Source organism: Argopecten irradians, chromosome 1 (genome assembly GCF_041381155.1).
Source record: "Argopecten irradians isolate NY chromosome 1, Ai_NY, whole genome shotgun sequence".
In the NCBI taxonomy this organism is placed as follows: domain Eukaryota; kingdom Metazoa; phylum Mollusca; class Bivalvia; order Pectinida; family Pectinidae; genus Argopecten; species Argopecten irradians.
The window spans coordinates 1,878,010-1,946,594 of NC_091134.1; the positions used below are offsets into that span (position 1 = coordinate 1,878,010).

The window sequence follows — 68,585 nt, forward strand, 5'->3', positions numbered from 1 at the left end:
ATCTCATTTATATCTGAAATGTAGAGGAATCTTAGGTCCTTGAATTAAACTTGACGTGTTGCTTATTTCAAACTGTATTTATTTTTAATTTGTTTCTATATTCTTCCTGTGTGATAATAATTCTTTTGTGTGTCCCTAGCTATAGCACGTCAACACCTTTCGCACACACAATTGTTTGGAATTTCTCAATTTTCAGAGAAATCTTTTTAACAAACAGGATGAAAACAATCAAATGCTCGAAGGTCGCGTTGATGTTTTTTCACACATCCGCATATTGAAGATGCATACGTATTTTTCAGTTTTGGTATAATATCATCTGATACAATCATTCATGTGTTATTTATTTTGAACCCTTTTAAGTTAAGCTTCGGGGAAGGTATGTCATTGAGGTGGTCCCGATATCAAAGCAGATAAAAAAAATATAATGATAGCGAAATAACATACCCATGAATATCTTTTATGCATGATTAAAATTTGGATCTAAAAAAAAAAAAAAAAAAAAAAACATAAAGAAACTCGTTTTCCTTTGTATGAGGAATGAAATCGAGGCATTGTATTTCAATAAATGACGCATATTCCAGAGAATAATCTCAAATGATCTTTCAATTCCAATGAAACCAATACCTATGTGTTTGGGATACTCTCTGTGGTTTACTTGTAAATGTTTTAATTCTTTTATTTTGGTGAGAGTAAAATTATCAAACACACGTCTAATGTAACCGGAGTAATCTCCCTTGAATTTGCCATCTGCTCACTTGGTACATATGATATTATATTCCGAGTGTAATTTTTTCCTAAAACTTTACAATCTGTCATCGCCTTTATATTGACGTAATAATGTCCATCACCCGGCGGGCCATTTATTTAATGTATTTGCCGAGTGATTGTTACACTTCAGAGTAATGTATCTTTGTTTATTTTTAGATAATGTCACGATGGTGGCGGTGGACGTTAGAGACGGACTCTGGACGACGTGCGTTACAAGCAAACTCCCTATGTATGCTCAACTCAACTCCTGTGATACCCTCGTGGCCGGTATGTAAACATCACGTCATATATTTACATTTAGATTCCGTGTTACAGAAAGTGATGGCGAAGCACTTGGTGGAACCAGAAGATAAATTTAAATTCCGAGAAGCTAGTTTATGATTTGTTCAAACAAGCTAAACCACATACATACATGCAGCTTTATATATCACCCAACAACTGCTTCATTTTAATTGAAGTATTTCATTAATGTATACTTAACGTTTATTCCAATGCTTATGCCGGTAGGGTGTTAGAATTGTATCTGCTGCCCCTATTGCATAGTCTTTAAAGGCTATTATTTTCTCTTTCTAATGAATGTCCTCTCCCTTGACACCGCCTCACCTTTGGCCTTAAATTGATCGTTTATCCATGTGAGAAAGGCTATGGTTCTGTCCCCTTGTAGTTTTTGCTCCTGCTTATCGCTCAGCATAAAGGGAGTAGGCTAGGGCGACTGGTTTGCCCGTTGTCAGTATAATGTGATCGAATGATGAGTGTCCATTTTTTATCTTATCGTCTCACTTTTTGGACTTTTACGTGAATGATATCCTCAATGACCCGAGTGTAGTTTTTTCCATTTCTGCATGGCACTCTGCTCTGCATCTAGGGCGTTTAAATTGTTCTTGCTGCCTCCATTGTATGGTGTAAAATACGACTAACTTTGAAATCGTATATGTTCTCTTCTTCTGTGCCATTGCCTCACTGTGATTCTATATTGTGTTGAACGTGGTAGTTTTTGTACCTTTAGTGTTCAGCATAAAGTGAGTGGGATGACGAGGTTGCTGTTGTCAGTATATGTGACCGAGTGGGGTGAGTTGTTGGGTGTCTTCGGCGGCAATTACAAATTTGATACATAACATTTATAGGATTAAATAATTCCAAAGTTAATTTGAAGTTATCATATAAAAAGGTAAAAGATTATTATGTGTTATGTTTAACAATTGTGTAAAAATACACAGTTAAGAACAAGTGATTTAAACTTTCGGTTTTAGTTCTACACGTGACATAATTCTATCTCATTTACTCATTAGACTGAAATTGTTATTCAGTAGATATTCCGTCTTTGTATATTACAGAGTTAGCTCCCTTGCGGGTGAGTATCGATTGTGACGTCATTACTTTGTGAGCGCAATTCACGTCATTTTCTCCGAAAAGTATGACGTTACGCTCGAAAACACATGACGTCACAATTAATACCTACCCGCAAGGGCAGATAACTCTGTAATATGCAAATACGGAATAAGCTCGTTACTTTCTCCATTAAAAGTATTACATTTTATCTATTATTGCAATGTCAGTACTTTAGAACAATTGTCCGCAAGCTATTCCCATCTTGTGTATTCTGTTTTATAATTGGCTTTGTACTTGTACATAGGTTATGCAATTTAAATTAATTTGGCTTTACAATTTTAAAATGATTTACAGTAAAATCAAATTACGCTGATTCATTGTTAATGTATATACATATGTTGTTTAATCAATATATTTTCTAGGTATAGCTATCTGTATTTTGTCGATCTCTACAATCAATTGCGTTTTTAAAGATCATTTTTCTTATAAGTTCTTGATTTTTCCTGTTCTCGTCCCATATGTCAGATACTTTAGTTTATTATTATTTTTTTTTGAAAAGGAATGGTATAATGGTAGTAATACCGCAATAAAATTTAATTCGATTGCTAATGTTTAATCCATTCAAGTCTGAACATCTGGTTAGGAATTTGGTTGTTATATACATGTATCTATATATTAGCAAGTTTTTTAGGTCACCTGAGAAGAAGTCTCAAGTGACCTATTCTAATCGCCTTTTGTCCGTCGTCGTGCGTCATATGTCCGTAATTAATTTACATTTTCGACTTCTTCTCAAAAACCGCTGAAGCAAATTCAATGAAATTTTGCACAAACCTTCTAAGGCATAAGGTCAATCAAAATTGTGAATTATATGGTCCCCACCCCCCTGGGGGCTGTGGGAGGGGCCAAAAGGGGGTAAAATTGACTAAAATTTCAAAAAATCCTCTCCACTCACAAGTGTGATGGAATCAAATACTCTTCACAAATAGAAAGGTCTAAAGGTCCTTTACAAAAATTGTGAGTTATATGACCCTGGGGTCTAAGGTTTCCCCTTGGGGAGGGGGTTAAGTTTACCATAGTTTATATAGGGAAAACACATCTTTGAGCATTATTTGGTCATTTGTAAAAGGAAATGAGTCAAATGTTGTCAGAATTATCCCTATGAAATGGCCATTGAATCCTATTAATAACTTTTCCATGACTGACTCCCAGGGGCCTTAGGGGTGGGGCCAAAAGGGTTCAAATGAGCTAAAACTTCAAAATTCTTCTTCTGAAACTCTGGAACTGGTAGAATCAAATACTCTTCATAGATGGAAAGGTCTTAAGGTCCTTTACAAAAATTGTGAATAATATGACCCTGGGGTCTCATGTTTCCCCCTGGGGAGGGGGTCAAGTTTACTATAGTTTATATAGGAAAAACACATTCATGAATGTTATCTGCTTATTTTTCATAGGAAATTAGTCGAACTGGGTTAGAATTATTAGATAGCATTTTATCGTCCTATCCATATTGGTCCTGGCCGACACTCAGGGGCCTTAGGGGCGGGGCCAAAAAGGGCCAAACAGGCTAAAAATCTTCTTCAGATTTGATGGAACCAAATAATCTTCATAGATTGGAAGGTCTTAAAGCCCTTTACAAAAATTGTGAATTTCATCTCCCTGGGATCTCAGATTTTCCCCTGGGGAGGGGGTCAGATTTACTATAGTCTATATAGGAAAAACACATTTATGAACATTATTTGCTTAGTTTTAATAGGAAATGAGTCAAACTGGGTTAGAATTATTAGCCTGAAATAGCATTTTAACACCATATCCATATTGGTCCTGGCTGATCCCCATGAAAATGTTGTCAGAATTATCCCTATGAAATGGCCATTGAATCCTATTAATAACTTTTCCATGACTGACTCCCAGGGGCCTTAGGGGTGGGGCTAAAAGGGGTCAAATGAGCTAAAACTTCAAAATTCTTCTTCTGAAACTCTGGAACTGGTAGAATCAAATACTCTTCATAGATGGAAAGGTCTTAAGGTCCTTTACAAAAATTGTGAATAATATGACCCTGGGGTCTCATGTTTCCCCCTGGGGAGGGGGTCAAGTTTACTATAGTTTATATAGGAAAAACACATTCATGAATGTTATCTGCTTATTTTTCATAGGAAATTAGTCGAACTGGGTTAGAATTATTAGATAGCATTTTATCGTCCTATCCATATTGGTCCTGGCCGACACTCAGGGGCCTTAGGGGCGGGGCCAAAAAGGGTCAAATAGGCTAAAAATCTTCTTTAGATTTGATGGAACCAAATAATCTTCTTAAAGCCCTTTACAAAAATTGTGAATTTCATCTCCCTGGGATCTCAGATTTTCCCCTTGGGAGGGGGTCAGATTTACTATAGTCTATATAGGAAAAACACATTTATGAACATTATTTGCTTAGTTTTAATAGGAAATGAGTCAAACTGGGTTAGAATTATTAGCCTGAAATAGCATTTTAACACCATATCCATATTGGTCCTGGCTGATCCCCACATTTGTGTTCAACTTTATCATTACTTCATCCATCTGTCTTAAAACTTTGTCTTCTCAAGCAGAACATTATCGATCCCACTTACATTATTTCCTTCCTCATTTTTTTTAAATTCTATATCATTTTTCTTTACATTAAAAAAAAAAAAAAAAAAAAAAAAACCTCTGTTAAATGTTCTTCATTTTCAAAATCTTGGACCATTGATCTCATTTAAGCAGCATCAGCTTTATTATTATGATACTGTATTTTAATTATTAATTTTTATCATGTATTAAGATTTACTGGATAATAAGAGTCTTTTAAAAAATCTAACTGTTCTTCCATGCGTTTTATTTTCTTAGCGTTGGTGATTTTTATCTGTAAACCAATTTCTATTGCTAACTTTTTTACCTTTATTTTTACAAGATCCCACCATTCTAAAATTGAATCATGTGTTTTTATATCTTTTATCGAACACTTCAAGCAGATTTTTTATGTATTTTGAAAAACAACACAGTTAATAAACACTAATCAACTGTGGTACAATAAGATATGATAAATCTATCCATTGTATAGAAGAAAAAACCATATCGTCACCTTCATTTGGTTTTGATGTTTATTGTTTTGAAAAACTTATTATTTGCTGATACTTTCGAAGATAAAATTCTACCGTGGTTGTCTCTAGAATGTTCTGATAATTTGAAAAGTGATGCTTACTGTCTTGTTTGACATGATAAGGTGTGTCAGTTGTCAACAAAAGCGTTAGAGTTATTCCCCTTATAACATTTCAGCATACTATGACATAATGATAATACCCGTGGTGAAAGCGGATTTTTACATCTAAATTATCCTTTCTAAAAAAACATGCACCTTCTACACCAGATCACGTGTGATAGAAATCACTGATATGGTTCAGTACAAACTGACAGAGCTAAAATGAACGTAATGGGGAAGCCTACAGCTCTGACTGATATTAATGGTAATGTTTTCTCTATTACCAATCTACCATAGGTGTATGTATATATGAAGCCCAATGTGTCATTTACATCCAGTTTTCTATCAGACGGCAAACGTTCGACTAAAGGGAGGCTACCGCTTTTACATAGAAATGCTAAAGAACAACTTTTCCAGTCAACATCCACATTTTCAATTTTCATTGTCCGTTTTCACGAAGTGTTGAAAAAAGTTTTTAACGCCATGATATATCGATATCAATGATTATCAATACCAAAACTAGGGTCAATGTCACTCATTCTAATTGAGACGACGTTTTATATTAGTTCGGGTAATTTTTGTTGAGTACATTAGAATAATTCTCTCAAATAACACTCTATTTCCATTTATACACAGGACAAGGGTAAAGTTGAACGAAGATATCTGAGAAAAAATAATTTTGTTTGTTTCTTTGTTTGATTAATTAACGTCCTATTAACAGCTATGGTCATGTAAGGACGGCCTCCCATGTATGTGGTGTTGCGTGTATAATGTGCGAGGTGCGTGTATTAGGAGACAGCGGTGTATTCATGTTGTGTCTTCTTGTATAGTGGAACTGTTGCCTTTTTTATAGTGCTATATAACTGAAGCATGCTGCCGAAGACACCAAGCAACACACCCCACCCGGTCACAATCCCTGTTAGCTACTGTTGTAGCGGAAAAGATATCACCTTCTGACTGACTTTTCCGCTACTGCAAGGTCCCTCTATAAAGGTGTGGGAAACCAAATCAGGTACGACCGACCATCGATTATGTCTTGTCAAAAAATATTCCGTTCAAACACGGCTTTGACACATACCTGGATGTTAGTAGGGGATGTTATTCTAGCTGTAGACGTCGAGTTTTTAACTTTATCACCATTATTTAATCAGATAGATGCATTTGAATCCAATGTTGACAATTTCTAGGCTAAAATCGACCGACATTTTGTAAACTACCGCCGCGCATGCGCCAACCTCCGAGAACATTACTTGTGAGGCCCATTGGGGGACACGCACATATGAGTCATATGAAAGGAGTAGGCCTAAAAATTATTTAAATAAAATTTAAAAGTGAAATCACTAAAACAAATACATGTACACACTATTAAAGTTTCTGTAAGCATTCTGAGAAATGAAATTGTTAGTAAGAAATTCATGTTAAAATTAACAAACAAATATAGGCCTATTATAAATAAATAAAAAAACCCACACAAAACAATAAAAATAATTTGTATCAGATTTCTTTTCATAATCAAATATACATTTCTGAAGTAAATGACTCTTATCTTGTCTGTTTCCAATATGTCTTGACATATTTCCATGATTTTTTTATTTATCTGTTTTTTTTTGTTTTTTTGGTTTTTTTTGCATTTTTTTAACAATGCACACGGTACATGTATATTTATAAATTGTAGATCACATGGGTAATACAATTTTTACTCTGATTGACATTATCATTTAGGAATGAAAATTTGTTGCAAATATTGTAATAAATTCTAGCATCAAAAACTATTCGTGATTATCTCTGTTTTCATATTCTTTTATAATTCATAAATTAATGTACCAGCTATAATTATGATAATTATAATCAATATCAATAAAATTTCATACACGTACATTTCCATCGATACACAAGCCACATTTTATATAAATTATATCCTGCATATCCAAATAACTTTACCATGTCAATGTGTGTTGATGAAAACATCAATAATAGATTTAATTTTCAATCAGAATTTAATTTGACATCCAAGAAAATCACCAACAATTCAAGATTAAACTTTATAATTACTTTGGTTTATTATGTTTAATGTTGTAAGGCTTATGTACATGGAAACAAACAACAGAAAAGTCCTGCAGTTGAGTTAAAAAAAATGGAAACACATGAATGCACTTTCAAAAAAAAAAAAAAAAACTCAACAAGTTTGACATAAAAGATTATAATTAATCATTCTGAAAAAAAAAAAATTAAAAAATACAGATCATGAATTGAACAATTTTTCAAACAAACTGTGATTTTTTTACTTTGTTAAATTTTTTTTTAACTTAAAGAATAAAAAAGAAAAACACATTTTCTATTCCCGTTGATCATGTTTTTATGTATGTTTATAATCTAAATGTCTGTCTATCAATTGCATGTGTTTCATGAACATTTGTAGCCCTGCAAGACATAATGGAAATATCCTCACCTCTAATGGGCCTCACAAGTAATGTTCTCGGAGTTTGGCGCATGCGCGGCGGTAGTTTACAAAATGTCGGTCGATTTTAGCCTAGAAATTGTCAACATTGGATTCAAATGCATCTATCTGATTAAATAATGGTGATAAAGTTAAAAACTCGACGTCTACAGCTAGAAAAACGTCCTCAACTAACATCCAGGTATGTGTCAAAGCCGTGTTTGAACGGAATATTTTTTGACAAGACATAATCGATGGTCGGTCGTACCTGATTTGGTTTCCCACACCTATATAGAGGGACCTTGCAGTAGCGGAAAAGTCAGTCAGAAGGTGATATCTTTTCCGCTACAACAGTAGCTAAATCCCTGTATGCTGAGCGCTAAACAGTTGCAGAAACTACCACTTTTATAGACTTTGGTGTGTCTCGGGCAGGAAGAAGAGAAAAGATAAGATCCTAAATTTAGTCGCCTTTTACGATCATGCAATAGAAACACACAGTTCAAAATGAACACTGCGAACATCCTTGGTTTGATCAAACGATAGTGTACTCAGATGATGCAAACGTCCTAAAGCCATATTATAGATATAACCAGTTTCATACATTTTTAGGTCAAGTTTGACAAAATATATATTCGGTTGAACACCTAAGACCACTATGTAAAACACTTTATGATATTAACAATACAAAAAGGCAGTTCAGAACATTTTATGCCATGTGTTAATGGTTTTTTTTTTTTTTTTTTTAAAAAAAGCTTATCAGGTTTTCTTGCAGTTAAAATAAATCCGGTTTCTTAAGAAATTAAACGCTTTCATTACGACCCCCCCCCCCCCCCAAAAAAAAAAAATTAATCAATTGACTTAAATAAATGACAATAGTTTCCTTTCAAAAAAGACCCCTACTATCAAATATGTCAGGGGAGACAACTCTTATATGAATAAAATAGGTAAAAGGGAGACTACTGCTTTCGGTCTTATAACTGGTGTACTCGTAGTACGCAGAATTTTAAATTAAAGTTTTTTTTTGGCTTTACAATTTCCAAATGATTTACATGACGATGACGATCATGTCAATATAGGATACCATCACATCACCACGCTTATAAGAAAGTGATTTGCTGGGATTTTGAGATAACACCGTAATTGAGGGGGAAACACAAATCACCAGTTATTTATCTTCATAGTTATGTGACGGTGTTGCGTCACCAGCCATCTGATTGTAATAGACAAAAACGTTCCCGCCCACGACAAATATCGATCGTCCGCGCGTGCCTGCACAGGTTGTGGGTGTTCTAATCTGTTTATGTCACTATCTCATAATGCAGACTCTGTATCTAATACCATCACGTCGTATCCAGAGACTTCTCAGCTTCCAACACACTGTTTGTAAGATAACGGTCAGAAGTGTCAAGGCGGTTAAGGTATATGGCAGTCTGTCACTATTTTCATGATCCATGCCTATGCTGGCAAGTCGATGTGTAAAACTGTGATTTTACTCCTGAAACGCTGACCTTCCGTCACAAAAACTATCTGGATATTAGATTTCATTTATAGTTGCGTAAGGCATGTTATTACATAAAACGCTTGGATAAAATTAATATTACGATACCCTTCTGTCATTTCTCCCCTTTCTTTTCCGCATCCCTAAACCATTTCAGATATGGTCCCGTGTAATTCTTCTAGTGTATCATTTAAGTAATTTAATGTCATGCCTTTCCACTGAGCTGCTACAGAGGTTATACAATGGAAAGGCATATATCGTTTTGGTAATGTGACTACTGCTTCACCTCATGTCAAAAGAATGCTAGCGACTTGGTATCCCCGGCGACATTCTGCAGAAAGTTCGCGTACACTAGTTCCATCTATCACAAGGGGACAATAGCTTTGTTTGTTTGATTAATTAACGTCCTATAAACAGCTAAGGTCATGTAAGGACGGCCTCCCATGTTAGTAGGTGTAGTGTGTATGAAGTGCGTGGTGCGTGTTTTGGGAGACTGTGTTATATTCGTATTGTGTGACTGTCTTCTTGTATTGTAGAACCCTTTGTATAGTGCTATATCATTAAAGCATACAACACAACCACCCGTTCACACTATATTGACAACAGGCGAACCAGTCGCCCCACTCCCTTAATGCTGAGCGCTAAGTGGGAGCAGAAACTACCGCGTTTATAGACTATGGTGTGTCTCGGCCAGGGGTCAGAACTCAGAGCCTTCTTCACAGGGGCGAGTGCTCAATCAAAGGTCAAAAGTGAGGCGGTGCCAATGGAGGCATTAGGAAAGATAAAGTCAGTTTGAAAGAAGAGAAAAGATAAGATCCTTAATTTAGTCGCCTTTTACGATCACGCAATAGGGACGGCGTACAATTCTAACACCCTACATTCAGGACAACATACCAGTCTCCCCAAACAACACGGTTACCTTAGATTTACTTATTGCTTACAGTGGATACCGTCCTTTTATGAAGCTCGGTGGTGTTGATTGGCCAAAATCCGTCTCAATTCTCAATCGACCACCTACAAAGTATTATGTTGGATTTTTCTAAATCTGTTATAACTGGACTTATAAATGATCTACTGTTAAATGCACGTGTATGCAAAATAATATAATGATGCATTCTTAATATAATGTTCAGTAATTAATTTTTGCTGATTAATGTTACATAACCTCATCACACATGACTTAATGTTGTTTACCGATTTCAACTAGCGACAATTCTCCAGACATTATGATGATAAATGATTAATATATTTTCTAGTTAATGTCCGTCCCTGCTGTCACATTACCTAATCTTGATGGTGACGTAATGATGCTGGTTACCATAGCGACATGATATTAATCAAGGAAATATATTACTGTGTGGCTCTTACAGATACATAACAAAACAGATTCATAAGTTCGATCACTGCCAAGGGAATGCTAAATTTAGATATCTATCGTAGCCTAAGCGACGAAAACAGTGTTGACAACAGTCGTTGGTTCTCCTATGCCGTAGTACGTTGAAACTGCTGTTCTGCAAATTGTCCGATATAGATTCATCCCTGCGCATAACCAATATCTAAACTAATTCACAACGTGAATAAGAAATACTGATGGATATATTTTTCATTCTACCTATGAATAACAATCCGTTTTCTTATAGACAAATGATGTATTGTGAATCAATTGAAGCCGTTTTATTTCCGCACATTTCGAGAAACCCATTTGTTGTTCTGTATAACATGCCGACATTTTATGCCGACTTGACTCCATGTGGCCTATGTGAAACACCAATCCTATTGGGAATTAATAAGTACATGTTTAGGTGAATAAAAGGTCGCAGGGTCAATCCGTGGTACACTTCATCACTCCGCCCCGGGAAGATTTATCGGGAAACATTTTTTTTATTTGTGTTGCCATCTTTGACTGCTAATTAACGCTTCCGTCGGTTTATTAAAACTAAATCTTTATCGCTATTTATTAGTATGTACAAAATGTATCGTGCGGTTTGTTTGTTATGGTTTTAGAGCCTGTTTACACAACTGATATGTTGTATGCCTATATACCATTTCTGATGTATGCCAGAACATAACTAAGTTGATAAAAAGTGTGTATACATCGGCCCTAACCTTAGGTATTACTGTTAATGTGTAAATTGTTGTGTTGCTTGTAAATTGTGCAAAATATTATACATTTCAATTCTGCGGTATATTCGTGTTATGTCTTCTTCTGTCGCCAATACTTTTTTGTTTGTTTGTTTGATTAATTAACGTCCTATTAACAGCTATGGTCATGTAAGGACGGCCTCCCATGTATGCAGTGCTTGTGTGTATGTTGTGCGAGGTGCGTGTTTTGGGAGACTGCGGTATATTCGTGTTATGTCTTCTTGTATAGTGGAACTGTTGCCCTTTTTATAGTGCTATATCACTGAAACATGCCGCCGAAGACACCAAGCAACACACCCCTCCCGGTCACATTATACTGACAACGGGCGAACCAGTCGTCCCACTCCCGTTATGCTGAGCGCTAAGCAGGAGCAGAAACTACCACTTTTATAGACTTTGGTGTGTCTCGGCCAGGGGACATACCCAGAGCCTTCCTCACAGGGGCGAGCGTTCAACTAAAGGCCAAAAGTGAGGTGGTGTCAAGGGAGACGTTAGGAAGAATAAAGTAATTTAGGAAGAAAGAAAAGATAAGATCCTAAATTTAGTCGCCTCTTACGATCATGCAATAGGGGCAGCTGGTACAATTCTAACGCCCTACCTGCAAGGGCACTGTCGCCAAATAACCATGTTACTAAGTTTATTTGTGCCTATAGTGGGTACAAGGAGCGTTTGTTTGTTAAATACACAAAAAACTTATACGTTTTCTTGCACCACTCTTTTGTTGTGAAGTTCGTTCGTTTTCCGTTTTTTATTTTTTTTTTATATTATTATTTTTCGACTGTTACCTTTTGTTTTGTTTTGACATGATGCGACTGTTTTGCTTAGATTAATTTCGTGATTTGATAATTGTTATGTTCTCTTTTAGGATATTATTTTTTTGTTCTTCCTAATCGACTTTCGTCTTCCTAACATCTGCTTTGACATACCTATAAAGGGTCTTCAGCTGAGCGTTCATGCCCTTTTTCTATCCATTGAACGAGACATGCCATAGTCTATAAAAGTGGTAGTTTCTGCTAGTGCTTAGCGATCAGCATTAAAGGATTGGGACGACTGGTTTGCCCGTTGTCAATTTAAAATGACCAGGTTGGGTGTGCTTGCTCGGTGTCTTGGACGGTATGCTTTAGTGAGAAGTCACATAAATACACAAATACACTGCAGTCTCTCAAAACTCACATGCAATACGCTGCATACACCGGCGGAAAGCCGTCGTTGAATGACTGGACATTCATTTTATCGACCAACTAACCAATCTTCTCCTTTCCCTCTTATTCGAGGGTTTAGTTTCCTGTCTTATTTTGTTTTCTTTTTTTTCGTAAGTTCTTTACTTTTGTTCCATGATTGTCCAGACGATATTTCTTGTTTTACTGTGTATGTTTTCTTATAATTGTACCTGTTACAATATTTATTTATGTATTGATTGTTTTTCGATGATAACTAACGTTGCCTGTAAATACTGACAGTCTATTTTAAACACCTCGAAATTGGCTGTATGTTCCTGGACTGTGCATTGTACGACAGTTAAATGACGCATGCTATAGGTGTAGACAATCGTGTTTTTCACGCCCATACAGCTGTAAACATATACTAAAACACGATCGAGTTCATACATTACTTTAGCCGAGAGCCGTCCGTCTCACATGCAGCTGTTCAGTTACCATGGCAATCGACCGTTTCATTTAATTTGAATTTTTCCCTGACTTCTCTTGAAATTAAATCTGGTGTTTGGACCAGATATTCCGTGTCTGGCATATTGCGTTCCCGCAGGCTCCGAGTACTGAATTCGCATTTTAATCAAACGTATTGATTTCATTCCAGATATTATTAGACTTTCAAAGTGAGGTTCTTTCATGGTAAAATAAATCCGATGGCACCTTGCAAATTTCAGAATTTTCCTTGAAAATGTTGTAACAAACGAATCTTTTCTATATCTTATCGTTTGGTTAAGCTACCATGATAACATCGTAATCTACAGATCTATAGTTTAGTTAAGTGAGATGTGGTTTATCATATTTACGTCATATTATTTACGGCCAAGGTCATTTAAGGACGACCTTCCGTGTATGTGGTGTCTTGTGTGTGTGAAGTGCGGGGTGAGTGTTTTGGGAGTCTGCGGTATACTCGTGTTGTATCTTCTAGCATAGTGGCATTTTGTCCTCTTGATCAATTTAATCTAGTTATTTGCGTCACTATCGTCATCGTAGGGATACTATTAGTGGGGTCGACATTTTCCAAGAATTCAAATAAACCTTTCTTTGATTTTCTGAAAATCAGAGTATAAAATGACAAGGACCTTGATTTATATGACGGATATCGTTGGAAAATTAAAAAGCGTGCTTTCTCTCTAGCATCATCAGTTTAAATTACCACAAGTACCGTTTGCCGTCCCTGTACAAATTCGAGTAATTTTGATATCGAGTCAAAATTGCTAATTTATTACCTTTACCAGAAGACTGATGTAAATCTTATAAAACGCATTATCTATATGATTTTTTTTTTCAATATTTGTTCTTTTTTTAATTCTTCCATTCAAGTTTAAGATTGAACTGCCGTTGGTATAGTTTTGTAGTAAACACAAGAAATATGTGCAAGTTTGATGGAGTAGAAATCAATGGTTGTGTGGGATAGCCGTCTTCGCGGGTTAATATACTTTGGTGCCTTGGCGTCCACTAAACAGACGGACAAGTCAAGTTTCCAGACAATCGGGAAACTTCTATGATTGATGTAACATTCCTGACTCCTACAGACCGAACTCTAGAACCACCACAAGTATAGTTCTACCTACCAAATATCACTGTTTAGATACAAGACGGAACTCTAGACTCAGTACATGTATAGTTCTACCTACCAAATATCACTGTTTAGATACAAGACGGAACTCTAGACTCAGTACATGTATGGTTCTACCTACCAAATATCACTGTTTAGATACAAGACGGAACTACAGACTCAGTACATGTATGGTTCTACCTACCAAATATTGTTTAGATACAAGACGGACCTACAGACTCAGTATATGTATGGTTCTACCTACCAAATATCACTGTTTAGATACAAGACGAAACTCTAGACTCAGTGCATGTATCAAGACGGAACTCTAGACTCAGTACATGTATGGTTTTTCTTATCAAATATCACTGTTTAGATACAAGATGGAACTCTAAAAATAATTGTGTTCGTTTTCTTTAATACTGTAGGGAGTTGTTTATGACTTTGAATTGCTAGCTCAGCAATACACAGAATTTGGTTTGATTTCTCGACGATACGGGGATTGTTTCTCTCACTTTCTCGTATACGCAAAGCGTTAAGAGGAATACAGATACTGTATACTGTTAAAGACACTTGTATGCACTGGGGACAACATTGATATAGTTCTGATGATCCGATAGACCGTTGTATCAGAAAGTTTGTCTCCATGTTACACCTTGTTTGTTGTGATTTTACGCCCTAACGACAGAGTCATTTAAGGACGTGCCAGGTTCGATGGTTGAGGAAAGCTGGAGTACCCGGTGAAAAAACACATGCCAGTGGTCAGTTCCTGGCAACTGTCCCACATTGGATTCGAACTTGTGAGACAGAGGTGAAGGGCTTGTGTTAATATGTCGGGACAGCTTAACCAGTCGGCCACCAAGGCCTCATATCGCACTTAACGGGCAAGTTAGTTGGCTGGCAGATTTGTCTTCATGCCGCACCTGGCTGGCAGGTTTGTCTCTATGTCACACCTGACTGCTAGGTTTATCTCTCCAAAACAAAAAATTGAGTGTGCTCTAAATAAACCTCGAAGCGGCTTATGATGAGAGTACACTAAGATTTTTGTGTTATATCTCCATAATATAAAAAAATATATTCAAATTAATCCTTATAATTCAATTTACAAAAAATAATATCTTCAATATTCAAAATTCATTTTGGGACTCTTTTGTCTATGAAATCATTACGCCGTCATCTCAGCCAATCAGAAGCAACGTCACAAACGGCGACGCCATTTTTTCCTTTATGGGCTGATAAAGTAATTTTGTAAGCCAATGAAAATGCTCGTAACAAGCAAAATTGAATTACATGCTTTTAGATGTCAAGAAAACAGGGAATTTTTAAATCCCATATTAAGTCGCCTTTTATTATTTTGCACGCACGAATAATTATGTCCCAATTCCAATTTAGAATTTTATTACCTCAATCTGTAGTTAAAACATACAACAAACGCAAATAGTTTTCAAGAGTCATTCTATATTAAGCCGGAGATTTTGTGTAGAAATTAATTGCGCTCATTCATTTAAACGGTATGTCTTTAACACAGCAACACTGTTCCAATAATTTCGTCGACCTGTTCAAAATTTCGTTAAAATCTGAAATGAGAACGTCAACAGAATTAAATAGGAATTCTCCAACAGCATAACGTATAATTGTGATCTTCTACTTAGATATGTCAAATCCATAGTTAATCAGGAAGAATAAGTTTTCAGAAACGAAATTGATTGGTTAGTTGATTAGGCTCATTTAAGGATGGTCTCTCATTTAAGAAAATATATTTCCGTGTTGAGTGGAACTGTTGCCCTTTAATTAGATATTTTATTCATTGAGCTTGACTTTTTTAAGGGACAATTCAATGAGTCTAATTCTGTTACATAACCACGAAGCAAAATACGACATAAATGTATTGTTCTATGTTCCTCATGAAATATATTACAAGAAATATTAAATATATTTCAAGAAATATTGACAAATTGATAGGAAGGGGAAAGTCAGTTAGGAAGAAAGGAACAGAAAATTTCAAAAATTTGGTCGCCTTATACTAATGCCATGACTACAGGTAAAAATTCACATAAGTCACAATTTAAATCTAAATTATATAAACGTTTAAATCTATTTTAAGTTTGGTTATATGTAGTGGAGGAGGAAATGTTTTATTCAAATAAACAGTGAGCTATATCTTCCTGAGCTAGTGACATGAAATATGTCATAAAACAAACACAGTACGTCGACTCAAGGATGTAGCCACAATACTCAAATATCAAAAGAAATAATTTTATCTTGTTAAAAAAAACCTGCAAGAGGGTGTTATATTTGTTCCAGCTGCCTCTATTATTACACAATATCGTTAAAGGCGACTAAATTTACGATCTTATCTTTTCTCTTCCTTCTAACGTCTTCCTTGACACCACCTAACTTTTGGCCTTCAGTTGAGCGCTCGCACTCTTGTTTGGTATGCTCAACAGAAGACCAAAAGTGCGACGTGTCAAGGGAGACGTTCGGAAGAAGAAGAATGGTAAGATTCAAAATTTAGTCGCCTTTTATGATAATGCAATATAGACAGCATGTACAATTCTAACGCCCTACCGACAAGGCGATTTTTCACTCACTATGGGTAGAATGCATTTGATTTATTTTTATAACAGCAAAATATTATCAATGCTTAACTAGTTCGATGAAGTATGGTGCCGGCAGCAATAGGATTTCAGAGGACTTTTTTTTAGCAATTTTGCCTTTAATAACCGAACTTAAAATATTATAAATATTTTACGGCATCCACACTCAAAAAACTTCATCTTGCGCTAAAAAAATAATTGCATTTTAAATATTTGGATTATTAAGTTAACATTCTTTTAAAGTGGAATATTGCATTTCGTGTTGAATTGTATTTGTAATATTCCATCAGTGGGAACATCTAATATTTTAAAGTTTTTTTTGTGTTATTTATGAAATTATTCTGGTCTGACGATAGCAGTTTTGCAATATACATCCATCTGAATTTTATAGTAAATTACCTAACGGTTGTAAACCTGTCTGTATTCCTTCCATCAAAACCAAAAGTTGTAAAAGTAAACCCGTAATACTACCAAAAAAGCACAAGCATCAAACGCTTCCGTGTCGAGTAGCATAACGCAAATTTTAATCAATATTATCAAACCATACTCAAAGCTAATACATATATGTAACAAATAAAACAAAGACTGGTCAAAACAAATCTAGTATACGAATTGAAGACTTCCTTTACCAATTGGTACGTTATACTTGATTAAGTTGATCGTTTTCAACGTTATAAGTTGAAAACGACTAAATAATATTCCTAGATCGTTTTTGAGCTATCGTTGATGAAGTGATTCATTTTTCTACTCAAAATAAAAACAAACGTTATCCAAACACAGAATTCTACGCACATCGACTTTTTTTTACTTAAGTTTTAAGATTTGTTCATGTCATTACTGATATAATATACGGGTCATTTATATTACTTAGTCTCATTAACTGACGTTAGTTACAATTATATTTATTAATCTCTCTCTCCACATATCAGATGTAGATGGTTTTCTTCAGTAAAGAAATTTTACGTCTCAATATAGCATTTCAATTATTTCATTTGGAATGGAACATAATGCGAGTGGAACCTCCTACTGGCAGATCCTTACAGATCATTGGTAACACTACTTTCTGCCTGATAAACGCCTCATAAATCATGATGTTCAGTTATTTGAATATGAGTTGATTGGAATAAAGCAATGCTGAAGTACCGTCATTTCCAACACATGCTCAGTTTCCAGAAAGAGCGAGAAAAAGATGAAAATTAAAATCAAGGAGAATGTTGACCTTAAACTTATGGGAGATGAAAACACCACCAACGCTGGTGTCATCACATTTCAGAGATAATTACTACCTCAATACCGTCAATTTTTATAGTAAGATCCTTTGTAGCACCGTTTTCGGAGAAAATCGCGTTGCAGGTCACCAATAAACCAAAGTACATTTTCTGATGTGCTAAAAGAAGTGCGATTTGGCGCCAGAGAGAAACATTTAGCGTGAAGAATTAAGCACATCAGTGTTGTAATGTTGAGTAAGTGGTCTGGATGTCAGTCGCCGTGTTCTGTAATCTTAATTGCGTTATGTGATGCCAGGTCGAAATACATGTATACAGTTTCTCGCTCAGTTGTCTTTCGGTAGAGTGGCTGCGTTGACCGGATTTAGGTTGCTTGGTAACAGAGAAACGTGATAATCAGAAAATTCATTATAAATTTGTGGTGATTGATTTTATGTCATGTCCATGCACATTTCACATTTCCTGAGCTTAGTCGAAACCGACATTGGTTGTGAAATAGACATGGGCTGTGAAAGCAGATCATGTTCTGTGGTGTATCGCTAAACGCTAAACGCACCAGCGCACTTAATCCTGTCAACACTAATCCGTTCATGTGACTATCAAGTTAGTACTTTAGCGGGTAAAGTGACTGTTTCCCTGAATACAAACGTCCCGAACCTTCGCGTGATAACATCCAGCGTGCTCTATGGAAGAAGGAAACTTCAGAGTTTACTAAGCTAGCGGTGTACCGAACCATCTACAATACACACCGAAAGTGTCTCCTGTGTGAAGTAGTGATTTATAAATAGCCCTTTAACGTCTGGTCCTACCCACAATTTAAAAGACGCGCTATCTATGTTGTCATAAAGGATATAATAACTGTATTTTCAAAAGACCGATCATACATTTGAAGGCTTTCTGACAACACCGATCAGGTATCACGGATCGCTCTCCTTACCACTGTTCTCATTGAACACTGTCTCTCATGAACCGTGGTGTGCATTCTATCGGTGGACACATGGGAAACGGACACAAACAGAATACTATATGAGGACATTTAACTAACTGATTATTTGCAACAGTTTTGTGATCTCCTGGCGAATGTCACATGTGTACAAAGTGAATAACAAAGTGTATTCTCTAACAACAAATACCCACCATTATTATACAATCACTGGTGACATGCGACCAGGAAGCTGATTCCATTTTTGTGGAATAACAAGTTGAAAATAATGTCAAGCTACCATTGATGGATATGAAGAATTTTCTCAAATTTAAAACAGGAGAGAACAGGGATTTAAGGAAGTTTGGCGAGGAATATTATCTACGTGAAGCCAAGTTATGGCGCCCTTTTCGTATCGCCGGGTTAGTAGCCATCGCATTAGCTCTACCGCTGACAGTGACAGCCATATTGAACAACACTTGGATTTATGGAGAAGGTAAGTGGTTCATATACACACATTTATATCAATGTTGTTATGTTTGAATAACGAACCGGAATTTACGGAGACATTATTTTTTTGGTCTCGCCGGTTAAATTACAAGAATTGAGAACATGGGCGTATGAGGTAGGCCATATCGTGTGTGTTCTGCTGATTTCAGTGCATATTTTATTCCGAGAATGGTGGATAAAAAATCGATAGATCGATAAACACAGATGCTGATGCTGTGTTATACAGGCATGGCACCACAGTGACATCGTCAGGTTAATGTAATTACACCGCGTGTAGCTAACGTTATTTGTATTTACACTGTTCGTAATGTGATATCAGGTTAATATAATTACACCGCGTGTAGATAACGTTACACGTATTTACACTGGATATAATGTGATATCGTCAGGTCAATGTAATTACACCGCGTGTAACTAACGTTATACGTATTTACACTGGTTATAATGTGATATCGTCAGGTAATGTAATTACACCGCGTGTAGCTAACGTTATAGTATTTACACTGGTTATAATGTGATATCGTCAGGTTAATGTAATTACACCGCGTGTAGCTAACGTTATACGTATTTACACTGGATATAATGTGATATCGTCAGGTTAATGTAATTACACCGCGTGTAGCTAACGTTATACGTATTTACACTGGATATAATGTGATATCGTCAGGTTAATGTAATTACACCGCGTGTAGCTAACGTTATAGTATTTACACTGGTTATAATGTGATATCGTCAGGTTAATGTAATTACACCGCGTGTAGCTAACGTTATAGTATTTACACTGGTTATAATGTGATATCGTCAGGTTAATGTAATTACACCGCGTGTAGCTAACGTTATAGTATTTACACTGGTTATAATGTGATATCGTCAGGTTAATGTAATTACACCGCGTGTAGCTAGCGTTACATGTATTTACACTGGATATAAGTTGATATCGTCAGGTTAATATAATTACACTGCGTGTAGATAACGTTATACGTATTTACACTGGATTTAAGGTGATATCGTCAGGTTAATGTAATTGCACCGCCTGTAGCTAACTTTATATGTATTTACACTGTTCGTAATGTGTTATCAGGTAAATGTAATTACACCGCGTGTAGATTCCGTTACACGTATTTACACTGGATATAATGTGATATCGTCAGGTTAATGTAATTACACCGCGTGTAGCTAACGTTATACGTATTTACAATAAATATAATGTGACATCATCAGGATAATGTAATTACACCTCTTGAAGCTAACGTTATACATATATGTATGTATTTAAAGTGTTTATAATGTGATATCGTTAGGTAAATGTGATTACACCGCGTGTAGCTAACGTTATGCGTATTAACACTGATAATAGTATGAAATCGTAAGTTTAATGGAACTCGTAAAAGTACAGGTATTGCTTTGATAATGCATCCCAGTAATTTTAGTATTCCCTAGCCAAGAAAAAAAAGAGAAACCACCAACTCAAGATCAACTACAGTAGAAGTGTCTTGTAGCTTGCCATTTTGTATACACCAAATTTGTACAATCACAACAAATAGTATTCTATACCTGGTTGGCCCGAATGAAATCTATTGTATGAACTAGATTGTGCTTACATTTTGAATGGGTCCATTGTTGTATTAGATACAAGAAGACTGGGACACCTTATTTATGTTTCACGAGAGAATAAGTAATCGTAAGTTGAAAGAAAATGAAACTATTTCTGGGCATTGAAGCCACGTAGACTATTTTCTTTTGAAGACTTAATTAAATAAATAACACATACTATAAAGTATCACGTGAATTAAAGTCCGGTATGGAGTACGTGTTTGTGTTACAGAGAATGTAAAACAGTGGTAATCAGAAGTCCCGATAGATTTACATTACCATCAGTAGACAAGACAGACCTCACCGGGGACCCATAACGAATGTAAATACTATCATGTCTATAGCAGAGTAGTACTTATTTCTATGGCAGAGTAGTACTTGGCTTTAAATTCATTTCGATAATAAGACTTAAAAAACAAAATGTCAAGCAAAAAAACTAAGTTTCTTTCCATAGTTAACTACCAAATGTGAAAAAAAATGTATGATATTTAACTTGAAGGTAGGGAATATATACTTTTGAACAAGGTTACAATGTTAAGGCAACAATGCTCTATATATTAAGAATGTATCTACACTGAGATCTGAAACATTGACCAGACACTAGTCGAGATGCTCATTTTTATGATAGTATTAAAGATGTACTTTGCCGTATATATTAATATCTGTCTTGTACATTATAGTTTAATGCAAATCATGCTTTTCTTCAACCTCAGCAATATTGATTGAATCTGCGTGAAGAATAAGCTTTGTTTTACAATGCTATTCTGTAAATTGTAAAACACTGTTAAGATTGCTATAAACCAGACGACGTTATGGTGTAATTACAAGATGGCGTAGGCGATCTGTTAAATCGAAAATAACTGTTGACTAATTGTCTTTAACAACCAGACATCAAATAGCCTCATCAGTCACGGGAGGCTCGTTTGGATATTGTAAAACTTTTGCATATTTGATTGCATTGGCTAGAATATAATTTGTTTTTCAAAATCTTAGACAATAGGATAGGGAAGGATTATAAGACTCTTTCATATGTGGATATGAAGGATAGGGATATTCTACATTTTGTGATCCTGAGGGTAGAATATCCCTATCCTTCATATCCACTTATGAAAGAGTATTTTTCTTTCATACCACGACGTTTTACTGCAATTTTACAACTATAACATCCCGCCATTTTGAAATAAATTCGAAGAAATCCACGACTGGAAGTCAATTTCCATACATGAAAAATTACGTGATATTTTCAACACAAATTCCATTGCTTGCATCTTTTATAGTAAAACCAGTCAATTTTGTGGAAAAAAATAAAATTTTACCGAGGAAATAGAGATTTTGTTGACGCCGTGACATCACGAGGCTTTATTGCATGGGTAGCCATGCAATACAGCCTCAGGCGACATGAGTGTATTGCCCTAGACCAGCCAGTATTACACGTGTAGGTATGAAAGAAAATGAGATATGATAATGGGTATCAGACTGGTTTTATTACTGGTATCAAGAAAGTTATAGAATAATATTTTGATGATCAAATTAAGTTAGAATTTTATATGCTACAATTGAAAAATAAATAATTGTCAGCGAGTAATTGATGTTTTAGTGATTAGGGGTCGAAAATAAATGTGAAAGTAAACCTATAGCTAAAAATGCCATTAATTGTCTTCATAGCATTCACATTTTGTATGACAGATTGAAGACAATTCTTGCGATATGATATTAGAGTAGTGTATACAATTTTATTACGGGAACGGAAGTTTTAAATCAACTTTCTTTCGCGGTTACTAAATTTCGCGACTTCTATTAAAAAACAATGTAGCGAAAATTAACATTCACGGATTTCAAATTGATTGCACCTGCATATCAGTATAATTGTTTTAGATACTAATACGCGTAGATAAACGTTCACGAATGTACTTGGATTTCGAAAGTAAATCGCACGCGAAAGACAGTTGGTTTACTGTAACAGTGCTCAATAAAATGGCCATTTATTATTATCATTATTGATTTGAAATTTTGAAGGACACAAATCAGTTTCAAAGACTTTCTTCCGTTTCAAAATATCACTTTAATGGAAAAAAATGGAAGAATTATTTAGATTATTATCAGTTGTTCGGAAGTCTCCATAAACAAAAACAATATTTTAACCCTCATATCTTGATAATACAATACTGTTGGGGAAAATGGAACCCAAATCAAATACAAAAAGTCACTTTACTTGCAAAAAACTAAATACTGTGATGCTAATATTAATTTTCTTTTTCTTTTCAGACTTTAACGTTGGCCTATGGGAACGGGATTGTGTTCATCTGAGGAATCACACCTTCATCGACTGTTCTACATTCAACTATGGTGAAGAGATATATATAATCATCATTGATTCCATTTTAAACAATGCATTAAACTACAGTTATACACTCATATTTCATATTATTTATTTACGGTAAAGCTTCGTTAATTCAATGTAAGTACGGTCGTTAAATCTATGTCCCTAATAATCGAGCTCAATCAATATAACTTAAATTGTTATAAGTTTGCCATGGATCAACCAGATACTTCGAGTCAAAACGGTTTCGAATTATAGGAGTATACCGGAATTTGGTTAGAAAGTTGTAATTTCGCTTTTACAAATCATTACTTTGAGAAAATACTTTAAATGAAAAATAAGTTTTGATTTTATATCATCGACAATGTGAAAACAAATCTACATTTACATTACATTAGATAAACTACATATGATATTGAAGTGCCGGAAGAAAGTCAGAGCTCGTGGTCAAACGCAGACCTCCGATACACTTCGAACCTGTTACCAAGAGGGTGATGGCAATAGTAGAATGTACAACATTCAAACCGTAATTCAAGCAATTTAAACAAAAGGGTAAAGGACGGGGTGAAAACACCATAACTATCTTGCTATCTCGACCGATAGATGAAGACAGAGGTAGAGAGGACAATATGTCAGACACTTCATTCTGTAAGCTAATGTCACCAATGGATGTATGGAGATGTGAAGAGGATATGTCAGACAACATACAACTTGGCCGTTCTGTAGGGCGCGATGGAGAAAATTATATATCACACCCCTCAACAGTTAAAGTATCGCGAACCACAAGTGAAAGTGAGGTAAAGGGATATGTGGTCAGACACCTTAGTCTAGCCAACGCGACCCAGAGAAGTTTGGGCGAGGTGTAGATGATAAAGACGACCTTTCCGCTTTAATAGTTCAGAGTAAATAAGATGCCAGACACCTAAAAGGCTCGGTCAACGCGACCATGACTCGCGGGGCGAGAAAAAGAAAGCGGATACAAATATGAAATCACGATAGGGTGGACCTAGTTGGAAACCGTAAGACATTAGGCCATTTATTGTGAGAGTCTCAAACAACATTGTAGATCACTGGTGGTAGTCATACAAACTACCTTTCATAAACCTTAACCTTACAAATGCACTTTAGGTTTATATATTGCACCTTTACGAAAATGTTCTTTTATGTCTTAAGTCGCAAATATTATTATATTATTGTAAATAGATTTGGATGGCAACATCTGCATCCCGTATCACCTGCATGAGTAAAGGCCCATCAATAACACAATTGCGGGAATTACACATCTAGGCAGCCTGCCCGCGCGACAGTACTGAATTATGCAGGAGTTAGTACAGAAACGAATGGCCCGGTGTTGTGAGTAGTACATAGGTGGAGACAAAAAGTCTCCATTCTAACTCTGGCGTACATGGTCTTCACATGCGAGTGCCAATGTAATTCCAGATAATTACATTCTACAGTTACCGTAAATAGCATAAACAAAATATTCTGGTATTTTCATGGGGCACTTTCTTTTCCATTTTTGGTCATACGATATCTAAAAATCTCTAAATTCCATAAAAAATACTTTTTAATTCTGAATATGCGTTTGTTTTGTACAGATTTTTTTTGGTTTTACTTTTGTTTCTATTGCCGCCAGATAATGAAGTTGCAGGGAAAATGTTATTTATATTTTGTTTCTTTTTTTATGGTCAAAATATACGCCTATTAACGGCCATCGTTATATTTCAGGTTCCTGTTTAGGACAATATGGTACATGTATCTGCTTCTGATCAATTCATTATACGGTTTGCGATGGTGATTTTACGGTCTGTGATGGTATTTTTGACGGTTTTTGCGGTAGTAATTTAATGGTCTGATGGTATTTTAACAGTTTGTGATGGTATTTTAACAGTTTGTGATGGTATTTCAACGGCTTTTGGTGATATGCATGCAACAGATCATCATCCGCCGTAATTATCTATCACTTTAAAGATGCGTTGAATTACGTCAATAGGATTGATGGTAACACATAACCATATGAATATTCATGATTGCATATGAGTTCATGAATTAAAGAGAACATTTAACAAATGTTTCTTTCGAGATACCGAAACTGTTACACTGTAAGAGTATTCATGTAAAACCGTACTAGATTCCAACTCGTGCTGTATACCGAGTTACTAATCAAATCACTTTCGCACGCGATTTGCAGTCCGACATTAACGGCTACAATCAGGTCAGGATTTTAATTATCCTGGCTCTTCTCGGCTATGTATCGGAGGTAGACATTGCAATCCACCTCGTTCTGCTCAATCAGAATTAGCATTGAGGGTTATTGATTTTTAGGGTAAGTTAATGAGCTATACAGCGGAAGCTCAGAGAGAAATTCATAATTCATAACCGTATGATGAATCGTATGGCTGGTGACAAAGTCACGCATATGTTTGTATCTGGGGCGGTAAACCGTTATGTGAATATTCAATTTTTGATGATCACAGGCGTTTGAGAAACCCTCGTTTTATCGAAATGAATTCGTAATGAATCGTCGTCATGACAATTTCCTGTCCGTAAACGTCCCGTGTTTACAAACGTATGTTGTCATGGTGATATCGTCTATCATCAGGCTCTTTTATCCATTACTGTTACTTGCCGTGGTGACGTGGGTCCTTAAGCATTTTGCTGTCCATATTTGTTTTCTGTCTTGTCTTGCGCATATGTCTTAACCGAGCCAACATACGAAAATAGCATGTAGTCCCAACATGAAACACAGTAGCAAGGCATTACTTAGTATTAAAATCGTGTTTTAGAATATCATTTGTTGATAACGTTTTTAGAAAAAGGGTGCCCACATACTGTTAAATTAAAAACGTCTTGTTCTATTATTGTCCTGATTTCATCACATTTTCTACAAGTCGATCATGAGGCCTTCGTTGTTGTGAAATATTGCACGTTTTTGGATACTCCTTGATATTCCATGTTGTTCCGCAGTTGATAGTCGACTCTCATATGAGATCTTAATTTCGGATTTATATGCTATGTTGATAAAGGAAGGTCCTTATATCTCCGACGGATGTTTTTATATCATTATCTTCAAATACAGTTTGTTTGTAAAATGTTCATTTATTTGATTCTTAATTTGTTCATGACTCTAGTAACTTAGATGATAGCTGGTCATTCGGTATGTATTGCGTATATCATCTTTGACCATACGGAGGGATCTATTTCTCGTTCAATCCATCGACGAACATGATATTTAAACCAATCCCAATCGATACCACATACTTCTCTCTAATTCCCTTTACCTATCCAATAAAACACTTTGAAGATGTTAGGAACCTGATGTTGCTAGCATATATGTTGATTCAACTTCTATTGATTATTTCTCCAATATTGTCCTTTCGCTTGCAAGGCTTTTTGTGCTTCTATGGTGCTTATTACAGGGAAAAGTCAGGCCTTTGAAACCGTGGTGAGCCATTAGACCTAATAGACCGTTAGACATTAGGCCCATTCTGTCCATTTCATAGCATTAACAATTCTGCACGCTTTTAGGGAAGAAGTTGGGACGGCAGTAGGGCGGGGTTTGGATGGAAGTTCGGGGTTTCGCGACAGAACGGATGTCAATTTGTATCCCCTAATGGCCATGACCGATAAGGTTTGCAGATACCTAGATTAGATGGCCATGACATGATATATAATTCCCTTATTCGAGTTATAATTGGTTAACTAGGGATATGAATTTTCTCTTGGTTCAATTTTGAAGAAAGGAAACGGCATTTTAATTCATTTTTCTTAAGTTTTATGCATTGATATAATGAAATGGAAAAAAAGAGAACTGAATAACCAACTGTCAAAACATAGGCCAGTAAAATAAAATATATATATCATGCTATTATGGCGAATTTGTAAAGAATGTATTGAATTGGATGGGACTGGGGATTTGGACCATAAGGAGAAGTAGTGGATGTTAAATTGTCTAAATTAAAAGACCGATAAGGGTTTGGTTAAACATACTGAATGTAAAAGGGTTGATAAAATGGTTTGCTGTAATGCTGTAATTATTGTGTAATTATTTAAAAATTGTATATCCTCTTGAATGTGATCCCCGCTGAAATATACTGTTTCCAAACTTTTGTATAAATTAAAAGTGATGCATCAATGGCATCACCTTGCGATATTCCTTGGGACATTTGACAGCCAGTTTGCCTCACTAATCGTTCCATTAATTTTAACATGACCTGATTAATTATTTATCATGCTCAGATATGATGTAAAACTTCACTTCTTCACCTAAAGAACTGATGCGAGTGTCCTACAAGATGTTATCAGCACTTATAGTCCAGTTGACGCCTTATAATGATGCTGTAATTATTGTTCATATATGCTTGATATTCGCAACACTTTCTAAAGTAAACAGTTCTTTTCATCCGTTATCAAAATATTAACAGGTTTTTTTACTATACATAATCCCAACTTTTGATCAGTCTCGGTTATTCCTACACAGTTGGACCCGTTCTGCAATGCAATATTTTGACAAACAAATATTTTTATTAAATTTCACGAAAGAAGTCATAACAAAATATTTGTAGACATAGGTTTAGACACCATGAGGGTTTAGACTTATGGTTTTAACAGCTTGTTTCTATAACGTGTTTGGACCTGGGGTGATGTCGGCTTGTAACTGTTGTCCTTGGGCCCAACCAATATACTGGAAGAATAAAAATATATAATTACGTATGTATGTTACAGTTGTGTGACCATGACTATCTCCAGCGCCAAAGGTCATACACTAACAAAAATAGAAATGGAAGATCAATCAATGAATCAATATAGTTACTGTTTATCATAATAACGTATTTCAGTAAGTGGTTTTACGTGTTCAGGGAAACCTTCAGTTGTACTGTTTGTGTTATATTTCCGTCACATCGTACGATACATTCAATAACAAATACTACTTTTTATAGTATATAAATAAAAAAGCTAAGCTACATGTAAACGATAAATTCCTTCGAGTTGCCAGTCCAGCAAAGTATCAGAAATTTGGTGCCTGTAGCAAAATTATAGGTTGCCGATTTGTTATCTCGTTGAATATGTCTTTACAGATAGAATTAATTAAATCGCTGTGTATGTCTAAATTCGTAAGTCTTTCCTTACGGATTGGCTCTGAATGACCATAGCTGTGGATGGGTCGTTGATACCAGTCGTTAAACTTAAGCAAACTTTCATATTGTTTTTCTCTCTCGTCATTACTCCATCTATATATACATGTGTGTAATTCTAGCCAGCAGAACTATGTTTTATTACTTGTTTGTACCTGCTACCCCTAATGCATGATCGTTAAATGCGACTAAATTTATGTTTTATTCTTTCCTTTCTTCCTACCTTACTTTTTTACCTCCCTAACACCTCCTCACTTATTACCTTCGGCTGAGCGCTCGCCCCTGTGAGGAAAGCTCTTGGTTCTGTCCTCTGGCCGCGACACACCATATTCTATAAAGTTTCCGCTCCTGCTTAGTGCTCAGCAAAGGTAGTGGGACCACTGGTTTGTCCCGTTGTCAGTATAATGTGATTAGGTGGGGCGTGTTGCTTGGTCTTTTCGGCGGCATGCTTCAGTGATATAGCACTATAAAAAGGGGAAAAGAGATTCTCTTTACAAGAAGACACAACGACGACACAATACACCACGATCTCCCAAAGAAAAACGCACCCGTACTTCATACACGCAACACAACGGATGGAAGGGAGGTCGCCCTTACATGACCTGGCTGTTAAAAGGACGTTTATCAAACAAACAAACAAATGTTTATAATAAGACTAATGCTATCAGACATTATATATATATTTTTTTTCATTTTACAGACTGGCAGACAGCGGTCATTGGTCTGATGATATTTTCTGCATCTTTCGGGTTTGTTGCCACTATCCTTGCTATCCTAGGCGTCTGTACTTCCCCCCTCCCCAGGAAGATTTACTACTTTCACTCTGCAGGGGAGATATTCCTTGTATGTGGTAAGTACAAGTCAATTTAAGTGTACAACTGTACACCACGTATTGATGTTACTGCTATGAGTATCATGGTCCTTTCATAGAAATACACACATGCTAAACACCAGCCAGAAAACCATTAAATTACCTTAGAACAACAGTATTGTATAGATTCACGCATTGTAGGGATCAGAATACCGCGAAAGTTAGCCTCTGCGAATATTTTCCATATATGAAACCGCGAAATATTGACACCACGGATTGAAAGCGCTATACAGTATATGTTTTATAGTGACATAAGTGTAGAGCGCTATACAGTATATGTTTTATAGTGACATAAATGTAAGGCGCTATACAGTATATGTTTTATAGTGACATAAGTGTAAGGCGCTATACAGTATATGTTTTATAGTGACATAAGTGTAAGGCGCTATACAGTATATGTTTTATAGTGACATAAGTGTAGAGCGCTATACAGTATATGTTTTATAGTGACATAAATGTAAGGCGCTATACAGTATATGTTTTATAGTGACATAAGTGTAGAGCGCTATACAGTATATGTTTTATAGTGACATAAATGTAAGGCGCTATACAGTATATGTTTTATAGTGACATAAATGTAAGGCGCTATACAGTATATGTTTTATAGTGACATAAGTGTAAGGCGCTATACAGTATATGTTTTATAGTGACATAAGTGTAGAGCGCTATACAGTATATGTTTTATAGTGACATAAATGTAAAGAGCTATACAGGATATGGTTTATACATGTAGTTACATAAGTGTAAAGAACTATACAGTATAATTTTTATAGTGACATAAGTGTAAGGCGCTATACAGTATATGTTTTATAGTGACATAAGTGTAAGGTGCTATACAGAGTATGTTTTATAGTGACATAAGTGTAAGGTGCTATACAGAGTATGTTTTATAGTGACATAAGTGTGCGCACTTTCGGTTCGTTAGTAATATGACTTGTATTGAACATATAAATGAACGTGAACATAGTTCCAATACGGGAGTTTCGAGATCCCAAAACGACGTGGGTAAAGTACAATTTACCGTCGATTAGTCCCACCATCCGGTGATAACGATTTCACGAAACTCACGTCAAATGATGACGTCATAATCACCGGATGGTGGGACTAATCAACGGTAAATTGGACTTTACCCACGTCGTTTTGGGATCGTGAACATAGTTCCAATTGTGCATGAAACCGAGTGACATATTAAGAGACAAGCATATTTTTATCAATTTTAATAAATAATGAGGACAGGAAATATGCCAATTGAACATTAATCATGTATGTTATGACAAGGAACCAAATAAAATAAATAACCACTGTTAAATAATACGATATTTATCTTTGCGCATTAAGTGGTTTATATAGACAGGTTTTACTGTATGTTTAGAAATGTAAATCGCAATTTATTTTAATTTATAAATGCTTTTATTTTATTTTAAACACTGATGCTACATATGTATATATCTTTTTCTCTCCACAGCACTAAGTGTGGGCATAGCCTTAATCATTTACCCTACCGTAATGGAGCTCGACCCGTCCATACAGGTCCATCTCTACGGACCAGGCTATGGACTGGGGTGGGGAGGTGCCTTCTTTTTCCTTGTGGCAGCTCTTTGTATGACTTTGGACGAATTAGTGCGCGAATCTTCCAGAGCTAAGTGTTGTCGATTTTGTTTCAAATCTAGACAGCGGGAACGGTCAGAGCTACAAAGAGTATGATATTTTCTGAAGGACGATTTGTACTACACAAGTACTATGAATGTCAGGGACACACGGATATACTAAAGTTCTTTCTAAAGAAATATTTGATGAGAATTAAACATATACGCATGAAGAACCGTCACTCTTTGATCAAAATGAAAGATCGGGCAGTCGGTTTTAACGGTATACGATACCTGGTCTTGTGTTTTATTCTGAACGAACATTTTCTTTAAGACTTTTTTTCTGATTATTGATGTCAAACATTATTCGTGTAGATATTATTTGGAACATTTGATGTTTGTTGTAGTCAGATATAAATGTGAACAGACGAATAAGAATCGCTATTCAACATTCATTTATGAAAGTCTACTCTGTGAGTATTCAAAATATACCGGAAATTGTAATTAGTTACAAATATTTTACGGCATGTTTTGTTTGATAAAGACAGCGACGGAAGAAAATCCTCATGCTCATACTTGTACTTATTTTTTACCATTTCTAAGTAAGTTTGTTTGAATTATTAAATGAGAGTATACATATTTCTTAGACGATTTGATGCGTTGAACGCAAGCAAGCTCTTACTTTTTGCACGTTGCTTTTATGAATGGTTGTGAATGTGTTTTATACATTAACCTGCCAACATAGTCATCTCATGATCATTTGGATGGAACGATGGTTTGTAATATAACGTGTCAAATTAAATTGCTTCGTCATTTCTAGACGGTTTCACTTTACAGTTTATTCGTTTTTGAAAATGACTGTAATTGTAAATATGAAATACTTTAAAAACCAGATATTCAAATCAGGTTTTTTTTTTATTCAAATCGTTGTCAGCCATATTCTTACCAAACGTAACAGAAGTTGCTTTCATTCATGGACAGGCTTAAACTATTTACCACATCACCGGTGGATAGGCTTAAACTATTTACCACATCACCGGTGGATAGGCTTAAACTATTTACCACATCACTGGTAGATCATCGCCAAATCAAAATTCCATTTCAAGGTCTTAATGGAAACCATTCCATCCTTACCTTTAAACCCACGAATGAATCAAACGGGTAACATTCTGATGATTAAAAGTGGATATCATTGACTGTGTAACTGACTGTGATTTCATAGTTTAGTTCGCTGTTTATTTTCTGAAATTCATTTGACCACTGGTTTGACTTCGATGAAAATATAATATCACCTGATGTTTTTTTTTTGTATTAAAGTCAATGTGATACGAATTAAACAAACTTCTTTATTGTCTACCTATAATTGGTTTTATGATAATCTAGATTGTTTTTTTACTTCATTTTTAAATAAGACTAGGGTTTTATCACAAATCCAAAATACTATCAATACTTTGTTATCACGGTTGTATTTGTTAACTATTAATTTGTTATCTTTTCAGAGTATAATATAATGTTACCTTGAATTATTTACAATTGTAAGTATGAATGTTACGCTGTGTGTGGATGTGTTTGAAAGGGATTGTCACGAATTTGACATTGGTTGTGCTTTTCCTCTACAATTTAATAATTCCAATGCCTTGAAAAAGTATAAGCTTTCGTGATTTCATATGTATATAGGTTCTTTTATAAATTTTGAAAAATCAAAATATTGCGTTGATTATTGATCGAATGATTATCTTACTTCTGCTTTGCGTTGTCAAATGCTTGCCTGAGACGGGTTCAATTGACATTTTTGACATACAATATTATATACACCATGTACATCTAAGATAATACAAACCATGTTATCATTTGGACGCTGTGGTTATGTTTTAAATTCCAGATAAATAAAACTTTTATCAGCTACATCTTTATTATCATATTACTAATTAGACATTTGCCTTTCAAAATCCAATTTTAAAACTTAATAAAATGACGTGTATATACACCTTATGTGCTGTATAAATTCTGTTTTGTTGTTCTTAAAACAAATTCTGCCACTGTATACACTTTAGTAACTAAAAACTCTTTTTAATGTCATTCAAAATAGTTTGCACTACAATAGATAGCACATACTACTGTACATTTCATTAGGATTACTGCTGTTATTATAATGCCAAACGTTATACATTATATTTCAACATAGAAAGGTAACGCTATTGTGCTTTATTGCTTTCATAATTTTCATAAATTTCATATATAAATAATATTCTTTTAACAAACAACACGGATGATAATAATGCCAAATAAAATAAGTGAAATATTTTAAGTCTGAACTGGTAGAGTTTAGCAACATTAGCATACACATTCAATGTTAACGAATACTTTATCAAACATGTAAATGTAACTTAAATTCTCATCAGAACTTTGAGAGCAGAAAATTTCGCTACAAACATAATACACATTATAGTGGAAGTCGATTTTCGATTTGTATATCTGGATTGTGTTCATTATTACAATAAGCCATTTTGATAAAGTTTTCTATTATGTCCCTTATCTATCACGTATCCGAGAACATCGTTGGCCAAACTAAGCCTTTCATTGATCTTGGCACGATGGTCTTTCAATAAATTGTTCTCATAACCAACATCTGCCATATCCTGTGTTGACAGAAACTCTAAATAAAATGTTTGACTTATAGTCATGGGCTAAGTAGTGTCACCGCAGTTATGTCCCTTTATACGGAAATATCATACATAATAACTTAAGCATCGAAGAAAGCAACCGATATCGTACAACGTTTCAACAGAGCAAATACAAACAAAAAGTTTACACTGTATTAAGATATTAATAAGGTACTGAATTTCGACGTTCAATTTTCTGTTTTTGTTTTTCTTTTGTGATACACAACTGATCAGAATTCGTTTGAAATTGTACATAGCGTAAATTAAACCGTTTAATTTTCTGCCTTTTTTGTGATACACAACTGATCAGAATTCATTTAAATTGTACATGGCGTAAACTTAAACCTCTAACTGCTAAATAGATAACTACATCTTTTTAAAATAGTAAATTTAGCTCAAAAACATAGATTACCTAAAAATAAGCCTAAACTAGAATTACTGCATCGAAATATATAATCTTGATGATTAGAAAATAGACTGAAAAGCTCAATAACATATAAAAGGAAATTATTGATTATGCTCAATCGTGTTATTAAATCTGAAATAAAACTCAATTATTGTTTTAGTGTCTATCCATTGTATTGTATTAGGGTCATATTTGATGCCAGACATGATACCAGCAGGCATTACATTATTTGAGATTGATGATTTAGAAAAAAAATATCATTGTTTTCGAAGGATACTATTCCAAATATGCAACGAATCATGTGTAAGATACAGTAATTGTAATAGAAGGGAGTGTATACTTCTTTAGTTGTTATACACAGTTTATTATATTTTGCATGCATTAAAATCAAACATATATAATAATAATACATAATTCAATGCATGACTGACATTTCGGTGATTAAAGCTCACTCTAGTTTGATATTTTTTTATAAACTAAATTAGCGTTATTTCATATATTACGCAAAAACAAGCTGTCCTTGGCATAAAGGTTTAAAAAAAACAAAATCGACAATTTAACTCATTCATTTTATGTTCTTAATAGTCAATGTCATATTAGTTTTCAATCTTGACAAAATATAAATAAAAGAGATTTTGTTTTTCTTATTTTTTACTTTTGTACGACATTATATGTCACGGTAGACATTCAAAATTAGATTCTATAGCTTTGAGTATTATTTTAACAAAAAACTAACGCCTTCTCTTATCAATCCGATTTACAAAGATGGCATTTCATGTGGTGTGCTTGTAATGCTTAATTATGTCAACATTTGCAAAAGCAAATGCATTTTGAATTTTGCATTTTCTGATGTCTGTTCAATTGATACAGTTTGTCCTTCCTTAATGCCATCAGCAATGTATATACAGAGTAATATGACAAAGTTTAATGGTCGAGTTGAAAATTTCATAAATGGCAATGTAGGATCGCTGTGTTTACTAAGTTGATGTCATGTGCATTGTTGATATCACTATCTTTGAACTTCATAGAGGTATGAACATCATTTCTTTGATAAATAAAATAAACTTAATATGCAACGTCGATATACTCTATAGTGATGTCACGATAACGTCAAAATTTCAATGCATCCTTGGATCTAAATAATAAATAACGTTGAGGTATAAAAAGAAAATGACAGTCAAAAAGTTATTTTTAGTATGAAATAAAAAAAATAATAATTATTGAAGTTTAATTATTTTGATAATGAATATCCAAGGGGAATAATCGAATCATAATTATATCAACTTGTTAACGATATATTAAGCTCGAATACATGTAACATAAAGACTATAAAAATTAATAAAACAAAAAACATCTTATCCAACAGTAAACAGATATAACACAAGGAAATGATTTCCACTTGTTAACAATTTTGTATCTCGATATTAAATTATATTATTCGGTATCAAAATAAGAGTTTAACAAGCATAGACTCTACGAAATATATTTACAAATATTTGTTTGTATTCAATGTAGTCGCGTGTTTAGAATTTGAAGTAAAAACCATGCGCTATATCGACTTGAACAATTCAAGTTTGTTCCCTTTGCATTGATTGCAAGCAGGAAATATTCTATTTGCCTTAGGTACACGCAATCTAATAAATACTATTGTTGTTGACATATATTTCTATAAAGGTAGAGGCGCTTTCTAAACCGAGAATGATTGATGAAACTGAAAGCGTTTGGTTGAAGACAATATAACTAATAAAGGATTAAAGGATGAAAAAAAGTTTATAATTTTAAGTTTAAATACCCAAGACTAAATGGAAATTAAAAAACAAATCGAATAGATAACAATATGTAATGCATAACTACCATGAGTTACTAGACTAATATATTGTAGTGATGGAAATACCTGTTATAGAGAAAATACCCATAATGATGAAACCAAGCATAGATAAAATTATTCCAGTTTAGTCCATATAGGCCTAGTGACTTTAGATTTTTTCCATATTTACTTTCTAATACATGTAACAATATGTTTTTACGGCATTTTAAATAGTTTGGTACTTTTCAGTAATTTCACTGAGATAACTTCTCAGTCAATGTTCTGAATAAACTTCGACAAAGTGTGAGGTGAAGTTTGTTTCTTTGTTTTATCTAACACACTTCGTCTTCCAAATCGTCGTATATATCATCACCTTTTTTCTGCTTTAACCATACCACTGAAATATTTTGTATAATTTTACACGTTAATTAAAATTATTCATCATTATAACGTCTGTTTTTATATTTTATATAATTAAGATTTATTTGCCTTACAGTATTGCTGTAAAAAGTCATTGCATTATAATTGGAATTTGTATTTGAAGTGAAACAACAAAATTACGTATTTCCAGCTACAATTGCTCTAAAACCTGATTAGAATAGTGATAGTTTTTGTTTTGGTTATAGTTTGAATGGTTCCTGTATCATTGCTGAGTGGAAAAATTGATTCCATATACGGATCGTTATCTAGCGCGCCCTGGTGATAAATGTACGAGTTGTCTTTCCAGAGGCACTTCTATGGTGTTAAAAATGTAAGGAAAAATAACCACTAAATATCGCACAGTAGCTGTTTTGGAAAGTCGTACGGACGATGTCACTAGGTAAGTGTACTATTCCGTAGTTATAAATAGTAAACGATAATCATTCTTGTTTGTTTGTTTGTTTGATTAATTAACGTCCTATTAACAGTTATGGTCATGTAAGGACGGCCTTCCATGTATGTGGTGTGTCGCGTGTATGTTGTGCGGGGTGCGTGTTTTGGGAGACTGTGGTGTATTCATGTTGTGTCTTCTTGTATGGTATGGTGGAACTGTTGCTTTTTTATAGTGCTGAAGTATGCTGCTAAAGACACCAAGCAACACACCCCACTCGGTCACATTATACTGACAACTGGCGAACCAGTCATCCCACTCCCTGTATGCTCAGCGCTTGCAGGAGGAGAAACTATCACTTTTATAGACTTTGATGTGTCTCGGCCAGGTAACAGAGCCCAAAGCCTTCCTCACAGGGGCGAACGCTCAACTCAAGGCCAAAAGTGAGGCAGGACCAAGCAAGTAATTAGGAAACATAGTCAGGAAGAAAGAAGAGAAAAGATCAGGTCCTAAATTTAGTCGCCTTTTACGATCATGCAATAGGGGCAGCAGGTACATTTCTAGCGCCCTACCTACAGGGCCATGTTGTGTGTGTAACGTCCTATTAACAGTCAGGGTAATTTACGGACGGCCTCTCGTGTATGTGGTGTCTAGCGTGTGTAAAAGTGCGATGTGCTTGTTTTTTGGAAATTCGTGTTGTACATTATGTAATGGTACTTTTGCCATTTTCAAAGTTCTATATCACAGTGCATGCTATAGGCAAAGACCAAGCAGCACATTACAGCCGTTCAAAGTTTACTGACAACGGGCGAACCCAGTCGACCCACTCCCAAATCTTTGGTGTGTCACGGCGTTAAAGGTGGTATGAACGCAGTTGATTACAGACATATCCAGTGTAGTATTACTTACACAATACCATATGACCTAATTCTATGCACGTGACCAATACATGTGTCAACATCCACATTCAGATCTAAACATACTTCTCTACAGAATTGTTAAAAAAAGGTTTCATAGTTGACAGCTGATTCCTTTCTCAATTAACTTTTGTTTCATGTTTTGCAACAATAAGATGGAAATTCGTAAGCATAAGGGGGTATCTATTTACATTGCAATTGTTTTCGTGTTGACTTAGTGGCTATTCCTGTCAAGTACCCTACATATCACAGTATCTCCGCAAATAAACAGGGGGACACTGATAATGATAGTACGCCACGACCGGCTTGAACGAAATGCATTAAATAACCTTAACTATAAAATGACATCAAACTAGAGGTGTTTCCCGACTAAATGACGTTGATTAATGAACAACAATATATGGTATACGGTGTTTCCTTGAAGGTTAAAGGTCACGTCAAGTTTGTCACATGGCGTATGTAGATGACATCTAAGTCGTTGACTACAGACGGGACGTACCACGTGTATTTTCGAGGATAACTATTGAAGGTTTTACTGCACGTGTAGACGAGGGAATACCAAATAAGGAATCAACGCACGTGTGCACGTGATCCTTATCGAACATCATGCATCTTCTGAACGAAATGATAACCTATATTCCCGGGTCGAATCAGGGAGGGATTTCGCCGCCGGTCCCCCTTCCGACACCTATCCCGCCCCCAAAGTCAACAACCACATCGTAAGTAACTTTATGTTAATGTTTGGTTTGAGATAAGGTTACATTTGATCTGTTGAGTAGTTGTTATGTAATGGATGACAAGGTTATTACATCACATAGCGTATAAATATAATCATATACGAATGTAAAGACACGGGCACTGCGTACAATAGTGTTTCCTTTACATGCCAATAAGTATTGTTTTTTGTTCTTACTTTTAATTTTTAATGGATTTGCGTTTCTTGTAAACAATGAAACAGCGTTATTTTTAATACATACATATTAAAGCATGCCCAAGTTAATGACCACTGACTCAATAAGAACTACATGTATGGTATGGATTGTCAGATAATATCTATTATGTAACTGGAATATATCATACAACGTATATGTTTAAAAAGGTTAAGCTTTTAAGAATCCCAAAGTACCTTTAATGATGTATAGATGAATTTGATGATCCATAAATCGGGATTTGTCTTTAGAAAAAAACATTTCCAAAAGTAGCACAAAACACTAATATCTTACCTAAACTGAATCAAATCCTATGATGACAACACAAAAGACAAAGGGAAAACAAGAAATGAAAAATGAAAGAATAAATTTTGTAAGCTTGCCATGCTTTCACTCATATTTACCTGTAATGCTGAATAACAATATTCTGTTGCTCATTTCTAACGAATAAATTGGAATACGTGTCACATATAATACATTACATCAACAACAGGTAAGACTTAGGTTCATTGACATAAAGGTTAGTACAATACATCCTGTGTGAATTGCTTCTCGCTACATAGCCTGTCATAATACTATAACTGCATATTTAAATCAGACCAGGCAGGGTCACTAAGGGCGTTCATAAGGACATGCATTGCGCCTATCACTGGGGTGGTATTGGTCCGATATGTTAGGTATACAAACTAGTACGTATTTATAGGGACACATGTGTTGATAAATTGTACTTTGTGTTTGTTAATTGGTGAATTGTTCCCTGCTCGGTTGACGATATACTACCGAGTTCATGAATAGGGTATCGAAAGTGGTACACGTGCTCTGGATCCCATCAATCTTGATCAAACCACCGCAACTGCTAATTCTATTGCAACTGGTAATTTTAGTTAATATTCTCACTTTTAGCCGCAGTTACATAATGGTATTTGATGGCGGTACATTTGATGCCGTATATTTGATAACAGTACATTTGATAATGATGCATTTGATGGCGGTACATATAATGGTTGTACATCTGGTGGCGGTGCATATAATGACCGTACATTTGGAGGGAGTACAAACAACGGTCGTACATTGGGGGGGGGGGGGGGCGATACATATAATGGCCATACATTTGATGGCGGTACATATAATGGCCGTACATTTGATGGTTGTACATGTAATGGCCATACATTTTATAGTGGTACATATAATGGCCGTACATTTAATGGCGGTACATATAATGACCATACATTTAATGGCGGTACATATAATGGCCGTACATTTGATGGCGGTACATACATTTGATGGTGGTACATGTAATGGCTGTTCATTTGATGGTGGTACATGTAATGGCCATACATTTTATAGTGGTACATATAATGGCCGTACATTTAATGGCGGTACATATAATGAACATACATTTGATGGTGGTACATGTAATGGCCGTACATTTGATGGTGGTACATGTAATGGCCGTACATTTGATGGTGGTACATGTAATGGCCGTGCATTAGATGGCGGTACATGTAATGACCATACATGTGATGGTGGTACATATAATGGCCATACATTTGATGGCAGTACATGTAACGGTCGTACATTTGATGGCGGTACATGTAATGGTCGTACATTTGATGGTGGTGTATGTAATGGCCATACATTTGATGGCGGTACATGTAATGGTCGTACATTTGATGGCGGTACATGTAATGGTCATACATTTGATGGCGGTACATGTAATGGTCATACATTTGATGGCAGTACATGTAATGGTCGTACATTTGATGGCGGTACATGTAATGGTCATACATTTGATGGCGGTACATGTATTGGCCATACATTTGATGGCGGTACATGTAATGGTCATACATTTGATGGCGGTACATGTATTGGTCGTACATTTGATGGCGGTACATGTAATGGTCATACATTTGATGGCGGTGTATGTAATGGCCATACATTTGATGGCGGTACATGTAATGGCCATACATTTGATGGCGGTACATGTAATGGTCGTACATTTGATGGCGGTACATGTAATGGTCGTACATTTGATGGCGGTACATGTAATGGTCGTACATTTGATGGCGGTACATGTAATGGTCATACATTTGATGGCGGTACATGTATTGGCCGTACATTTGATGTGTGTGTATGTAATGGCCATACATTTGATGGCGGTACATGTAATGGCCATACATTTGATGGCGGTACATGTAATGGTCGTACATTTGATGGCGGTACATGTAATGGTCATACATTTGATGGCGGTACATGTAATGGTCATACATTTGATGGCGGTACATGTATTGGCCATACATTTGATGGAAGTAAACTAATGAATGAAGTCAATGAACACGAGGTGATTAGGATAATACATGTCATGTTCAAACCGTAATATCAAATATATTATTGGACAGTTAAAATGTTCGCAATAGGTAATATGGATCCTCGAAGAATCAAGGTTATATTAATTACACTAATTACACTAGTTAGTATTAATTAATATGATCAAAAGCATATGGAAAATGTTATTCAGCATTTATATAGTATATTTGTGTGATATGCATATGTGAAACTCACTGCAGCTTCACTGAATAAAACAGTTTATTAATACATCCTAGGTGTTAAATTTTGCAAGTCATTCTGAGGGAATATTGATTGATATGGTAACATTTCGATTTAAACTTTGACCGATTTCAATTTCATAAGTGAAAATGCTATGGAACAAGTTTGCAAATACAAGATCAAAGAAAAATGCAAAAAAAAAAAAAAACGTATGTAGTTTTACCCCGGCAGTGAAGTTATATCTGTCGTATATCTTCAGGGGTTAGTTTGCGGCTTTTAGGCAATCATGTTGCTATATTTGTCTCAGATACACTTCAAGGTCATCAGGTAAAATCAGATCCGAAGTTATCTAAAACAGGCTAAGACAGCGCGATGAGAGGAGGTCAAAACATCCTGATTATAGTCCCTCTGAGCAAACTTACACTCGTGTTGACAGAAAATGCCGCGACACCAGATCGTGGTTCATGTTACCACTAAAACGTACCTATCTTCAAAGCTTTTCAACCAACACCAGTCATATGTGAAGGTGTGACTTCTCTCTTTGATTTTCATATAGGGTTTGAGTTTTGATTACAATATAGTTTCCGTTTAGTTTCCAGAAGAGATAAAAACTCCAGACGATCAGAAACAAATATGTTAATAATAGTAGTGATTTAAAACTTTTTTCAGTGACTCTAAAATTCATAATCCTTTTGCTAATAGACAAACATTGATAATGTATTCTCGTCAAATGCAGAAATCTGTTGCATAAGGCTTTTATAAATGAAGTTATTAAGGCATATATAAACATGACGTAAGGAATAGTTGATCACAAATTTCAATGATCATCATTGATATACGCACGCAATGCATATGATTACATACTAATTCAACTTGATCCCTTACTATCGAAGGGGGAGGAAATCATTGCATGTGTCTTCCTATCGAACAGACTCCCGTACGTATATGGTTGTAAAGTCATCAGCTTGAAATGTCATTTTGAAAGTGAATTTGAATGAAAAAAGGTCAAATGTGCACGAATGTGATAAGTCTACTTTGAAGTATAATAAAACTGAAATAATTAATTTGATCCTGACAACTGGGAACGAGTATGGTCTTTCTAAGTACACTGATGGGTTTGGATGAAGAGGTGGTTAAGGTAACTGTAATTCCGATATTATCCCTGCACCTCTGACCCATGCTAGGTAGTATACACATGTATCATAGCATCTCATCTACTAACTCTCTGATTATGATAATTATATAGTTAAATATCATATCCTTATTCACAGGATAAGATGATCGCATCAGGACCAATATTCTGGTGACCAAAAACAAACGAAACATATTTGATGCGTTTGAAGAAATTACATTTTTCAGCAGACCAGATAAAGCATACACATTTTGAAATAAAGCAACAAAATTGTCACCAGAACGTCGTTCCGAATGTGATGGTTTCAGATGCTCTATGAGACGGAGTAATTGTAACAAGTTACTTCTTCTGATTATTGTAAATAGTGTGTTAAAGCAGAAGTGTGGTAAGAGACAACTGGTATTATATAACGGATCTACTCTACTAACTGAAGTGTAAATACAAATGTTAAATCAACTTGACGGGTGACACACTGATGTTATAGGAAGTCAGGTCAAATGTGGGTCACAGGTGATTAATTATATCTGATAACGAGTTGTATGGGCATCATAGACTCTCTAATGTCGGTTATTATCTATCGTAACAGTTGATATACTGCGAACATAGAACGGTGCAGGATGTAGAAATCAAGTATACCATAGCGAGGAACTTGGCTTCTTGTGTCTGTTGACCCATCGTTCCTGCTATGCAAGAGAATCATCTCGTGCGTTAATGCCTACAGGCAAACTACCTATCTCAGTAGACGTTCAGCATTGCTTCTTTGAAATTTCGACAGAAGTTTTGGACAGGATGTCAATATTTAACATTGACAAATTATCAAAATAGGATTGTGATACTTATTCATATCGTTTTTAAAACCATCATAAAATGTGATCATATGAATTTGGAGAATGTCACAGCAAAACTCATTCCACAACAAATGTTCACACTGAATATTATTTACCTTGCGCGTAAGTAAGTCATTATGACACATATCGCTAAAACACGCGAGACTACTATGCTTGTTACGAAAATCGAAAAAAAAAATACTACATTTTTGCAAGATTTGGTCAAGAGGATCTCCAGGATTTATATTTCAAATACGATCAATATGTAGATAGTATCGCGGGGTTGGCTTGTTGAACTAAACGTCCAATAAACAGCACGACCTTCTCTGTATGCGATGTGTAGGCTGCATGCCGTAGGTTTCGGGATAAGGTGTCCTAAGTATACTGTGCGTCGCGTGTCTGAGGTGCAGGCGTGTTTTTGAGAGGCTATGATATATTCTATTGTGTCTCCTTGTGAAAGTGGAACACTTTTATAGTGCAACCTTACTGAAGCACACCAAACAAACCCATCCCATCTGGTCAAATTGTATTGACAACGAGCTTGCAAGTCGCCCCAATCCCTTTAAATGTGTATCGGTCAGGGGACAGAACCTAAAGACCCACATTCAATTGTATCTGCTGCCCCTAATGCATGATCGTAAAGGGCGGCTAAATTTAGGATATCACTTTGACCTGTTGTTGAGCGCTCAGCCATGTGAGGTAGGCTTTGGGTTCTGTCTCCTGGCCGGTTCACTCGTTGTCAGTATAATGTGACCGGGTGGGGTATGTTGCTTGGTGTCTTCGACGGCATGCTTCAGTGAAATAACAATATAAAAAGGGCAAGAGTTAAACTATACAGGAAGACACAACACGAACATACCGCAGTCACTCAAAACACGCACCTCGCACTTCACACACGCTCTGCATACATGTGAGTCCGTCATTACATAACCATGGCTGTTAATTATATACGACGTTTAATTAATCAAACAAATAAAACAAACCCACTCTTAAAGAGGCTAGCTGTAAACTGAAGGACAGAAAAGTAAGACAGTGTCAGCTGTAAAGGGGGCGTAAGGAAGAAGAAAGTAAGCAAGGAAAACATAACCTATTACAATAATCCAATAGGGGCAGCAGGTACAATTCTAACGCGCTACCTGCCGGACCCTTCGGTCAAATTTTATTGATATTTGACAATTCTCTTTATACTGCAGGTTAAGCAGGAGCAGACACCAATATAATTTGATGTGTCTTGGCAGGAAATGTAACTCAAAATATATTCGATAACTCCACTATACAAAATGACACAACAGGAACATACCGCAGTCTCCCAAAACACACACCTCGCACTTCACACACGCTACACACTGCATACATGGGAGGCCGTCCTTACATGACCCTGGCTCTTAATATGACGTTAAATAATCAAACAAACATACAATCATCGATATTAGCATTGCAATATGGAAGAAGTAATAAAAAATAAAAAAATTGTTCCCAACATTTTTAGGACAATGTTTACTTGGATGTGAATTGAATAAGAGTTGTGTTCTGTATGTAGATAGATCTAATGGTAATATATCGCCTTACAATGCTTTGCTAACCTAAATAGAATTTTATTGTTTAAAGAAAGCTATAAATAAACAAAGAACAGCCATTAAACAGCCCAGTTGTAAATGTCCCGACGTATGACGGATGTTGAAATGCTAATTTATTGTGTAATCGAGAAAGTGATAAATGTCCTAACGTTGGACATAATCATATTTCTGAATAATATTGCAGTAAAATGATTTACAGTCTATATTATCAAAAGAATAGAATAATGGATAAAAACACAAGTAAAATATGCTGAAATCATCACAAATTAAAACACAAAAACCGATAAGACCCAACACAGCCATCAGGACAAGTCTTTAATTACTCTATAGTTTATTAAATTGATATGCAAATGACAAAATCCTTTTGTGTCATATAAATGAAACCATAATTAATATTTTGAGCTCGAATTACTCAACGATGGTTTTAGATTTTAGATATTTTATGAAGTAGCGAAGTCCACATTTACACTTTTGTAGCTAACAATCAGGTGTTTAACATTTGTATTTATGGTATTTCGGAACATGTTTTCCATAAAACTTCAAGGGACATACATGTAACTGGAGCTGGTATTTCGGCATTTTCTCATATACATAAAAGCACTACAGTGTAAATTTATCTTTTGAAAATATATTCACGGCACATTTTATGCAGGATAAAAGTACCCGTATACACTTATCAAGCTATTTTATCGATGTAACACTGATATATCACTATAAAAAGGGCAAGAGTTCCGCAAAATGGTACAACTCGAATATACCGCAGTCTCCCAAACCACGTACCGCGCACTTCATTCACACCACTCACCGTATATATGGAAGGACATCCTTATATGACCCTGGCTGTCAAGACGACGTTAAATTAATCAAACAAACAAACATCGTAAAGCAGGAATATGTTATTATTTGATAAAATATTTGATATCAATTTCAATTAACCCAAGTAATTGTTACTGATAATTATCATGACAATCTTGGAGTAAAAGTAAGTTAAAATTATTATCTTTCACCAGTCGTTAATTAAATGGAATACATTATACTTACATAGAAAATATAATTAATGTTTTCGGACAAATGAGTCAAAATATGGATATTCGTTTAATTACGCATATGTAATATTATATAATCTGTCTTCCTATCAATTTTGATAGTCGAATACATATTACCAGTGCTTATATAAATGCATTTGTAATACCTTATGTTAAGGTTATTAAAATCATATCAATCTAGTGTCAGTTGGATTTTTAGAAGAGTAATGGTCTTACGTTTTAGGTTTTACCCTTCTCAATTATCCTTAATGTAGATTTATTTCACCTGTTTTTTGGTGTTTTTTTTATTATCGAAAATTTTGAAGCCTAGTGTCTCATGTAAATAGTGATTTATTAAGTTGACTTCATAGTTTTTCTTCATAATGTAATACGAAATATTTCATGTTGCAAAAGACCTAGTTCTTTAGTTCGTCATTCTAAAACAGCGACGTATGGAGTTTATTTTGGTACATATGTTGTACCGTATCTTTGAGCAGCTGAGATAAATGCGTGGTATGATGCAATATCACTTCAAAATAAGGGCAGTGATACAATATCACTTCAAAATAAGGGCAGTGTCTACACATCATATTATGCTTAGTTTAACGTACTGGATACCATGTAAAATGATATACTATTTTTTATGTATTAATTTTAGTATAGTATCATTAGCATATTCAAGTAGTATTAGATATGCTTGAAATGGCAAATCGAGTGTTTTAATTACACGTTAATCATCTAAACTTCTGTCAGCGAACAAACTAAACAGCCAGTAAAATCATTATATTGTGTAAAATATAAAATAATTTCCATGTACGTACACCTTGTTTTAAAATAAAGAGATGGTAATCGGTAACCCTTTTGAAATATGTAGATTAAAAGCATAATTAGTCCACATTGATTGTGGACACGGTGGAGAGATTGACTTGGCATTCAATTTAAAGCTTATTCATCAAAAATTGTTAGACATCATAGTTCAGATGTATATATATTAATACAATTGCATCTGTACCTATAACCATTTAAGTCGAATAATTTTAAGATCAGTTTCCTTCTTGCGACTGAAAAATATACAAACTTGATTTAATATTGTAGATTAGTCCGCTGTGTTTTATATTCATATATGCAAATGATCAAAACACTTCTGAATAACTTAAATATCATTTAGCATTAGAAGGTGACTTTGAATCAAGTAAAACCAAGGGCATGAAATATATGCAGACTACATGATAATCATTGTATTTGTCATAGGTTATGGTTTGTCTCGTACTTTAATGTGTCTAGGCAAACATACCAAAAATTACGAATCAACATACGGAATACTCAAATAACATTTTTTGCGTGTTATTTCGATATACCTTATATTGCAATTGAATACCAAAATCAAATTACTGTTTTACAAATTTCAACTGAATATAGATTTCATTTTCTGATGATATCGAAATATAAAATGAATGTTCAAAGGAAATGAGAGTAGACATGTATTTTATTGTTAATAACACAAACATTTTCATTGGCAGGAGACAATCCATTAACATATGTATATTCACAGTTTGCACTGACATTGACTTACTAACCATGCTTTCTAGTATTATCAGTATCAGTGTATAATGATAGAACAACACGTGTCGCGATAATAAATAATATTCATTTGCGAGATAAACTGAAAATATAAGGAATAGATTATTTTTATGAGGGTTATGAGGGTATAATGGTACTGAGCCCGTGTGACTTTTATAAATGTTATGTAACCCGGCTTCGCAGGGGTTACATAATTAACACTTGCTCCATTATCATTATACCCTCATAACCTCGACAAAATAAAAATATATTCCTTAAATACATTCACTTGTCATTTCTACTATATCAATTCATCAAGGCAAAGTTAAGTTCATGGGAGTATAACGGACACCCAAAACGTGATCATTATGACGTCACCAATGTGGACGTGGTAACGTCATCTAATCACCGTCAAAATGGCTGTTAATAAACTGTTTTCCTAGTATAACTTAACAATGTTATTGCATTAACCCACAAAATGAGTTGATAATTCAATTTTGCTTGTTACAAGCATTTTTATTGGCTTGAAATTTTACTTTATCAGCCCATAAAGGGAAAAAAATGGCGTTGCCGTTTGTAACACCGCTTCCGATTGGCTGATATAACGGCGTAATGATTTCATAGAAGAAAAAAATCCCATAAAGAATTCGGAAGTTTGAATATCGTTAGTTAATTGAATTTTAAGGATTAATCTAAATATATTTTTATGTTATGGAGATATAACACAAAAATCTGAGTGTGTACTCATAATAACCCGCTTCGCGGTTTATTCAGAATACACTCAAGACTTTTGTGTTATATCTCCATAACATAAAAAATATTCAAGTTAATCTTTAAATAATGTAAATATGAATATTAAACTAGCGCGCATTATGAAGATTGTCTGTAAAGCGCTGGCATCTATATAGACCATAGATTCCATAGGAAAACAGTTTAATGCTGAAGAAAATCATGAAAATTACTAAGAAAAGCATGATAAAGGAATTAAGCCAATACATTAGCAATAAATGTGTATTGTCAGGGAAACAAGAAAATTAAATACATATTTTCTCAATTTAAAAATATTATTTATCAAATAATGCCAAGGTTATTTAAAGAGTCATTAAATCTTGTATAATTGCAATGAAAAATACTACAATATGTCACCTAATCCATTTCCCGAACCATAACAGGTGTTGAATATTTCTTGATTGATTTGCTTTTTGCTGATTATTTCAGCAAAAAGAAACCACATGAAAGCAAACACAAAAATGGTAGCTGATGTTTCTGAGTGGATTACCAATTGATAAGGAAGAGTTGTCGTACTTTGTACATTCTATTTACCACGAAAGACAATAGTTCGAGCCGGCACTTGCCATGCCGTGGTCCGTAGTATCTTGCAGACTCAAACCGACATAAGTGAACATTGCGTTGATATAAATTTGGAAAATCATTTTTGTAGATGAAACGACAGCTAAATTTATCATTTAAAGTTCTTGCGCATACATGTATTGTGATTCAAACTCTCTTTTCAAAATGATTGCAAAAAAGTAATTGAAACTGATTCGTGTACTCATTTAACATGTAATATACTTAACATCCCTCAACCTTCAAGCTCTTGTTGACATGCAAAGAGACTTGTAATATATACAAAATGTATTTGCATACTTTTTAGCATAGACCATACATCAAATGATGGAGGCAGTCTGATTTCCTGATGATGTTATTTAATAAGTATCACCTCAAAATTATTAGTGGCAAATATTGACATATCATTTAATTTGATGTCTAAATAAAAAAGAAAGTATTTTGGAGAGTAAAAACGGAGATACAATGTAATTTAATTAGCAAAATTTGCAGGTAAATCATGGGTATATCATCTAATGTTTTTTGCATTAATTATATTTTAAGAAAAACTACGTTATAATACGAAGAGAAAACAAGATATATTATTATATTTCTAGTTTAAACTAAGCAAAATGAATGCTGAATAATTAAATTAAAATCATTTTGTCTTTAATTAATTAGAACAGAATTTTCAGTGTGTTTGCACTTAGAATTCAAAATAAAAACACGTCTTGAGCAACTTTTGAAGCAGACCAGATACGCTGAGCATGTCAATTTTAATCTTTATATCAACAGAATGTTTTACATGAAACTTTAGCAACATTCTTCAGTCTTATCGAAAAACAATACCATAGAGCACAGTGACCTGTTCTTGGTTTGGTACATATCGTCTCATAAGGAATTGCCTTACAGTAAAGGGCACAGTGACCTGTTCTTTGTGTGGTACACGACATCCGTTCACAAGCTTGCCTTACAGTGGGCAAGTGACCTGTTCTTGTGTGGTACACGACATACCGTCTCACAAATTTCTTACAGTGGGGCACAGTGACTGTTCGTACACGACATACCGTCTCAAAGATTGCTTACAGTGGGCACCTGTTCTTTGTGTGGTACACGACATACAAAGATTGTACTCACAGTGACTGTTCTTACACGCCGTCTCACAAAGTTGCCTTACAGTGGGGCACAGTGACCTGTTCTTTGTGTTGTACACGACATACCGTCTCACCAAGCATTGCCTTACAGTATAGGGCACAGTGACCTGTTCTTTGTGTGTTACAAGACATCCCGTTACATCAAGCATTGCCTTACAGTATAGGGCACAGTGACCTGTTCTTTGTGTGGTACACGACATTCCGTCTCACAAAGTATTGCCTTACAGTGGGGCACAGTGACCTGTTCTTTGTGTGGTACACGACATTTCTCCGACTTCCACATAACATTGATGCCATCCTGTCTGACACAGGATATGTCCAAAGTTACATAGTTTAATTATCATTGGAAAATATTAACATCAAGAGTATTGTATAGAGAGCAATACTAAAATGCTAAAGTGAGTAAATGTAATTTCTTTGATATTGTATTTGTCATCGTTTTTCAATTGAATATTGACGAAAATACATGAAATTTCGTATTTTCTAGCACATCTGGCCTTGCTCTGTCCACTATGTTGGCTATATCATAGCTTTCTTTGTTTCTACCATATGAACGTCAACTACAGTGCTAGTACATACGCCAAATGATGCCTGTAAAAGATTATATAATGGATAGATTTATCTCCCTTTCTTCGCTATACCATCATAAACGTGTGCAGTAGTGATCAATAAGTTTTATTGGGATCTCGTTAAGTTCACTTATGTAACCAGACGTCGATAATAGCTATTGAATCAGCTGTCCGAACACGTACCTTGTCATTGGAAAGAGACTTACTTTAACGTAGAATTACTTTAGTTCAGAGAATGATTTATTTCAATAATATAAACTATAATCAATCGCATATGCTAGATGTTTTAAGGATTAGTATGATAATATTAGGAAATAGAAGAGTTCTATGAGGATTAACGTTCTATCAACAGCTATTTAAGGACATTCAATTACCGCGTTAGTGAATGATAACTATGCTTGATCTGGTATTTAACTGCGAAAATACGAAATATTCAATTAAAAATGATAACTATGCTTGATCTTGTACTTTTTATGGTGATATCTCACACAAGCATGCTACGTAGGAAACCGAACAACACATCCCACCCGGTCACATTATACTAAAAGCGGGAAATACAGTCGTCCCACTCTCGTTGTGCTGAACGCTTTATACGACCAGAATCTACCACTTTTATAGTTTAAGTTGTGTCCCGGCCCGGTAGCATAACTAAGAACCGTCAGCCCTATCTGTAAAACACAGTTTAAAAGTTTCAGACAAATAATAAATAAAAAAAAATATGATATAGATCTCTTTCAAACATGGGTGCTAATTTTATTCCATTAGATCCTAAATATGTCATACCCCACAAAAATTATAGAGAAAGCAAAATATTATTACATTGATGTTATATACATCTAGACGCATTAAGCATAATCATTAGCAATGTCAGGTTATTATATTTAGTACATTGTAGCATTTGAAGCTTTTACTGACATTAGGATCAATTATAAGAATAAATCACTCAATTTTAATAATTAAACCAATTTGAATGTGAGCCAACATGGAAATTATCATTTTATGTGACAATGCACCTGTAAAGTTTTGCTGCCCTCACTTACCTCAAAAGGTTGATTTAAAATGCATGACATTTGCAGTTGGTGAATTTACATATGTCAGACAGTGATAACAAATGTTAATATTGTAGTGTAAATTAGTTCAGACTTGTCTATTACGTACACTTGTGTAATATAATTTCCACTTAACAACGTAGTTGTCATAATTTGACTATTATTTCAAATGATTTCATTTAACGCCATGTTCAATGATGACTAATTCCTGATTATAATATTATTTTTTGCATCTAAATTTAGGTGATTCAAGACAGTATAAAATTGTATATCCAAAAAAGGATGTGTTTTTAATATTAATTTTATTCGATTAACAATCAAATAATGATAGCTTGTATAATGACAGTAGATTTTATAATATCATTGTCGTAGTTATTTTCAAATTATATCATTAAAATTACGAATAAAAAACATGAATTAATATATGTCGTGGATGTATTGATGTTTTGCCACAACTTAATTGAGACATAAAAAAGGTTTTGTTCCTATAAGGAAATACAGAAAAAAAACTATTTTCATATTCAGGATTCGATGTGGTTTTTCAGAACCTGATTTCCGCTTCTAAGAAAAACTTGGTTTGAACATAGGACTACTTATTGTACCATCAGCATATATTTAATCCTTACCTAATGGGATTATGGATGATGATAGTATTACTCTCAAAATGAATATAAAATACATTTGAAACAAAAACAGACATCCGTATTACAATTTAATTTCGTCATTATTAGGGAACTTGACAGATTTGTAAGCAACACTAAGCAATGCTTATAGTGTCTCGTTAATTTTAACACGATAGCTAGAGTGTTCTCCCTTGCAATATTGAAAACTAAATGAATGTTACACGTTCTTAAAAACTTTTGAGAGTACAATTCGTTTATGCGCGTGATTAAGTAGGTTCCAGGACAAGTCATTATTCCAATGATTAGTACATTGACAATATTTCCTTATTTGTATGTGTAGGATGTCACCGGGACTTATTTTTTATATTTCATTGTGTGCAAAGTTCGACATAATGGTTACAAATCAAATTATTTATAAAACTAATACCTACAGGTCATAACTATTCTACAAACACATTATTTCCTTTTGTTTTAATGTCTTATACGCCATTAATGTAGAAGACTCCTAGTCTAGGAATATTCCAAATGAAACTAAATATGAAACTGCATCCATTTTCATGACACAAGCACAACTTTTTGTTTTTTATGTTAAAGCAAGTCGATTTTACCGTAGTAACATTAACATTCCGGCAAAATGTATGTCGAAATTAATCATACAGATTAATATCTTTTCACCTTTTTCTTTTCGAGCAAATACTGTTGCAGATACACATTGTTTGATGGAAAGCCAAAAATGCAATATCAATATCCACAAGAACAAATGACTATGGAAATAGAATAAATATCAAAAAAGAGAGATCTGTACACACAAAAATGGTTTGATCGATTTTGTAGTGTGAAAATATATATTTTAGTAACATGGAGTTTGTGATGATTATTTCGAAATGAGAATTTCTAACTTTAAAAAATTTATATGTCTTTTCACGACCACTTCCGAACAAGCTGTTTCCTTTATCAATATTAATGGTCATACTCTCGTGTATATCGAACCAGCTGGGGATATATCGATACATATCAATGGATATAATCTGATCGGGCTTTATTAGCATATTCAAATGCTAATTTCCATTTTAAACAATACATTCATAAGATTCATTGTCTATTTAAACAGTTTAAGTAAAAATATTTATTCCAAATTTATTCTAATGATACCAGCATATGACAATATCTATTCGTATTTAACATACAGAATACTGAAGCGTGTGCTGGTATCGATTTTAAAAAGAAGATATCAGTATATAGTGAAATATTTGAATAGAATCACATAAACTTTCTCCATTACACAATTTTTATCACGCTGACTAAATCACCAGAATACAATGTAGGTTATATTTGACCAACATTATGATGTTTTCTTAGAACAAACAACAGTTATGACATGAAAAACAAGACAAAAAGGCCCATCCAACAATTTCACTAAAGTATCATAGTCAGTTTGTAGAACAACTGAATACATTTGTACTAAATAGATATATGAAATGTAATGTATTTCATTTAGTTTTCATATATAATGCAGTTATTTGATTTATAAGACGAAAAAGAAAATGGCGAAAAATTAGAAATAGTCTAGATATGATAACAAAACCGACATAGTATGAAAATTCAGAGTGACCATTTTCACTTTTTCTGCCATATTGTAAATATAGGTAGGAAGTTAATATTCTACCTGCTCTCCCGTCCCATTGCATGATCGTAAAAGGCAACTGAATTTGAAATATTTCATTCTTGTTGATATAATTATATTTTTTCTTTATTTGATCTAACTTTCTGTTTGATCTTTTCTATATATTGTTTATGTCTTTATGGGGGAAACCGAGAATAGCGCATAAATCGTGACCACATAAAAGAGACATCGACGTTGCGAAGAAGAAAAAATCCTTGAAAAATCAATATAATCGTACATTTAACCATGTTTTAATGTTGCTAACTTTTGAATTTCACATGGTTATAAAAATTGTTTGCAAACATATGTGTAAATTCTAAATGCAGAAATATTTTTCATATTATCATCATGCTTAATCTATACAAACGTACCCCCACCTATCGTCGGAAACCTACGAGTCATCGCTCTATCGACGACGGTTCCCACCCCGAAATATTTAGGATGTGTTGCCTTCATAGCCAAATCACACTAAAGTCTATGAAATGGTACTTTCTGCTCCTGCTTATTGACTTTCAACATAAATCGGCGTTGTGTACTGTTTCGTATCTTGGACACCGTACGGCTATGACATAGAATTATGTGTAAGATATATTGTTTGACAAGGACTATATCAAGATAACAAATATCCTCGGATGGTGAAAGTACGTTCAACAATATACAACTAAATCACGTGACAAGTGTGTAACGGTGTTATAAATACTTAACAGAGAGCAAACCTCATCACGACATTTATTTAAATGTACCATATTGCTTTTATGTGGACAATACAACATATTTGTTTAACCACCATCAGATCGTGTAACGTCTACACACTTGTTATTCAGTGTATTTAACTAACTGTTCATTTGGTTAAAACACATAGTCTTTGTCAATGTGATTGTTTGTACTACATTTAAAGAAATATCGAGAGGGGAAACATGTTCAGAAATTCCGTATTTGAGTCTATGTCATTATCTCAGCAAGATGATAACGGAAGTGATATATTTAACTTATTTGTCTTTTAGTACAATATTTATCTTAAAAATGATATATGATGATTTTTTTAACAGAGAATATTCTAGTTACGTCGATAAAATGTTATATTTTAATTCATTATCTAGCAGCACAAGTCTGACTTAAAAACTTCATCATTAAAAATCATTAAACTGTTGACAGAATCTGTAATATGTCTATCGGTGTTTTCGTGTATTAGATACAATTGGCTAAAGGATCGAACTAGCGTTGATATTAAAATAAACTACAATAAAGGAATTAGATATTTAGTGTTACTCGTTTCTCGTTTAATATAATCTATATATACGTCTCTACTTCAGATATACAATTATCATAGAAAGTAAGAAAATAACATGGAAAATAGAAACAAGTTGACTATAGGGAATTACATGTAATTGTAAAGTCTGCAAAATACTTATATCGGTCATACTGCATTAGTAGATAATTCGTTCGATGCATCCTTTTTAATAAATAAATTGTCAGTGTCCTTTAGTCAAGTCGTCCTTGGTGTCAATGCAAAAAGATCTTTGATTAACTTTGTTCTGAGGACAATGGTTCACTTCGATAGAAACTGTTCTTTCGTTAGATGCAATACACTTTACCGTTGTTGGTTTTTTTTCGCTGTTGCTATAGGCCAAGAGAGCATAACCGTTAATACTATTGTATAGAGATACCCATGCTTAGTTCAATAAAACTAACGATCGAAAAGATATTGCTGACAATGTAATCAATCTGTAGACAGTATATGTAATAATTTCTATGGAATTAGGTATTGCGAAAAATTGTAAATACGAGTCAGAAATTACGGCGATATTAAAAAGGAGATAAAGATACAACTGTAATATTCTCAAGGATTTTAGAGTCAAATGTACAGATAATAATTATTATGATTGTTTCCTTACCATTTAATGATTTAATGCAAATTTATCGTTTTGATTTTATGTTAATGCGGATTTCTTGAAAGGTATTTCAGTGCTAAATGCATAGCAATATTTACGAAGAGGCAACAGAATGACACAAAACGTTTGAATTGTCAAGCACAAAGCGTGTATTACATTTACAATCATGTACATTGTAACTAACTGCCGGCTAGAAACTATTGCCTTTCTCATTCAGTGTTATCAAGTGTAATTTATGAATGGACATACATTGTTTTCATTTGTGTTGAAACATGCAACGTCAATTTATCATTTAAACATGCTGGATCAGTGCTTCTCTTCGCGAAGTCTCGACCTGGTTTGGAAGTATATGGTAGATAAGTGAACTGAGAGAAGTCAGTTGAAACATGACTAGCAATAGCTAATAATTAATGGGATGGGTTTAAGTGATTCTGGACACATTACATATCTATCTATCTACAATATGTATATGCTTGGACATAACCTATATACTTGTCGTACATCGTATCTACATAGGTTCAATATTCATAGTCATAATAAGGTCAAAATATGGGACTATATCGGAAAGTTTTACTGGGCATAATAGGCTTGATGTGCGTTGATGAATTTTGCTCCGGAGTGGCCGAAAGAGCCTTGTCAATAATAAAAGTAAATATCAACGCATACATAGATAGACATAAGTAAACATAATTACACAAGCAAGTTTGTTTACATATTGAATATCTAAATAAACATATACAATTTAAAACATAAGACATAGATCCATGTCGTAGGTTGTGTTTGTAAAATAACGCTATTTAGAAAATGAAATAATCTACAAAAAAACCATCTGAGAAAATCATTTAATGATGAATAAGGATTCTTAATTTATCGATTAAAATCCACATTACATTATAATAATGGGAAATATCACTTTATATCAATATCTCTTCGTTAAATACTGTACCTTTCTCCCTACGTATTACCAGCTTCTGAGTATTGCCCGCGGAACAGCAAAAATTCCGTGGTTTACACGTCGATATAAACCTGGAAAGGGCAATATTTAAACATGTGTAAAGTTCGCAATTGCAATTTGTTTTTGTTTTTTTTGGAAATGGAATTCAAATGTATAAAAATTTGCTGATTAAAATACTTTGACATACGAAATGGTACTTCAGTCATCATCTGCTGTTTTCTGTTAATTTGAATTAACTTATAGTTATGCCTTACGTTAAGCTACGTATACCCCTTCTGATGTGAAAAGTCGTATAACCCACGGGTAATATACAAAAAATTGCAATAGATATATTCTTATATTTTGAAAAGAAAAATGTGCTTAATGCACTAGTCTGTACTATAACAAACACTTAGTACATCTGCGCAGTTCATACCACGGCCATATTTACAGCCACTATGGTACGTCTACAAGGTCATGTCAAAGTCAAACCTACCTGCCATGCTACCCGAGCTTACTTACATTATAAAGGAGGAACGACCTTGGTATACAAGGCGTATAAGTTATCATAAAGTATCTCCTGGCTAGGTCATCCATGTCTGATCGGTACTTCAGCAATTCGTACCGAGTAGATTAAGCAACATAAACTCTCATGTGTTGAAAATAATATAAGACGTTATCCTGAAATTAAAAAAAAACTCCGTCATATTTGTTAAATTTAACTTATCAATAACAACAAAATTTGTAAATAAAACATATTTTTTTTTAACATATCAATACAGATTATGACGGCTGTGTTTCCAAATTTATTCTAATGATACCAGCATATGACAATATTTTTAGTCGTGTTTAATATACAGAATATCGTATTTCCTTTCTCCTAACAATCTTGTTTCTCCTATTGTGATGGATGTGGCTTTTTGGTGCACTAGCAATTGTAACTATGTAATGTAACTAGTATCCACATAAATCACCGCTATAAGTAAAATTAATTACTCACATCTTGGAACTTTGATTTTATAATCTAGCAGCTATAACATATTAGCTATAATCCTACACATATAGGCTTATTTCACTCTAACCGTTAAGACATATTTCCAGTAATGTATATAAAGATAATTTTAAACCCTCCGATCTGATAATCAAGAAGAAATCACCTTTAAGAAGAAATCAACCTTTAAATATACACTCACAACTCATATTTTCATAATAAGTAAAAAATTATATAGATATTTTATATTTTATACATATATTGTTGTGATATAATGAGTAGAATTTAATTCGATGCTGTAAAATGTTCCAAAGGCCAAGAAATAAATGTCATGAAAGTGTTTCTTTAAAATCATCATAACATTTGTTTAACGATATTTTACAGTTTTATTTTCATAAAGACCAAAAATAATTCCGTACATATAGAAACCATACCTACTTATACACAAAACTCCTTTTGACGAGAGCACATAGATCTGTGCGGTTTGGTATGGTAATTAGATATTGAAACAGAAGGAAGGTCTACCGATGTGTCGTTAATTAAAAGTGATCTGGTATTTGATAGGAAGCAAGCCCCGACTAGTGTCCTCTAGAGTAGATATCTAGATTCGGGAGCATGACTAAAGCATTAACCTGATAAGGTTCACGCGTTTACATCTATTTGCATGTAACCTAATTAATGCACGCACAGGCGTTATCGGTATAGGGGATGTCGATTCTACTTTCTGACTCAGGGTCAAGAAAGAATTGTGAAATCCAACACCAGTGTCAATATCCCGAACATGGTGACGCTATCATTGTGGCTTTAGTTTATGTACAAAGATATGGTGATGAAGTCATTATTTAAACTTAAATTAATATGCTCTCATCTCTTTATTGAATAATTGATAGTTTTAAATTATTTTAAAAACGAGATGGAAAACGCGCATGCTCTTTAAGTGTCATATTAATTTGTTCCGTCAATGATTCAACGATAATTAATATTTCCTTTCCTTGCACAGTGACTCGAGTGTCAACAAATTTGACTTGCTACAGCTGTTATTTGAAAGTTCAAAAATAGTTTAAGGTTTGTAGAACTGTTTATTGGAGAGAATGTCCAGAGTAAAGGGGAAACAATCGACCCAGGTATAACAACATTACTATTCGATATTTCATTAATAAATGGAAAGCAGGACGTCAAACATATACAAAAGACAGCCACCATTGAAATCAGTAAACAAGTAATTTGAAAAATCAAAAGAAGGAACAGATTAGAAGGTTAAAATAATCGATATTACAGAAACGTATTCATGACAATAACAATAATGTTAAGAAATAGCAGATGAACAACTAAAACATCTGGACACGTGCTAAGATAGTGTTTGCTCCTCAAGAGAAATAATCTTGCATCAGACAAAAGGGGTCATGTTTCAGCGTGTTACCGGTATGGTGATCCCCTTATGTCATTGACCTTCAGATACTGTTTTTTTATTGATGATAAAGGTCGGATGATGTAAATCTTGACTACCGAAATACTACTCTATATTAGCAAATCATCTTCCAGTGAGTTGATTAACAATTTTTGCTTTTGAATATTGTCAATGTAATGTACTAATTCTTCAGTGATATACTTAACTCAAACATTTCTATTTACATATACTCCTTATCAGAAATAAAAAACAATTCCACACATACAACACAATGAAGTAAATCAATATCTACATTTTACCGTCTAATACGGATAAATAAACATTTTCTGGTCTCCCATGAAAAAAATTCCTGCAGCTATTTAATGAGAAATTCTAATGATTTAGAAATAACATTTTCTGACAAAGATATAAACGATGAACTTATTTCTGTTTTCAGGATATTTTTTTTCATTGATAATGATGTATTTTCTACGTACATTATTTTGTATTATCTTAATTCATACTTTGGTAACCGGTTACGTCATGATTACATTCTTTAAAGTTTTGGCATGAATGCACCAAAAGGCAAATTAAATTTAAAAATGTAGAAATATTACTAATTGTATTTGAAGCAAGGTATAAATGTACAAAAAAGACGAAATGAACCAAAAAATTAGTAAAGAATATATTATTAAGCAAATTACTGACCGTATAACATTGTCATGAAATAAAGTGTTAATCGGATACATGATACTAAGGTGTGTGCCCTTCAAAACACCCCAAGGTCGAAAGTAGAACCCTCTGATGAATATTCGAGTTCATCATAGAACATCATATATAGTCAAATGACTGGAGTTTTACCTCGTATATATATACCTACTACATACTTAACCATTTATAACGATCATCTTGTACATTTAAGGTTCATTGAATTGCTCGCTTTGGTCCCACCTCGTGTCGTGGTCTATGGTTTGGCAAACATTGAAAAATCAAAAACAAACATAATGACCTGACAGGTTAATTCAAACTCAGTAAAAAGGTAGTCTCGATGTGGAGCTTAAACAAAGGCGGGTTTTGTTTCGGAGGGAAAGAAGGCTTTTGATAAAAGATCTTTAATGAACTGGGGTAAATATTGATTTTTAAAACGGGGTTGTGAAACACGTTCTATTTTGGATGTCCAGCACAAGACTGAAGTTATTTTTAGCTTTTCTCCGTGTTAACTTTCTTTGTGTGCTGTTAAATGACATATCCTGCTATAAAGTTGTCTAATCGTCCTGCTAGCAACCACAATCATTTAAATACGCTATCCCTCTTAATAAACTTTAACGCTCAGCATAAAGGGAGTGGGACGACTGGTTTGCCCGTTGTCAGTTAATTGTTACCGGTCGGGGTGTGCTTGTCTGTATCTCTAGCAACAAGTTGCAGTATATTAGCACTATACAAAAGGCAAAAATTCCACTTTTACAAATAATAACCATAAAGGGAAAATAGAGTTTTCAAATAAACCACGTCAACGAGAGGACGTCCTGAAAGGACCCTGGCTGTTTATAGGTTATTAATCAAGCAAAGAACCAACCAACAAGTTTACAGCATCTGTATGAAATCAGCATCGCACCATAGATTGCAATATGTTCCAGACACTGATCCAGCACATTTATCTCACCTATGTAAGGCGAAACGATCGCATCTTGATTTTTTACCTTGAACCTTTTAAAATACTACTGAATTTGACATTATTCCGTCTCCAGATCTATCTAATCGTATATAGCAAAGATGGATTATGTTTTTAAACATCCAAAATCATTTTTGTATCTTTCTACTGTTGTATTGATATTCAATAAGTTAGAGGAGCATCGATCTGGTCTATCTGTTGGTATCGTCCTTCCACGTGATATTGTCTAGAAATGTCTAGGTCATAAAATCATCAGGTACCAATCTCAGTAGCCAATAAGCGGCTTATAAGAATCAATTGCTGTAAAATTATGATAGTTTTGTATATACATGTTGGCATAAACCTTAAATCAAATGACCCAAATTCCAAGATCACTTTACAAATCTGTAAATCCAGTAACAGATACATGTATATGAGATTTATTGTATTCCTAGACTACGATGAATTTCTCATCTTGGCAACGTTGTAATGGGAATGTAAATATAGGTTCATCCATAGGACTGTAGATAAAAGGTAAATAATTATGTACATCCGGGATCTGAACGTTCACGAGGTATATCGAGTAGATATTGCTGAGGTATATCCGTGTACAGCTGTTCACCAGGCAAACGCTTTGATTGGGTGTCATTATATCCGTAAACAAAATATAATGCAAATAAACGACTGAACGAATGAATTACATAAATTGATGAATGAATGTAAGGGTGAAATGTTATTAGTGATGGAATTACTGATGTAAAAGGAAAGATAACGCATGAAATAGATAGCAAATCAATAAATTATGAAACATATGGGATTTGGCGATGTTGATGATTAAACAAATGAATGAGTGATTGAATAAACTGGTGAATTAATGAATGATTGATTGATTGAATGGACGAATGAATATAATTACTTTTGCAGTCAATTCCATTTTTAATGTTTTATATTTAAAACAAAAATACATATAGATGCAAATAAGTATATCCTAATTAATGTTTAAAGTGTTGCTATAAAAGTCTATGGCGTGAAGATGCAGTTTGAAGGTGATACTAACTCGGGTGATGATAAGGGTGTAGTATTACAATGACCTTCGTCAAGGTGACGGCGCAAATCTCAACATCATATGTCCTACACCCTGGTTCACCTTACAGTAACGTATCATCACCTTCATCTTAGCTCCCCCTGTACTCAGTTCCCGGGTCACGCCATGGTATAATGCCACAATCAATGTTATATAAATTCTTTATTTTCAATAAAACAAAAAATAACTGATTTACTAATAAAACCTATTACACCTGATGTTTATACGTTTGTCAATCTTTTTTTCACAAAAATAAAATTCGTCCTAAAGTAAAATGATTGGTTAGGCTTAAGGCCCTATTATAAGCTAAGGTCATTTATGGACGACCTATCCCCTGTATACAAAGATCTGTGTGTGTAAATGTCTTTATGTTTTGGAAGACTGTAGAACAATCATTTTGTATCTACCTATAAGAGTGGAAATGAGTTCTCATGATTTCCTGTTCTAATAGGTTATAGGCGCACCGCATAAGACATCCATTAACAGCATCATATGCAATGGTTAATACAGTCAATATAGTGGCTTGCATCAATTGAATCGAAATTGTCTTAAATGTAATGTTTATGATAAGAAATCTTAATGTATATGTTAAGTCAGTTTGAGTGTCTTATGTGATCAGTGTTAAGTCACTTATGACAGGTTCGACTGCGATTATGATATCGACTTGAACCATCATATGATTTAAAACTTGAGGATGACTGCTTTTTCTATAGATGGGTTGTGCAAACTTTGTTGCTGTACATAATATTTATGAGCATATTCAAGGGTTTTCTCCAGGACTTATTAAGTTTCTTTAGATGTTTATTTTTGTTTCTTTGATTAAATTAACGTCCTATTAACAGCTACAGTCATGTAAGGACGGCCTCCCATGTATGCGGTGTGTAGCTTGTATATAGTGTGTGGTGCGTGCTCTGGGAGACTGTGGTATATTCGTATTGAGTTTTCTTGTATAGTGGAACTCTTTTTCCTTTTATATTGCTATATCACTGAAGAATGCTGCCGGGGACACCAAGCAATACACCCCACCCGGTCACAATATACTGACAACGGGCTAACCAGTCGTCCCACTCCCGTAATGCTGAGCGCTTGGCTAAGCACGAGTAGAAATTTCCACTTTTAAAGACTTAGGTGTGTCTTACCCAGGGGACAGAACCCAGAGACTTTGGAACAAGAAAATAGAACAGAAAAAACAAATTCATTCGCCTTTTACGATCATGCAATAGGGACAGCAGGTAAACTTGCAGGGCCTAGTTAAGTATAATAGTGGGAAGTCAGTATGATGGGTGAAACATCCCAACTACTACCAATGAATGCTAAGTGTAGAGTTTCTCGATTTCTCCAGCCAAGAAGAGGGTGTGGTGTAATCTGTTCATCGTTCGTTAAGATTTACAATACACACAGAGATACCTAAATCATATATTGATATTGCATAAGTGTTGACTAAAATTTCACAATCGTCCTCAGTTTTGACCTTTACTCACTTTAACAATAAACAATGATCAAAATACCATTGCCACTGCCTTAATGAGATCTATTTCATTATCTAAATTTCCGAAACGACAAATTCGGTTAAAATATATTTTTTTGTAAAATGATGTCAGAAATCATTTCAACAATTTTACCAGTTGCTGGGAATAGTACATTAAGAGCAAAATAACAACTTCATATCAAGCATTAGAATATTTAAACTCGTAATTTAAAAAAATGTTTTTGGTCGTACAAAATACTGGTGGAAAAACCGGTTCGCGATAGGAAACCAGGAAGAGATCAAATTTCGTGATATCACAAAAACATCTAACCCCAAGGAAATTTGTTTTGATTTGTGTTTGCAGCACATTTCATTTTTGTATCACATTTTAGTATCGATGAATTGACCAGTAATTTTTTTGTACTGTTTTAGCGCTCTTTTAGAGATTGTATAAGAACAAGTTTTGGCTTAATCTCCCGGATAAAAAGATTATAACCTGTATGCGACAGGCAGATACACCTATACTGCATGCTTGTAGGTCATCACCAACACTCTTGTAACGACGGTCTGTTTTGGGATACGTGTGGAGAGTACTTATGTCGCTTTTGTGATAGTTTTGTGATGTGCCTCTATTTATTGGTGTAATTCTTGCCAATCTTAAAGTGTTATTTCACTAAATCATACTGTTAATGAAACAGCACACTTAACGTTGTATCGACTACGGGCTAACCAGTCTTCCCGCTCTCTTTAAACGGGAGTGGATCAGGGTAGATATCCATTTAAAATAAAACAAATCAATTAATTTTAGTAATTATGTTAGATAAACACATTTTAATCAATATGGCAAGCTATAAGGTTTCGTATTGTATGTAAGCACACATTCTTATACTCTTTTTAATAAAATTAACGTCCTATTAACCACCAGGGTAATGTAGCGAGCGCTCAAGAGAGACGATAGGAAGAACAAAGTAAGTTAGGAAGAAAGAAAAAAATAATATCCTTAATTTAGTCGCCTTTTACGATCATGCAATAAAGGCAGCAGGTACAATTCTAACGCCCTACCTGCAGGGCCAAAATTTTAATACGGCATATCACAATACTATATACAGGCAAAATAGCAAACACTTTCACCAATTAGCCAATGAGACCAATACATCGGTATACAAAGTCAATGTTACGATACCCAATTTATTGACAGTAATAGATAATGCAGAGTTATATAGCCTTACTGGCTTAATAACATGCGTATGCATAACTCAATCGTCGCTTTTCCTCGGTTAACCACTACAGAACAAGCTACATAGGACACTGGTGTGTACCTTCTTTAATCGTCTTTAATATCTAATACTTTCTGTCCTTTCTGGCCTTACAATTATTAATTAATTGATCAATAACGATGAGATAATTGAGTTTAATTTTGTCTATCTAACCAAGACCAGTTATCTCAAGAAACAATGGGTTAGATAACTCCATAAACATCATTACTAGATGTGTGCTCTTCTGGATGGTTATACTGTCGTAATGTTTCCATGGCAATGAGTGTATATAAGATTATATACATTCACTTAAGATCATTTAAGGTCATATGTATCTGGCATTCATTGTCTACGATGCGGCAGTTTTATCTATTCTTTTTTAACTTAAACAAATATGATAGATTAATGGAATTTAATGATGTCATTTAAGAATGTGTTAAGATTTAGGTGCACGAGCAAAGCCTGTAATCCAGAAAAAAAATAAAAGCTCATCGATAACTTACAGTTGTTTGTTTATTTGTTTGTTTGAATTAAGGACGGCCCACGTGTATGCGGTGTGTTGCATGTATGAAGTGCGGTGTGTCGTTTCGGAGACTGCAGTATATTTGTGTTGGCTTCTTGTATATTGGCACACATGTACTTCTTATAGTGCTATATCACTGAAGCATGCCGCCGAAGACGCAAAGCAACATACCCCACCCGGTAACAATATACTGACAACGGACGAACCAGTCGTCCCACTCCCTGTATGCTGAGACCTAAGCAGGAGCAGAAATTACCACTGTTATATATTATGGTGTCAGGGGAGACATTAGGAAGGAGAAAAGAAGTTAGGAAGAAAGAAAAAATAATATCCTAAATTTAGTCGCGTTTTACGATTATGTAATAGGGGCGGGCAGCAGGTACATTTCTATCGCCCTACCTACAGGCCAATGCTAGTAACTTGTGTCGAACATCCTGGTTACTCGAACAAATCGTCAATTAAATAAATAAGTAATTAATTTTGTTTGATAAAAAGGAAAATTGTTCATCATATTCGTAATAATGTTATGATGATCAAAACTTTATTACTACTGAATCATTTTTTGGCTTACAAAAGAACAAAATTATGTTTTTAAATAGCTAAGGATAATATTCCTCACCTTATATAATAAACATAATGAACCTATCGCATTACAAGAATGCCAGACATTGATCTTTCATTGCGGTTCACGCCTGAACACATCCTAATAAGGATTAAGTAATCCGTACAAATATATCAGATTCATTGAAATCTTTGATTTACGATGATTCAATATTCGATGTGTAGTTCCCTGTCAAGAACAAGCCTTAAATATACCATGGTTCTTCTCCCAGGGGTTTTTGATTGATGCGCAAATATTTGCCATCTCCGCACAGACAAGGCGATCGACCACTAATCACATGTTGTTATTACGGTAAACCCTTCAGTGCCATGTTCGGTCTTGATTCCAACAGCCCTGTATAGAGCAGTCCATTCTGTCATTAATGCATCTAACACAGTAACACTTGTAGTCAACGAGTGACTTAAGGAGTCGTAATACGGTACATTGATATTATTTGAATGTTGAACAGCATTCACATTCATTTAGCTGCAATGCTAATTCACAACGCTGTAAAAAATTACTATTCATATTCATCCACACATAAATTTGTCTCAAACTTCATACAGATCCAAGATTAGTCTCAGTTTTGTTTTAACTATAACCAATGCCATTCAGCTAAAACAGAAATACCATGGTTTTCGCTTTCTGAACTAATTGACACAATTGGTGTCGTTTGACCCGTCGTTTTTGCTATCTTACATAGTGAATGGACTTGTTGATCAGCTATGCCATCGGTGTTTGATGAAATACTGTTCTTTTTTAACGACTTTTTTGTTTATTATGATTAAATAATTTAAGTATGGCCCCCCATCAATGTAACCAGTTGCGTTAGGTGCTTCTCTGTGTGAGTTGGATTTGGTTCATTTGCCTTCTATTAACAGCCAGTGTCAGTTAATGCTCGCCTCCCGTGTATATGGTGTCCTAATGTGTGTGAAGTGCGAGTTCTAGGAGACTGCGGTATACGCGAATTGTGTCTTCTGATATATCTTGTCCTTCAAGAAAAGTTATGATCCTTAATTGAGTTGCCGTTGACGATCTGTATGTACCGTTCGAATAGCCTACCCGCAGGGCAAGTGTGGTTTGGAAGACTGTAGTATGTTCGTGTTGTGTCCTTATATTGTGTTATAATCGATAGCGATACCTGTAAGTGAATGAGTTGTTTATTGCGGTCAGACATGTCTGGTTAGCGTTTGTTCACGACACTTTTAACTAAAAAAGATATTTTATCACATAATTTACTTCACACCCAATGAATTCGTCCATCCAATATATTTACCTATGTTACTTATGTCATATAAAGACTAAGAAACAATGAGCATTTATGACAAATGTCAGCCTCCGCGGATTATTTGCAATATGTTTTGACGTTGTGATTCTTCGAAATGTAGGTTGTTGAAGGTATTTGGTGAACAGTATATTAAATTTCTGCTAATTTCATATGTGATTTTATAAAGCTCTTTTCGAAATTTTAATAAGACTCGTTTTGTAAAATCTCATGAAATTAACATTTATCTTAAGATCCTGTGCGTCAGCAGAAACGTTGCATGGTGATTGATAATACAACAAGGGTTAGCATGCGTTTTATAGATATTAATATGTTTTAAATCCTAAATTGGTATTCATTATTTAACGCTTCTATGTAACAATGTTTTGTACTCCCAATCTGGTATTGGTTTACATTTCATTTTTATAATAGAAAACAATATGGATCTCGGGAATAATAACTGTATTCATTACTATTCATTATAATATATACACGTGTGAGAATATCGATTTCTAACAAATGCATTTTATATCAGAGCCATGTGTATTACAATCAGTAAGACCGTCTGTAGTAAAATGCTACAGCGGGTGGAGATGTAAACGTACGAGATAAAGCTGTCATCCTCAACAATAATGTCACTGTATTAGTTATCAAAATACGCCACCTCACTACAAGACACAGTGTACTCGTTTCTGAACTCTGATAGCCAACTTCAATCAACCAAACATTGATACATAATGTTTATAATATCTGCAATCCAAAGTAAATGTTTCGCCGAGTTTTTATTTTGTGACCTTTGCTTTTTCTTATAAAATCCAAATACACATCCAAACTTTAATATGATGTCTACCTTGCACATTAATCAAATCATTATCCCTTAAAACGTATTTTTTGTTAATGAGTAGGGACACGAATCTATCACCCTGGACTACGCCTTAGTATATTTTAAAACAATTTCTGGTTTTTGCATCCAAGCCAAGCTGAACTTGTTAAGTTCCTTTTTTTTCTGTCATCAGAATCAAAATTTTAAAAATAAAAAATAACCATTAAAAAGCCCAATGGGCCTGACGACAGGCCATTTTATATCAGCTTTAGGTGTCACACCAAAGTCTATAAAAGTGGAAAGTTTCTGCTTAGCGCTCGGCATAAAGGAAGAAGCCCGATGCAGTATAATGCGACAGGCAGGATGCGGTGGTCGATGCCTTCGGTGGCATGCTTCAGTGATATAGCGCTTTAAAAGGGGCAACAGTTCCACTATAACAGAAGACACAACAGGAATATACTGCAGTCTCCCAAAATACGCACCGCGCATTTCATACACGCTACACACCGCATACATTGGAGGCCGTTCTTACATGACCCCGGCTGTTGATAGGACTTAAATTTGTTCAAACAAACAAACAAACAAACATAGGATGCGTATTATCATTCAGATATCTTCTATGGTTAAGAGGCAATGACATAATCTGAACCAGAACAATTGAAATATACATTCAAGAATTAGAACAAGTAATTATAATAAAACGTCGACGACAAACGACCGAAGGTGTGCTCCGGAGAAAGTTTTCACAGGACGCCCATTTAATTAAGACAATTCTCAATAAAATGTTTGGTGTTTCCATGGAAGTATACTTCTCTGTTATTTATGTATTAAACCTTTGAAACAATCTTTTTTTGTATTTTTTGGATTGCAGTAAATTAATGCAGGATAATTTCTGTCGGTTACAAAGTAAATGTTTTATATTCCCCAGTCGACATCGCCTTGTATCAGGACAAGAAACATGCAAAGATTATCACCTACCTGTACTACTGATTATAGAACTGCAATAATAATATTATATAAGATTTGATAGTTCCAGGAAACATACCACTAACATAAACTACATGTTAACCGTTAACAGCCCCTTCATCTGAATCACATTACAATGTTGATTTAAATCTCATGTTGTCTACTGTTTTCAGTGCAATGTTAATTTGTTTAAGGGAAACCCCGGGAGCATGAGAGTTTTTTTTTCTCTTTTAATTTGCATCATTA

The 68,585-nt window shown here is 34.5% G+C and overlaps 1 protein-coding gene and 1 long non-coding RNA gene across 3 annotated transcripts; one reads left to right on the forward strand and one right to left on the reverse strand.

The window, feature by feature from the left end:
• Positions 1-15,561: 15,561 nt before the first annotated feature.
• Positions 15,562-57,895, reverse strand: LOC138314873 (uncharacterized). The gene is made up of 4 exons (XR_011207432.1): positions 57,755-57,895; positions 56,848-57,006; positions 56,338-56,417; positions 15,562-15,731 (listed from the first exon to the last, which is right to left on the reverse strand). It is a non-coding gene; the product is annotated as an uncharacterized lncRNA (long non-coding RNA).
• LOC138314864 (transmembrane protein 47-like) lies at positions 18,496-32,919 on the forward strand. 2 transcript variants are annotated; one of them, XR_011207431.1, is made up of 5 exons: positions 18,496-19,395; positions 23,268-23,348; positions 29,158-29,307; positions 30,794-31,895; positions 31,929-32,919. XR_011207431.1 is itself a non-coding variant. In XM_069255456.1 (4 exons), exons 1-4 carry the CDS (start codon positions 19,206-19,208, stop codon positions 31,030-31,032), a joined length of 660 nt encoding a protein of 219 aa, XP_069111557.1. In that variant the 5' UTR covers positions 18,496-19,205; the 3' UTR covers positions 31,033-32,919. The 2 variants fall into 2 exon arrangements, 1 of the variants encoding a protein (XP_069111557.1); XM_069255456.1 differs by having other exon boundaries at positions 30,794-32,919.
• Positions 57,896-68,585: the final 10,690 nt, after the last annotated feature.

What these genes read in the sequence shown, in the direction of transcription:
- LOC138314864 (XM_069255456.1), top strand. Translation starts at nt 19,206, where the DNA reads ATGGATATGAAGAATTTTCTCAAATTTAAAACAGGAGAGAACAGGGAT. An exon ending in CACTTGGATTTATGGAGAAG is followed by an intron (nt 19,396 to 23,267) that starts GTAAGTGGTTCA and finishes TTTTCTTTTCAG; the next exon opens with ACTTTAACGTTGGCCTATGG. An exon ending in GGAGATATTCCTTGTATGTG is followed by an intron (nt 29,308 to 30,793) that starts GTAAGTACAAGT and finishes TTCTCTCCACAG; the next exon opens with CACTAAGTGTGGGCATAGCC.